Genomic DNA, 60,948 nt, shown 5'->3' on the forward strand with positions numbered 1-60,948 from the left:
TTGTGAGGAATGAAGAAATGGACCATGCCTTGGCGCTTGCCCCGGTCCCACCCCCTTCTGCCAGAGACACTCAGATCTGTCCCACTCCTGTCCAGGCAGGATGTAGAGCTGGCCATGCCCACCCAATAAGCCACATCCACTTCATCCACGCCCACCCAGTAGGCCATACCCACCTTGGACACACCCATCTGCCCCCCCCCCCAAGGGCAACCGCAATGCTGATGAGGCCCTCAATGAAATTGAGTTTGACACCCCTGGGCTAAGCCATCCAGCATTCATACATGGGACTGCATTGCGTTGGGGTTTATTTCTAATCCTGTTTTGTTGAACAAACCATAGTATTTCTGTACTTGGTCATTTTTTTAGGAGAAAAAAAATTTGATGCTCAAGAATCATTCCCAAACTACACCAAGGGAGTTCTTTCTCTGGCCTGTTTAGGATGGTGTATAAAGCTGGCCAACTCTGCGCTTGGAAACTCGGTTTTCTGTTTTTCCAACCTTCTTAGGTGAGCTAGAGACACATCATGGTTAATGAAGCAGAGAAAGAATTTGCACCACTTATATAACACAAGCTTCTGCAACGTCTGCCTGCAGATGTCCAGCTCTCTTCCCAAGGGGCACTTGCTATCTCCCTGAAGAAACCACGATAACCCTTTTAAAATGCAAAATAGACCTTGCACGAGGTCTCATCCAACTTCAGCGCTCTTTGCGGTGTCTTGGGATACCTCAGCATGAAAGTATCACAAAGTCTGGCAGTCTCGCTTCCCTTGCAGATTTGGGAGTGGAGAGGAGATACTTCTGGTTTAGCTTCCTCCCACTGGCAAACGAAGCCCAAAGGGAAAGAAGGTCATTCACAAGAGACAAGGTCACACCCAGAAAACCAGATCTTTACAGGACTCTGATTGACCGGACACAACTCGGTTCCCTTCTTTCTGTGTTCTTTCTTGACCTACGCCAGTGATGGCAGACCTTTTAGAGTCCAAGTGCCCAAACTGCAACCCAAAACCCACTTATTCATCACTGGGTGCCAGGTGGGCGTGGCCCACTGGGTAGGCGTGGCTGTGGTGGTCATGGCAGATTGGGTGGGTATGGCCAAGGTGGGCGTGATCACCTCAATGTTGCTCGTGGGAAGGGACATCTGTAGGGGCCAGGCAGAGTTGGGAGAGATCCAGGGGGTCTCTGGCAGGTGGGGCGGTGGGCAGGAGGCTCATCCTGTGGGATGAGGTGAGGCAAGGCAGGGCGGGGGTGCCATTGTCACAGGGCAAGGTGAGGCAGGGGCCAGGGCAGCTGCTGCTTAACACCATAGGCCCCTGCACACAGAGGCCAATGAGCGCATAGGGATGCATCCAGCCATGTGGGACTTCAGCGAGTTAGCGGGCAGCTGGTTGAAGGGGGATGGTTGCCATCTCTGAGTGCTACCTCTGGCATGCGTGCCATAGGTTCGCCACCACTGACCTTCGCCATGGTATACCACTACTGGTAGTAGCGGAGCTTACCCGTTACAGTCATGTCATAACGGACACTGAACATGACCAACCCGATATTAAGAACCCTTTTGCCACCATCGTTAAGCAAATCATTGCATTCATTAAACAAATCTGCAGTCGTTAAGGAAACACCATTGGGTCTTAAGTAAACCAATGGCTTCCTACGGGTGCAGTTTTGCCAAGTGCTGGTTTTCAGCAAAACCTTTGCCAAATGCGGTCACGTGATCATGGGATACCGCGAATGGCTCTGTTGCCAAGTGCCCGAAATTTGGTCACATGGCCGTGGAGGGGGCCCAACCGTCACAACTCCGAACTCCAGGTTGTTAAAAGTCCCCTTTTTCAGGTCGACTGTAACTTCGAGCGAGGATTGCCTGTTACCTAGCTGTTCCTATCGCCCTACTACTGTCTTTTTGCCTAAAATGCCCATTATAGCTTCTCCCTCATGTGGATTTTCTGATGCCTGGACAGATTAGAGGAACTGGAGAACATTTTCTCGCACTCGGGGCACCCGTACGGCTTCTCGCCAGTGTGAGTCCGCATGTGCTTTTTGAGCCCTTGGCTCCACCGGAAGCTTTGTCCACACTCCGAGCAGACGTAGGGCTTCTCTCCCGTGTGCGACCTCTCGTGTTTGGCAAGCTGCGATCGCTGAATAAAACTATTCCCACAGTAGGTACACTGATAGGGCTTCTCGCCAGTATGCGTCCTTTTATGGGCAGTGAAGTGAGAACTAGAAATGAAGCACTTCCCACAGTCCGGGCACTGGTAAGGCTTCTCGCCCGTGTGTGTCCGCTTGTGCGTGGTGAGGTGAGAACTGTAAGAGAAGCATTTCCCACACTCGGCACACTGGTACGGCTTCTCCCCAGTGTGGATTCTCTCGTGCTTCCTCAGCTGGCAGCTAGAAATGAAACTCTTCCCACAGTCGGAGCAGACGTACGGCTTCTCCCCCGTGTGGGTCCTGGTGTGCGTAATAAGGTCCGACTTTTGATTGAAACTTTTGCCGCAGACGGCGCACTGGTGAGGCCGCTCTCCGGTATGAGTCCATTTATGTATCACCAGATGTCGGGTCTGACTGAAAGTTTCTCCACAGTCTGGACATTTATAAGGCTTCTCCCCCTTGTGGGTGCCCTCGTGGATCACTAACTGTGGCCTGTACCGGAAAGTCTGACCGCAGTCCAGGCAGCGGTACGGTTTCTCGCCCGTGTGAACTCTCCGGTGTCTCAGGAGGTTGCAGCGAGTGCCAAAGCTCTTCCCGCACTCGGAGCATTTGTACGGCTTCTCCCCGGTGTGAGTTCTCTCGTGGATGAGGCGCCCGATTTTATCACTGAAGGTTTTCCCGCACAACGAGCATTTATAAGGCTTCTCCCCGGTATGGAACCTCTCGTGGATAATCAGGGATTCCTTCCGGGTGAAGCTTTTCCCACAAGCTGAGCATTTGTGGGGCTTCTCCCCTGTGTGGGTTCGCTCGTGAATCACCAGGTGGGCGCGGCAGTCAGACAGCTTCCCACAATATTGGCACTTGTGCAGTTTTTCCTTCCTTGGGGGAGAGTCAAAAGTCGCCTTCATCCTCCTGCTACTGTACATTCCCTGGGGCAGGTCTGTGACTTCTCCAAGGAAGTACGGTTGATGGTCAGAGTTTCCTAGAAGAACAAGCAAGTTAGAAGGACATCAGTTATACACAAAAACTCAACTCAACTCAACTCAAGGCTCTTTGGATTGGCACTCAATGCCTGCTGATTTCATGGATTAGTCCAGGGATAGGCAACCTTGGCTCTTTTATGACTGGTGGACTTCAACTCAGAATTGGCTGGCTCAGAATTCCTGAGCCAGCCATGCTGAGGGGAAAGGGAGGTTTGCAAGCTGAGCCATGCTGGCTCAGGAATTCTGGGAGTTGAAGTCCACATCATAAAAGGGCCAAGGTGGCCTACCCCTGAAGTAGACTATAAAATAACAGTTGGAGGTCATCTAGTCCAACATCCTTGTCAAGCAGGAGATCTTATACCAGGGGTAGGCCACCTTGGCTCTTTTATGACTCATGGACTTCAACTCCCAGAATTCCTGAGCCAGCTATGCTGAGGGGAAAGGGAGAGGTTTCCAAGCTGAGCCATGCTGGCTCAGGAATTCTGGGAGTTGAAGTCCACGAGTCATAAAAGGGCCAAGGTTGCCTACCCCTGGATTAGTTGATACAGGTTTCTTGACAGCAACACAGAAACCGATCATCGTTTCCTTTTTCAGGGCACCTTTTCACCCCCTGCACAATCTAGCTTTCAGACCTTGTCTTCCCAATTTGTCTCCCATCCATGGACTCTCCAGGCTTATCCCTGCTTAGCTTCCCAGCCCAAGGAGGCCACCTGAATGCTGCCACTTGCTTGTTTGTTAAAGAGGAGAAGCGCCATTAGCGTCAGAGATGCTGGACAAACTCCTGACCTGTGTCCCAAGTTCGTGTGGCTCTTGTGGTCATCTCAAAGACCAATAGGACCAATCTGATCGCTCCGTGGCAAACCAAGGGAGAAGCATAAAGGAGATGCATAAAGAGAATATTGTGGGCAAACGCTTCCTCGCCTAAAGCAACTGAATCGCTTGGAAGAGGCAACGTATCATTATTAAGCATGCAAAATGTTACGGTGCACATTGAACCCCACAGCCAAGCATTGGCAGCTTCCTGAGCACCCCTGAACTAAAGCTGAACCACAGTTTGTATACTGTTGGCTAACTATGTTACAAAGGTATAGAAAGAGCAAGTCAACATGTACACTTCAGTGTGTTAAACTATTTTTGATAATCCCATCTGAGTGACCTCCTTTATTATTTATCACTTCTACTAGATCACCATGGCAACTATGCTCTCTCTGCTCCATCACTAGAGGCTTTTAAGAAGAGGCCGCACAGCCGCTTGTCTGAAAGGGTACATAGGATTATGTACTTCATCATCATCATCATCATCAAGTTGGAAGGGACCTTGGAGGTCATCAAGTCCAACCCCCTACTCAGGCAGGTAACCCTATACCATTTCAGACAAATGGCTGTCCAGTCTCTTCTTAAAAACTTCCAGTGTTGGAGCATTCACCGCTTCTGGAGGCAGGCTGTTCCACTGGTTAATTGTTCTGACTGTCGGGAAGTTTCTCCTTAGTTCTAGTTGCTTCTCTCCTTGATTAGTTTCCATCCGTTGCTCCTTGTCCTGCCTTCAGGCGCCTTGGAAAATAGCCTGACTCCCTCTTCTTTGGGGCAGCCCCTGAGATATTGGAAGACTGCTATAATAATAATAATAATAGTAAAGTTGGAAGGGACGTTGGAGGTCATCTAGTCCAACCCCCTGCTCGGGCAGGAAACCCTACACCATTTCGGACAAGTGGCTGTCCAGTCTCTTCTTAAAAACTTCCAGTGTTGGAGCATTTACTGCTTCTGGAGGCAAGCTGTTCCACTGATTAATTGTTCTCACTGTCAGGAAGTTTCTCCTTAGTTCTAGGTTGCTTCTCTCCTTGATTAGTTTCCCCCCGTTGCTTCTTGTCCTGCCTTCAGGTGCTTTGGAAAATAGCTTAATTCCCTCTTCTTTATGGCAGCCCCTGAGATATTGGAATACTGCTATCATGTCCCCCCTTGTCCTTCTCTTCGTTAAACTAGACATACCCAATTCTAGCAACCGTTCATTATATGTTTTAGCCTCCAGTCCCCTAATCATCTTTGTTGCTCTTCTCTGTACTCTTTCTAGAGTCTCAGCATCTTTTTACATCGTGGTGACCAAAACTGGATGCAGTATTCCAAGTGTGGCCTTACCAAGGCATTGTAAAGTGGTATTAATACTTCACGTGATCTTGATTCTATCCCTCTGTTAATGCAGCCTAGCACTGTGTTGGCGTTTTTGGCAGCTGCAGGGTCAAGCAGGGTCTCCTGTTTGAACAGGGGGGTGGACTAGAAGACCTCCAGGGTCCCTTCCAACTCTGTTATTCTGTATCCTGAAATTCTTCCCCCTTTGGCCACTCAGGGTAAATTCAGCTTCCCATGAATGTCTTCTTACAATGGCACTTTTTGTAGTTCCCGTGGACAGGTAGTCCTTGACTTATAACCGTTGGCTTAGCGACTGTCTGAACTTACAACAGACTTGAAAAAAAGTGACTTACAACTGGTCCTTGCACTTAACAACCATCGCAGCATCCCGATGGTCACATGACCAATATTTGGGTGCTTTGCAACTGGCTTGTAGTTGCAAGCGTTGTAGCTGCTCAGGATCATGTGATCACCATTTGCTACTCTCTAATCCACAGGAGCGTCAGAATAGGGTGGGAGGTACAACACAAACAGACGTGCAAGATTTTCTTATTATATTCAGTCTCAATTTTTTTTAAAAAGTGTTAGAGCAGTGGTTCTCAACCTGTGGGGTCGGGACCCCATTTGGGGTCAAACGACCATTTCACGGGGGTCGCCAACCAACGCAGTCCGCCATTTTTTTCCCCTTTTCCTTAGCTGTGCTGCTCCCTTTTATTCTATTGGCTTTTGAAAGCCAATAGAATAGACTCTCTTGAATAGAGTCTAATTCTATTGGCTTTCAAAAGCCAATAGGAATTATCCAGGCTGTCTCTGCCCTGCTGAGCCCACCAAAAGTCCCATTCTGCAAACAGTGCTGCACCAGTTGAGTAGTCCTCGACTTACGACCGGTTGGGGGTCACGGCATTAAAAAGGTTGAGAACCACTGTGTTAGAGTCTTCCTGTGGAGTTGATTTCTTGGTCTGGTCTATCAAATGGAGCTGATGCCCAGGGACCTTACATGGCTGAGGAGAGGCTAGAACTTGGGTATCCCCACTTTTAGCCCAGCAACGGCACCTTCGCCCCTGCAGCCCCCCAGCTCTCTAATAGGAAAACCATCCAGAGACACCCCCTACTGCACATTGGTCGCCTCCCCATCAACTGCAGGGGTAAAAAAAGCCTGCAAGGTGGTGATAAATAAATGAGGGTAGTCCTCACTTAGTGACTACAATTGTGACTGGCAATTCTGTCACTAAGATTTGTGGTGACTGGCACCTTCAAATACCCCCAAAGGCCGTGATCAGGACGTACGTTTCCGATCGATCAAGTTCTACCTACATTTACAAGATTTCATCCCCAGGTTTTTCAAAGCATTTTGGTCTACTCACCGTCTCCATCCATGGGGACCTCAACTTTCACAATATCCAATGGATCCAGTTCGGAATTGGAAGACTCATCAGGCAAGTCAGCCAGATCTTCCTATGGGTGAAACATGACGATGTCTAAGGAGATGATTGGGACACATCCTCTCACTATCAGCCAACAGCTGGCACACAAACCAGGATCAACTGGAGATTCATTTCAGCCCTTCTCGAACTCTGGCGAAATAATTTTCCAAGGCTACAAAGCCACTGGGGTTCAGGAAGCAATGATGTGGCCCAAGCCGGCTGCTTTAGAGATTGGTAAAGTCACAAGGGAAACCACAGTTTACTTGTCCAGAACAAGTTTAAAATGTCCTAATTTTAATCTCTCAGCTTGGCAATGAGGGAAATGACCATCCCTGAATCTGAGAAGAATGCCGGTCAAAACAGATCCCATTTAGCCATTCCAATTCTTTAACTGTGCATAAAGAAATGTTGTACTTTCACAGAATTTAGTACTTAACGCAGCAAATATGTGGAGGAATTTGCACGTGCAGCAAACTGCCATGCATTGCCCCCCACAAACCTCATATAACCTTTTGATACCCTTTGTCCCAAGGAAGCAGCCAAAAGATCACCCCCTTTTTGACTTAATATCTTACCTACCTAAATAAGTTCCCCCTTATCTCTTCCTGTCTTTATCTCTTCTTGTCTTTATCAGTTCTTTCTCCTTTTCTAATTTACCTGTATTTGTTTTACCTGCTCTCAACAGGTAATGTGTTACTAGAAAATAATTGCTTATATGAAGGAATTTTTTCAATTACTTTATGTCAACAACTAAAGGTTAAACTTCTAAATGTAAAATGTCAGCAGTTAATGGTAAAGCCTATGTATGTAAAAACTATATAAAAAACAATAAACTCAGAGGTGGAGAAGCTGTGTGAAGATGTGTCATGCAGCTTCAAACCTCTGCCCAAGACATGCCTGAGTCTTTTTCTTAGCATCGTTACACAAATAGATTAAAAGGATGAAACTTTAGTGAACTCCAGCCGACATCATCAGAGCTATAGAGTGGTTCGAATCATTGTAAGTTAAATTTATAACGAGGGAGAGGAAGCTGAGGAAGACAGATTGGTTATACCATTGGTGGCAAACGTAAGGCACGGGTGCCAGAGGCGGCACTCAGAGCCCTCTCGGTGGGCACGCACACCGTCGCCCCAGTCCTAGGCCTTCAGCTGGGTTTTATAAAACCTTTTTCCTTTAGGCCTCCGCCGCCATGTGCAAAAAAAAAAAAAAGAGAGAGATTCAATCAATCAGTCAATTTCAACTTCTTCTCGTGGGAAAAAAAAGATCTTGCAAAGTTGGAATTGATTGGTTGAACTTTTTAGTCCCACCCAGTCTGCTGTTACCACCGCAGCCACACCCACCCAATGGGCCATACCTACTCAATAGGCCATACCCATCCGGCACCCGACAATGCATAAGTGGGTTTTGGGTTGCAGTTTGGGCATTCAGTCTCTAAAAGGTTCGCCATCACTGGGTTATACAAATGCAGCCCAGGTTATGGGTATCTTAACAATTGTGTTAGAAACTGACTCTTTGTGTTCAGGCTTCTCTTTAGCACAGTGGTTCTCAACCTGTGGGTCGGGACCCCATTTGGGGTCGAACGACCATTTCACGGGGGTCGCCAAACAACGCAGTCTGCCATTTTTTTCCCCTTTTCCTTAGCTGAGCTACTCCCTTTTAATCTATTGGCTTTTGAAAGCCAATAGAATAGACTCTCTTGAATAGAGTCTAATTCTATTGGCTTTCAAAAGCCAATAGGAATTGTCCAGGCTGTCTCTGCCCTGCTGAGCCCACCAAAAGTCCCATTCTGCAAACAGTGCTGTACCAGTTGAGTAGTCCTCGACTTACGACCGGTTGGGGGTCGCGGCATTAAAAAGCTTGAGAACCACTGCTTTAGCAGCACCACAGAGTGAGATTTTGCTGAACTCCCATACAGCAAAAGACTCCAGCCATCTCAAAAGGTCTCACTTTTTTTAAAAAAAAAAGGATATTGATAAGATTGAGCGAGTTCAGAAACAGGCAACAAAAATGGTGCAAGATCTGAGAGACAAAAGGCACCAGGAGAGATGGGAGGAACTGAATATCTACTCCTGCCTGAAGGATAGAAGGGAAAAGAAAGACATGATTGAAAGCCTGAAATATATTAAGGGTGTGAATAAGATTCTAAGAAGCGGTCTCTTCAACATTAAGCAAAAAATCAAGATCCTGGGGGACATAACCACAACAGACAGGGGGAAAGTTCAAATAATAGAAAATATTATTTCACAGAAAGAGTAATGGATGCTTGGAACCAACCTCCAGCAGAGGCCACGGTGGGTCAATCATCAGTAACTGAGTTTAAACATGGGTTTAATACAGGTCAGTCATCTGACAAAAATTAAAAAATAACTCAAAGGACAAACTCGATGGACCACTAGATCTTCTTGTGCCGTCGGTTTTCTATGTTTCTATGTCTCAACAAACACACTGGGTTTATCACATTATTACAATTGCTCTTTGATAAGGAAGTTTTTAACCAGCTTCTCAAGCCTGTTTCACCAAAACTTAAAAATTAAGTCATGCCAGACATCCGATTATGAGCTGCAGCTCACAAAGGCTGATGTCTTTTAATAAAAAGTGCTAGATGGAAAGGCACCTACCAGAGCATTTTAGGATGCTTTTTTGTCATTAAAAACACTCTCATGGCAGGCTATAGGACAGTCCAGTGATGGCGAACCTTTTAGAGACTTAGTGCCCAAACTGCAACCCAAAGCCCACTTATGCATCATCGAGTGTCGTGTGGGTGTGGCCCATTGGGTGGGCTAGGCAGCCCATTGGGTGGGCGTGGCTGCGGTGGTAACGGCAGACTGGGTGGGACTAAAAAGTTCAATCAATCAATTCCAACTTTGCAAGATCTTTTTTTTCCCCCACGAGAAGTTGAAATTGATGGATTGATTGAACCTCTTTTTTTTTTGCACACGGTGGCGGAGGCCTAAAGCGAAAAGGTTTTATAAAACCCAACTGAAGTCCTAGGACTGGGGCGACGGCGCGCGTGCCCACGGAGAGAGTTGAGTGCCGCCTCTGGCACCCGTGCCATAGGTTCGCCACCGGTGGGACAGTCCTTGACTTACAACAGTTAGTTTAGTGACCGTTCAAAGTTGTAACAGCCACTGCAAAAAGTGACATGTGATCATTTTTTTGACACTTACGACCATTGCACCATTCCCATGATCACATGATCAAAACTCAGACACCTTGGCAACTGACTCATATTCTGTGACAGTTGCAATATGCCAGAGTCATGTGATCCCCTTTTGTAACGTTCAGGCAAGCAAAGTCAATGGGGAAACCAGATTCTCTTAATGAACGTGTTACTAACTTAACAACCGCAGTGTTTCACTTAACAACTGTGACAAACAAGTGGGGCAAAACTCACTTAACAAATGTCTCACTTAGCAACACAAATTTCGGAGCTCAGCTGTGGCTGTAAGCCGAACTCTACAAGGCTGCCCAACATGACAAGGATCCACGCTCACCCTCTGCTCATCTCCTGATGGGAGCCTCCAAAGGAAGTCCTCGGCCAACGTCACCACCTGGCTCCCCGTTTCCGGACAGTGTTCCCGAACCCAGTTCTGCATTTCCAGTGGCAGGATCATCAGGAACTGCTCCAAAACCACCAGCTCCAATATTTGCTCCTTAGAATGACGCTCTGGCTTCAGCCACTGGCAGCAGAGGTCCCAGAGTTGACCAAACACTTTCTGAGGCCCCTCAGCTTCCTCATAGCAAAACTGCCGGAAGCGTTGGCATCGCAGTGCCATGTTGAGCTTGCCCTCCTCCACCAATTCTTCCTTCACTTCCACTGGGGAATCCAGGCCTTCGTAGAATTCGGGAAAGCCCAGGCCTGGCAAAGTTTCAGACGCAGTTTTTCTTCTGAAGGACCATTGATGGAAATCAGTCTTTTTGCTAAAAGGAGGCCTAGTGTTATTCTCTGGGGAGGATTGAGAAGATGGAGAGTTTCTTCCATCCAAGGATGGAGCCTTCAGAGCTTCTCTTTTCTGGATCTCACAGAACTGGTCCATCCCTTCTTCTGGTTCTTGCTTAATCTGAGACGTAGTGAAGCCCTTCAGATATTCCTGTGTTGCCGCAATTGGGACGCTTCCCCTCACTCTTTTTCCTGTCTGGGATCCTGGCAAGTCCTGTACTTCCATCTTTCTTTCTGGCAGGAATAGAAATTATAATAATTACTTATGCACAAAAGGGAAGCCGAGGATCCATAAAGGTCTGTCCACCCCCACCCCCCACCCCCATGTTTCTTGCTGATCTGGAGCCAATTGTCTTTCTGCAAGCATTCTGAAAATCCAATAGAGCAGTGGTGGTGAACCTATGGCACGCATGCCAGAGGCGGCACTCGGAGCCCTCTCTGTGGGCACACGCACCGTCGTCGCAGCCCCACCTCCTCACCAGCAGCCCCCCTGGAGGAGAGCCACCCCTGGTAGAGGCCCACATGAAGCAGCACAGCCAAGGACATGGTAGCCGTGCAATGGGGACCAGACTCCGCCCTTGCAGCCCGTCATGCACATCTGATGCTGTGGGGCATGGGCAGAGGGCGTGGCTGCCATGGCGCTGCCTTGATCTGTGGCGGGTTGTGGAGGTGGTGGGTGGCCCAGCGGGCAGAGCAGGGACGGGGAGGGGGGGCAGTTTTTGGGCACTCGATCTCTAAAAGGTTCACCATCACTGCGATAGAGAATAAATAATACATAATCCTTGGGGAACCGCTTTAAAGCTTGGGTTAATTTAATTGCATCACTTAAAATTTAATTAGTTCAAATCAACGTAGTTACTTCAATTTACCGAATGGTTAGAACAGTATATGCAATTTATTAAATTTATCCCTTCCAGCTCTATTCTATTCTAAACTTTGCAAAGCAAAGACTGGGGGCCCCAAAGGGAAAGTGACCCGCTGTAAAAAGCCCACCTCCTCGCTCTCCCCCCCCCAGGAGTCTCCCCTTACCTTCTTGCACCTGGGAATTCCCTCTCCTCCCCCTCCTCCCCCCTCCTGCTCCCCTCCCCCTCTTGCAGCGTCCTTGCCCACCTGGCTCCCCTTGCGCGCCCCTCCCCGCGAGGAGAATCTCCGCAATCCTGAATTAAGAGGCGTCTGAAGACCAGGAAGGGGGCGGCGGGAAGGGCAGGAAACTGGCTCCCAGATCCCCTTCCCCCCCCCTTTTCCTGCCTCCTCTCTAGGCGCAAAAAGAAAAGCTCTCTGCGTTTAACCCTTTCGTTGAAGCCGGGGCGGGGAGGGGGCGACTGGGGCGCCGCCGGGCATTGCTAAAATCCTCCAATCGGGCCCCGCCGGAGAGGCTCGTCCTTATCACCACCACCACCCCCCCCCCCAAGAAAAGCCAAAGAAACTGAAAATCACTGCAATTTACAAGAACCTTGCATGCGCTAATCCGCAACTACAATAGGTGCAAATTAGGAATCTTGAAGATGGGCGAGGCAGCCCTGCAGATGTCATTGGACTACAAGGCCCACCATCCTTCACCCATGCAATTCTTGGGCTGCAGATGCTGCCATTTGCTTGAATATCGAACCTTTACACAATGTGTCAGGAGGAGTCTGGTAGCTCCTTTTCTGACGGATTGTATTAATAGGCGCAGCTCCTGCGAGCCTTTTCACAAAATCTCTTAGTCTGCAAGGGGGCAATTCGATGCCTTCTGATTTTTGGCCGCTTTAGATGCCCAGGGTCTCTTCACAATCATGCGGGGGGGGGGTGTCCCTTGTTCTGAGTAGGAGGATCCATTTCCTACCTTTCTTCTCCCACTTTAAGGGTTTTCATTTTTCAACGTTGTTGCACCCCAAGAACAAACAGATTCCCCTTTTTTCTGGTGGAATTACATACACCCAAAGATGAAAGGAAACTAGGCACAGGTGTGATAGGACTGTACAATAGTGCTGTATCACATTGCCAACCTAACTGAGGAAACTTAATGCAACCCTTTTCATGAACTGAGATCAGGAATAAGGGGGGGGGAGGGAGACTTCACATGGGAACATTATCTCTAATTGCACTAATTTTCATAGATTTCAGACAGGGAGGAGTGGCAAAAATTAGAAGGACACAAAGTACAGAATGATACTTATTTCTGGCTTGATTGACAGCAGCATATTTAGTACTCAGGGCGGTTTGAAACAGCCATTATCTGATTTCTTAGCATTTCTCTTTTGTTACTAATGTAGTCTGCATTAAAACTCCTGTTTATAGTTCATTGTGTCAGAAACACAAGCTTTTGGAGAAGCACCCCTCCCTGAAGATGCTCATAACTTTGTAATTCTATCATTACAAAATATGGCTTTAAAGAATTATATATTTGTGTTGGTGAATAGAGAGAGAGAGAGAGACGATAGATAGATAGATAGATAGATAGATAGATAGATAGATAGATAGATAGATAGATAGATAGATAGATAGATAGAGTGGGAAGAATCCAGATAAAGAAATATTTTGGGAAATATTAAAAAGGCAGAATATGTTTCTCCAAAGCAGTGGTTCTCAACCTTTTTAATGCCGCAACTCCAACCGGTCGTAAGTCAAGGACTACCCAACCGGTCGTAAGTCGAGGACTTTCCCTGCCCGGGAGCGCCGTGCATGCGTGGTGCCGCCCCCTGCGCCGGCCGAGACGGCGCAGGCCGACCACCGGCTGGGCCACCAGCTGGCCCAGCCCAAGGGAGGTAAGGCACCCGCCGGGCCCCACGCACGCCAGCAACCCTTCTTGTGCCCACCGGCCTCCCACCTCCCACCCCTGGCCCTCTTTTACTTACATTTTTAGTAGTTGCTCAGCAGGGAGGAGTGGAAACTTCCAGACAGCTCGCCTTCGCTGCAGATAACTTGCAGCACCGTTTGCAGAGTGGGACTTTTGGCGGGCTCAGCAGGACAGAGACAGCCTGGACAATTCCTATTGGCTTTTGAAAGCCAATAGAATTAGACTCTATTCAAGAGAGTCTATTCTATTGGTTTTCAAAAGCCAATAGAATAAAAGGGAGTAGCACAGCCAAGGAAAAGGGGGAAAAATGGTGGACTGCGTTGTTTGGCGACCCCCGTGAAATGGTCGTTCGACCCCAAATGGGGTCCCAACCCAGAGGTTGAGAACCACTGCTCCAAAGGAATAATGGAGAAGATCTTTAAAAAGGCAGAAACATCTTCCTCCCCCCAGCCAGAAAACTAGGCAGAGGCCAGGTTTTAGAAATGCAAATTCAATAATCCTTTCAGAAAGGTTGAAGCTAAAAACTGAAGAGATTAGGAAGACAAAGACCCCTAAAATCTACATACACCACCCAAACTCTAAAAACATGACATAATAGGATTAACCCACCAATACCAAAAGGGCGCATTCAGACTCAGATCAAAGTACATGACACAGGAAATACAAAGCCTCAAAGAGGAACAGGAAACAACCTCAAGAGCCCCAGAAGGTATAAAAACCTACCACTCCCAGCAACATGTGGTCAGTTTTCCCAGAGCCAAACTTCTGTCTGGCTCTTCTCTTCAATAAACTCCAACCTTCTTACTAAAGCAGTCTCCATTTTGTTTATTACCAGCTTGGACTGGATCCTGATGAAGGCTTTTCTTTCAACAATAGGTAGTCTAATCTTTTCTTAAAAACCTCCAGAGATGGAGCATCCACAATGCCATGAAGTAAACTGTTCTATTTATTAATCACCAGTATTGCTTCCAAATCACATTTGAATAGAAGATATTATCTTTCCATTTGCATTCTTGCAGAGTCAAGAGCTTGCTAGAGGGCAGAATTGCTAGCAGCCTTCCCAAATTTCCAGATGGGTTAGAGTTCGGTCTTATTGTCCCAAACAGCTTGAGCAGAACACTTAGAGCAGTGGTTCTCAACCTTTTTAAATGCTGCGACCCCTCCCCCCCAACCGGTCATAAGTCGAGGACTACTCAACCAGTCGTAAGTCGAGGACTGCTCAACTGATGCAGCACCGTTTGCAGAATGGGACTTTTGGCGGGCTCAGCAGGGCAGAGACAGCCTGGACAATTCCTATTGGCTTTTGAAAGCCAATAGAATTAGACTCTGTTCAAGAGAGTCTATTCTATTGGCTTTCAAAAGCCAATAGAATAAAAGGGAGTAGCACAGCTAAGGAAAAGGGGGAAAAAATGACGGACTGCGTTGTTTGGCGACCCCCGTGAAATGGTCGTTCAACCCCAAATGGGGTCCCGACCCACAGGTTGAGAACCACTGACTTAGAGGCTACTAATCTGCAGAAAACAGATCGAAAGATTCCTGTGCTTTGGTAGGAGCGATTCTCAGTGGAGATCAAAATCTCTCTACATTCTTAAAACCTTGTGACTGATTTCCTGTGGCTGTCAAGATTTTAAGACACAGCAGCACATCAGCCCAGAAGCTCAAAGGGAGCCAGCTTCACTCATGCTGGCCAAGAATGACTTTAAGCCTGCCCATATATCTTAAAGCCGATGTTCCCAACAAGCCAGATTTGCTCCTGGAGGATATTTTAAATCTGTTAAATGCTAAATGTCATGTGCTTCTGTAAGTTCCCTCGAGAAAGGAGTCTTTCTTAGGTAAAATTGAGAGACATATGCAGCAAAGCCAAGAGAAAGGCGGCTGAGAAAGAGCAGATGTTTCTCTATATATGATAAATGTTTCCAAAAAGCACTTCGAAGGGTTGTAAAAAGGTTGGTAATACAGATGTGCATGCAAAAGTATATAAAAGTCGTCCCGCTCTTTGATTGATACATTTTTTTTAATTAGAAATTTTTAATCTAATAAATACAAAGGTAGCCAGAAAATGGGAAGCCAGAAAATGGGATCTGTCGCTAGGTGGCGCTGTATAGATCAGCAAGGCTGGCGATTAAGGAACTGTCAACGCAAAGGCGGCATCGGTAATTGAAAAGGGGTTTTTAAACCATAGAGTATTAAATTGGTAGAGAGGACGTCGGAGAAGACGAGAAAGAGGGTAGAAGAATGTCTTCCGGTTCAGCAATGGGAATGTGGTGGTGTAGTTGGCTCTCCTGCTTTTCCTAGGGTCGAAGCTGCTACTGGAAGGTGAGTCGGAGGAGAAGCCGGGACCAAGTGGGGCTGTTTGGTTTCCTCCACGGTGTAGAAACAGCGAAGCAACTAGGCTGAAACGTGTCAGGTGCTGCATATTTTATAAATAAAAGTAAATTCTACTCCATTAGTGCTGCATGCTTCAAAAGCGGCGCCTGCAATTTTCTCGTGGTTGGAAGATTGACAAAGTCTCCAAGTTAGGTTTGATGCCTTGTGATTTTATGGAGGTTGTTTTCTTGGCAACAAGATGAGGCTGATCTACTATTGCTCTCTTCTGGGATTGGTTTCTTTCTTACTTCCATGTCTAGCTAATAAACACTGGATTTCCCCGTGGTGCCCCATCTGTGTATTAACCAGGTTCAACTGTGCTTAACCCAGCACTTTTTTAAAAATAGCTTTTGAACATTTGGAATTTTCAGTTGTATACATAGTCCTAGCTTACTACTTTTTCACTGCCCCATCAGAGATACAGTGGCACTGAACAAGGAAATATTCCACTTGTCTTCAAAGTTGTGGCTGTTGCAGTTATTTGGGTGCTGGCACTGGCTTGCAGTTGCAACAGTTGTAATGTCCCACAGTCATGGAATTGCCATGAGTGGGACCTTCACAGCTGATTTCCAACAAACAAAATCAGTTGGGAAACTGACAGAAAGTTGCAACTCGCAGTCATGTTACATTGCACATAACAACCCATGGTGATTTGCTTAATGATCGCAGCTAGAACTGATGTTATAAATTGTCACTATAATGTGATGTCTTGGTTAATGACCACAGTTTAAAAGTTACCTGTCAGTAGTTGTGGTGGTCAGTAAGTGAGGACAACCCATATTGTGGTGTCACCAGAGTGTTTAAAGCCTCCCACCATTCTAAAATTATAAAATATTTTATAAAAACCCATTTCAGGTGTAGAAATGTGTGACTGACCCTAGTCAATAAATGAATCTCATGACTCACTGAATATTTGAAGTTGGTCTCACTATGTTGCCGGCAATGGGGTGGGTGTGGTTTCCCGATGATGCGGCCGGGCCTGCACTAGACTTATAGACTTATATAAACAGATAATGAACTTTAAGTAATGTAAGAGATTTTATTAACATTGTAGCATGTTTGCTTCATAATTGTAATTTATGCTTTGTTCTCATGTTGACTAACCATTTTGTAAACCACAATTAAACTAACCCTCTTGTGTGAATTTTATAGACAAAGAGGATGGCAATAAGTACTCTGGACAACTGAGAATAACAAGCATCATTGAAAAGGAAAGAAAATCAAGCCAACAATCAAAACCTTTTCCATTTCCTCAAGAAAACCACAGATTTTTCTTCAGTAGCAGGTTGAGAGAAAAAGGAAGAAAATCATGAAAAGAATATTGAACTGGACAAAGTAGAGTATGTGGAACTCAAGGAAATACTTCATGAAAAGATCAAGGGGATTTATTTCCAAATTCAAAAAACATGGGAAGTCAGTGGGAAGGAAAAGATCGCTTGGATGGCCATATAGGGTGGAGAGTACTGCAGGCTTCACCCGTGAGGAAGGAAACAGTAGCTTGAGTCAAAACTCCATCCAACAAGGAATCCAAAGAATTTTTAACTTCCTTGAGAATCCAAGAATGCCAATGGTGGAAAAACACCATAGATATGCATATTGTGGGAAAAGCATGGATAGTAAATCACAGTTGATAATACACCATGTATGAATGTCCAGTTTGTGGGAAAAGTTTCAGTCAGAATTCCAGTCTCATGATACACCAGTGGACACATACAGGAGACAAACCATATGAGTGTCCAGAATGTGGGAAAGGTTTCCGTCAGAATTCCCACCTGGTGATACACCAGAAGATTCACACAGGAGAGAAACCATATGAGTGTCCAGATTGTTCAAAATGTTTCATTCGGAATTGTGACCTGGTGATACACCAGAGGACACACACAGGAGAGAAACCATATGAGTGTCTGGATTGCGGAAAATGTTTCAGTCAGAATTTTGACCTAGTGATACATCAGAGGACTCACACAGGAGAGAAACCATATGAGTGTCCAATTTGTGGAAAAAATTTCAACTGGAATTCACACTTGGTGGTACATCAACGGACTCACACAGGAGTGAAACCATATGTGTGTCCAGATTGTGGAAAAAGTTTCAATTGGAATTCGCATTTGGTGGTACACCAGCGGACTCACACAGGAGAGAAACCATATGAGTGTCCAGATTGTGGAAAAACTTTCATTCGGAATTCTGACCTAGTGAGACACCATGCAACACACACAGGGGAAAAACCGTATGAGTGCCTAATTTGTGGAAAAAAATTCAGTCGGAATTTTTACCTGGTAATACACCAGAAGATTCACACAGGAGAGAAACCATATAAGTGTCTGGAGTGTGGGAAAGGTTTCAGTCAGAATTCTTCCCTGGTGATACATCAGAGAACTCACTCAGGGGAGAAACCTTATGAGTGTCTGGATTGTGGAAAATGTTTTAGTCAGAATTCCAGCCTGGTGAGACACCAGAGGAGTCACATAGCAGACAAAGTATATGAATGCCCAGATTGTGGGGAAGGTTTCTGTCTGAATTCCCACCTGGTAATACACCAGAAGATTCACACAGGGAAGAAACTGTATGAGTGTCCAGATTGTTGGAAATGTTTCCTTCGGAATTCTGAGCTGGTGATACACCAGAGGACTCACACAGGAGAGAAACCGTATGAGTGTCCAGACTGTGGGAAAGATTTCAGTACTAGGTCTAACCTTATAAATCATGTGCGTATACACACAGGGGAGAAACCATTTACGTGCCCTGAGTGTGGACGATGCTTCAGGAAACATTCCACCCTTATCGCACACAAGAAAACCCACATTAGGTCCAAAGTGATGAGTGTAGAGAAGGCTTGAATTTCATTTCTAATGTCTGACTGTAATTCTGCAAAAATCTTTGTAGCGTGTCCTTTGCATTTTTATCATGATAGATGATAGCAATATCACATGCAGAGTCCCAGCCTTCTTCTACCTGGATGTCCTTGAGATTTTGAGCCGCGGAATTCCCCAGCCAGCATTCTCCTCAGGATAGGAGCACTAACACAGACTATAGAGATTGTGGCTCCTCACATAATGAGAAAGCGAGAGGAGAAGTAGAGCTGGGTCAAAGTTCATCTTTTACTAACTGTTCCAGGAATTCGGTGCACCAAGCATGTCTGTTCAGATTGGGTCAAGAATGAGGCCGGCAAGTGGAAGAAACCATATGAGTACTAAATATATTGGAGGAGTTTGGGGCAGTGACAGAAGCAGTGTAAAATTTCAGATGTAAAGGCTGTTCTGCCTTGCAGGTGACCTTCGTGGAGAAGAGCTGTAGGAACACTGAGTTGAGGAGAAAAGGGATTGTGGTTTTGAGCACAGAATCTCCAGGTTTATTCGCAACTCCTGCTGTGATCTCCTTTGTTTTTAGAGGCCTCCTGGTTAGCCTTTGACGGCGGGTGTGTGTGTGTGTGTGTGTGTGTGTAAGAGCAGCACCAGGAGGCTGATACTTTTGTGGTTCCCCCTCCCTTGTAGAGAAATGTGAGGGGGAAAATGGTACAGTAGATAATGTTTCATTTCTAAAACAGCATTGCATAAGAATCATGAATAGCTTTTGGGAAAGAAAAAAAAAGGAAGGTGTCAGCATTTCTGTAAACATTGGGACAGGGTAATGCAAAGCTCTCTTCTCAACACATGGGAGACATTTCCTCTTCTTTCCCTTCTATCCTAGGGCTCCTTAATTTTTTTTTTTTTTTAAATCCTTCAAATAAAGAGGGGAACATCATTTGTAGCAGCAGAAGTGAAGCTTTAGCTATGTAGATGAATGATCTTGATTTTGCTGGGATTAGAAGACACCAAAGGATTCCAAGATTGTTTATTTCAAGCTCTGGAGGGGAGTCAAAAGTTGCCTTCTTCCTATAGCAGTGGTGGCGAACCTATGGCACGCGTGCCAGAGGCGGCACTCGGAGCCCTCTTAGTGGGCACGCGCGCCATTGCCCCAGCCCTGCCTCCCCCCACGGCCCCCTCATCAGCAGCCTCCCCTGAGGAGAGTCGCCCCCAGGCACACCCCGCATGGAGCAGCACAGCCAAGCACATGGCAGCAGGAACAAGACTCCACTCTCGCGCCCCGTTGCATGTAGATGATGCTGCGGATCGCGGGCAGAGGGGATAGCCGCCATGACGCTGGGCCGCCTGGGCAATCTACGGCGGGCTGTGGAGGCGGTGAGTGGTCCTGCGGGCAAGTAGGTTGGGGGCGTAGCGGGGGCAGGGACGGGACGGGGCGATTTTGGGGCACTCAGTCTCTAAAAGGTTCACCATCACTGTCCTATAGCAAATGTACAACAGGAGCGTGCACGCACACACGCACACTGTAGGGATCCTGCACGCTCTTTGGAGAGGAGTCAAAACTCGCCTTCCTCCTCCTCTTCCTCCTGCTGTACGTTCCCTGGGGCAGGTCTGTGATTTCTCTGAGGAAACACCAACACAATTCAAAAAGAAAGGTTATAATTATTTTGGGGAAGGTCACATTGCATATGATCCCTTTGAAGGACACCCAGGAACCAAGAGCAGGCTAGCCATGTGGAAAAACCAAGAGGCTCTTGGCCTAAGTCTCAAGTCTAAATGACCTTGAATTTAAACATGTGCAAAATTTCTAACCTTTCAAATAGTAAAATTATATTTAAGCAATTCTCTGTCTTTGGTGTCATATTTTAGTGCACCTCTCTATCATGTCTCATTGGAAACCCTTGCAATGATCCCAAAGCCTCTGAATCTCTTACAGGGCTATATAAAAATACCAAGCAAAATTAAATAAAGCCAATCTAAGAATCGGAGGGACTGGTCTATAGGGTGAGTTCAAAAGCATAAGTTCCCAATCGGAAGAACAGTCCATTTCCTCCAGAGTTTGAAGCTCAGATTGAAAGATGTAAAATATGTTATATTTCATATTCTATAGCAGTGGTTCTCAACCTTTTTAATGCCGCGACCCCCAACCGGTCGTAGGTCGAGGGCTACTCAACTGGTGCAGCACCGTTTGCAGAATGGGACTTTTGGCAGGCTCAGCAGGGCAGAGACAGCCTGGACAATTCCTATTGGCTTTTGAAAGCCAATAGAATTAGACTCTATTCAAGAGAGTCTATTCTATTGGCTTTCAAAAGCCAATAGAATCAAAGGGAGTAGCACAGCTAAGGAAAAGGGGGGAAAAATGGCGGACTGCGTTGTTTGGCGACCCCCGTGAAATGGTCGTTCGACCCCAAATGGGGTCCCGACCCACAGGTTGAGAACCACTGTTCTATAGCAAATCTACAACAGGAGCACACACACACACACACACACACACACTACACACTATAGTTTGTAGGGACCCTACAAGCTCTGGAGGGAAGTCAAAAGTTGCCTCCTTCCTATAGCAAATGTACAACAGGGGCAAGCACACACTGTAGTTTGTAGGGACCCTGCAAGCTCTTTGGAGGGGAGTCAAAAGTCACCTTTCTCCTCCTCCTCCTGTACATTCCCTGGGGCAGGTCTGTAACTTCTCTGAGGAAACACTGTTGATGGTGAGAGCCTACCAGAACAACCAGCCAGTTAGGAGGACATCCATTATGCTGCAGAAAAAGTCAACTCAGGTCTCTGGAGTGGTGATTTAATGCAGAGGTTCTTAACCTTTTTGAACAAATTGCCCCCTTGAGCCAATGAGGAAGTTGTCATGGCCCCCCCTCCCCCAACATAACCTCTCAATCACAACATAGGAAACAATTCTTCAATTTATGCAAACACTTATTTTGTTTTCTTTAAAATTGTCATCAGGACATATCGATGCAAATAATTTATTTCCAGTCTTTTCCCCATATCTCCCATATTCTGACCAATGATGCACCACTGTATGGGTAGAGGCTGCTGCACAACGTGCATGAAGATAAGCGATGCATATTCACGTATGTACGGTGTTCTGTACTGAAGCTAGCTGGAGGAACCTTTGGAAACACAATTCAATCCACTAATAGCGAGCGATCTGATGTTTTTGTACAACAGATATACAGCAATTCACTGTACGAAAAAGTCTCAAAAGTGTCCCCAAAACTTCTTGCTCCGTCGCCCCCTTTTCGTTCCTTTGCCCCCCTGAAAAATGAAATCACCCCCTGGGGGCAATATTGCCCAGGTTAAGAACCACTCATTTAATGGATTAGTCATTACAGGTTTCTTGACAGCAATACACAAACTCATTTCCTTCAGGGTGGTTTTTTTTTTCGCTCTCTTTCCTACTCTCTCACATACACACAAACACACACATATCCCTTGGGACATCGCAAACCTCTCAATGAGAACAACTCCCTAGCAGCCAATGGAGAGGAAGAGAGAGAGAACGGGGAGAAGCATGAAGATTCAACATACTGTATATCAAGCCCGCAAACAATCACTGTGCACACTGAATTCCGGCAAAGCACTGGCAGCTGGCTGAGCAGCCCTGACCTAAATCGGAACCGCAGCTTATATACCGTTGGCCCATTACATTAGAAACAGGCAGGCACCCTGTAGAGCAGAGGTCCCCAGCCTTTTGGGCACCAAGGACCAGTTTCGTGGAGGGAGGTTTTTCCACGGACCCGAGGGGGTGTGGTTTTTGTGTGCTGCCTGCATCCTGTGGGTGGGGCTTTGCTTGCTTGTGCGGCCCGGTTGCTGGCATGTCGCAGCCCGGTACTGGTCTACGAGCCAGGGGTTTGCAACCCCTACTGTAGAGTACATCTTGATGTTGGAATATTTTTGATAGTCCCATTTGGGGTTCACCATGTATCCCTGCCTTCAAGGTCAGCGTGGCAACAATCTAAACACTTTGACCCACTGGTCCTTTCTGATTCTTTCTGTACTGTGCCCATTCAGGCCTAATTCAACTTGCTGTCCATGTTTTACTTACAATAAGACTTTATGGAGTTCAGAACTATTGGGCTGCTGGCGAATGCAACGCAGTGGTCTGAATGGATAATCACTGGCGACCTTCCATGATTGAGTGGAGAACACAAACTGTTATCTCCCTGCTCCTAGCCCAGCACTGTCAACCACCCTATCCTATGACCAGAGGGCCCCAGTGCGCAGACTGAAGAAAATGGCCTTGGGTAGGGGTAGGCAACCTTGGCTCTTTTATGATTCATGGACTTCAACTCCCAGAATTCCTGAGCCAGCCCTGGAGAAAATTAAGGAGAAAATTCCTAACAATGAGGACAATTAACCAGTGGAACAGCTTGCCTTCAGAAGTCATGGGTGCTCCATCACTGGAGGTTTTTAAGAAGAGACTGGACAGTCACTTGTCTGAGATGGTATAGGTCAGGGGTAGGCAATCTTGGCTCTTTTGTGCAGTGCTTTTTTTGTAAAAAAAAAAAAAAAAAGGTGCCGGAACTCAACACACGTCATACAACCTGCCTTGCCTACCCTACAGGGTTCCATCCAAAAAAGGTGCCCGAACTCCATTCTGGGCGTTCTATGACAAAAAAAGCCCTGCTTTTGTGACTTGTGGACTTCAACTCCCAGAATTCCTGAGCCAACATGGCTCAACTTGGAAACCTCTCCCTTTCCCCTCAGCATGGCTGGCTCAGAAATTCTGGAAGTTGAAGTCCACCAGTCATAAAAGAGCCAAGGTTGCCTACCCCTGGCCTTGGGAGAGATGCAATCTCTATTACTAAAGTGATAAAGGGAAAACATCTCCCAGGTCTGACAGCACAGAGATCCTTTAATTTACCTTTTTGAATCAGAAGAGAGCTGCTACCATACCTTGGAGGTCTTCTAGTCCAACCCCCTGTTGAAGCAGGCTTATTTAGGTCTTATTTAGAAGAGATGCAATCAGACACCTCCCTAATTCACAGGAGTATAGGAAGGGGGGGAAGAAGGCTCAAAGAAAATACAGAATTGCAATGTTCTCTCATTACATCCAGTTTCAATTAAAAAAAGTTTAAGAGTGTTCTACAATTGATCCTTGACCTGCATACATACAACATTATTTCCCTATCTGTATTATTGGGGAGCCTGAATTTTGCTAGAGTAGTCTTCTCAATTCTCAGTCATCCAGCTCATAGTTATCCCAAAGATGCTTTTTCATGAGGCAACTGGATTTTCTTCATTTTCTTTGAAGATGCTCTGAGCTGAAGAAGCTTCTTGGATGAGAAGCAAAACATCTTCACAAGAAAAACAAAGTCCAGTTGCCTTGCCAAAAAATCTATGAAAGGTTGCCATATTCTTTGTTTGAAAGATATACCTTTTTAAATTTGAAATGTTTAAAGTAATATACAAAACAAACAAAATAATTTGACAATCAGGCTCAGACACACGCCTTCCTAATTCACAGCAGCATAAGAAGTTTTTTTGAGGGGTGGGGAGATATGAGACGTGTAAGATTTTCTTATTACCTTCAGTTGTTGTTGTTAATGGCGAAGTCATGTCCGACCCACCGAGACCCCATGGACAACATTCCTCCAGGCCTTCCTGTCCTCTACCATCTTCTGGAGTGCATTTAAGTTCACGCCTACTGCTTCAGTGACTCCATCCAGCCACCTCATTCTCTGTCGTCCCATTTTTCTATTGCCCTCAATCTTTCCCAGCATTAATTACCTTCAGTCTCAATCTTTAAAAAAAGTGTTAAGAGTCTTCTTGTGGAGTTGACTTCTTGGTCTGGTCTATCAAGTGGGGTTGATCCTGAGGACCTTTCATGGCCGAGGAGGGGCTGGACCTTAGGTGTCTTTGTTACCTTCTCTGCACTTTCCAGGCTCTTACCATCATTTTTTCTATTGTGGTAACCAGAACTGGAAACAGTATTCGAAGTATAGTCTGACTAGCATAGTGTGAAGTAGTACTATTAATTCTTGCCTTGACACAATCCTTCTTTTGATGCAGCCTACGATTGCATCAGTTTTTTTGGCAGCTGGAGCACCTGACTGGTTCAAACGTATCCACTAGAATACCTAGATTCCTCTCACACTTACTAATGTTGAGCCATGTACTATCTATTCCTTACCTTTGCATCTGGTTTTTCCTACCTAAGTGTAGGATCTTATTTTATTCACCACTGAACTGCATTTTCTTGGCCCAATGTTCAAATGTGTCAAGATCCTTCTGGATCTTGAGCCCATCTTCTAAAGCAGACATGTCAAACACAAGGCCCGGGGGTGGGATGTGGCCTGCAAAGTATTTCATGTGGCCCGTGAAGCCATCCTGGAAACAGTGAGGGAACAGTCCCCACTGCCTTGATCTTGGCCCAGACCGGGAGCCAATGTACAATTTTGTGGTGGCCATCTATGCTGAAATGCATTCAGTCTTAGCTCCACAAGGCCGTCTGGAAACAGCAAGGAAGCAGCCCCTGCCGCGTTGGCACCACCCCCTGGGTGCATGCTGGGGAAGTGTCACCCTTTATGAGGAATGAAGAAATGCACCATCGCCTGGAAGTGGCCAGCAAATGGCCCTCACCTACTTCACATATCCAGATTGATGAGCTCTGCCCTGGTCCCACCCCTTTCTGCCAGAGACCCTCAGATCTGTCCCACTCCTGTCCAGGCCCGCACAGGCATCCTTGACATGAATGATGTAGAGCTGGCCAAGCCCACCCAGTACACCACACCCTCTCTATCCACGACCACCCAGTAGGCCGCACCTAAGGGCAATTGCAATGCTGATGCGGCCCTCAATGAAATTGAGTTTGACACCTCTGTTCTAAAGTATTGGCTGTTCCCCCCAACTTGGTGTCATCTGTAAACTTCATAAGTTCCCCTTCTATCCCTTCCTCTAGATCATTTATGAAGATGTTGAAGAGTCCTGGGCCCAAGACTGAACCTTGAGGTACCCCACTGCATGCTTCTCTCCACATAGATGTAGTTCCATTGAGGAATACCCACTGAGTGTGGTTGGTCAGTCAATTGCGAATCCACCTAGTGCTGCTTCTGTCTATCCCATGTTGTTCTATCTTATCAAAAAGTTAATGTGCTCTAGCTTGTCAAATGTCTGGCTGACGTCCAAGTATCCTATCTCCAAAACATTTTGCACAAGGTATATTTTATTGATTCCTTTTTCATTCCGGAATTAAAGATGGCATACAAAGAACTTCCTGTGTAGCGTGCTGTAATTTATGGTGTAAATGTCCCCCGCCCAGACAGCCTGCCTACCTATCTACAAGAACAAAATTGTTACCAGTCCTCTGAATTCTGTTAGTGAAATGAACAAATGTACAATTCTTTGGTTTCTTCCAAATTCAGGATCATTCATCTGCAGACTTTAAATATCAGTTCATTGCTCCACATATTGTTTCTCTCTTTACTTGTAGGCATTTCTTGGAAAACCTTAAAGAAAATTTGAGTTTCTTTTAAATGAAAATGATGACATGATATAATAGGTCACATCTTGTTTTTCCTGAGGTTTATTTATCTATTTTTAAGAACTGCTAAGGACCAGATGACTTTACCATGTCCTGATATGTAAAAACCATGGAACTCTTTTTCATATGATCCTATGAGCGCACATGAATGGATGGCTCTGCCCAAATGGACCCAGGTGACTTTGTGATCTGAGCTCTTCCCAAGAAGCTGGGACTGGGAGCACAGCCACTTCTCAGAAGCTGCCTGACTATGGATGGAAACTGCGGGCTGGTTGGAGAAGGCTGAAGGGGATGTGGATTCCAAAGATTTGGAGTTAAACAGACTCGATGCGTGATCAACTGGACTTTCTTAAGAAGATTGGGGAATGGACTTATTTTATTTAACTGGAAAACAATTTAGACTGAACTTTTTTGGTAAAATGGATCGACAACAGAGGTTTAAGATTTTGGGGAATAAGACACAATTGTTGAGAAAGTTCTCAATCAAAATCTTAAGGAAAAGCTTTATTATTAAGAATCAATGAGTATATTTGATCCTGGACGGATCAGAGACAATGATCGGGGTGACTTACCGTAAATAAGAAACCATTGTAGTTAAATACAATAGATGGTTAAGAGAGGGCTTTGATGTTTAACTTTACCGTTGGTTCATCTGTTCAGCACTTTGCCTTTACGCACAATAGATTAAGGTCAAATTGATTCCAACTAGACTAGAAATTCACAAATTTTGGGCCTGCTTTGCGAGGGTAGGAAACTAATAGTTACACTATGTTTATCAACATTCAACTGATTTACTATATATAAAAATCTGTTTTTGTCTTTCTTAATGCACATTTCCCTTTTTTAATGTCTTGCCCATCCTTGTTGTTGCAATTTTTGTCTTTTTTCTTTCGAGTTTGTATTCTATCTTAATTTGCCTAATATTTTTTCTTTAAAAAGGCCCCTTACCAGAATCAATTTCATGTGGCCGCTCTGTGCCAATTTTCTAAGCTGCCTCTAAATCTACAATCATAGCATCATAGGGTTGGAAAGCACCTCAGTGGTCTAGTCCAACCCGCTGCTCAAGGCAGGAGCCTTATATAACCCCAGTCAAATGACTGTCCGGTCTATTCTGGAAAACCTCCTGTGATGGAGCATCCACAATGCCAGGAGGCCAGCTATTTCATTGATCAATTGCACTCACTGACAGAAAATTTCTTCTTACTTCTAGATTGGATCTTCCTTTGACAACCTTCCATCCATGAACTTCTTGTTCATAACTAGCTCTCTCAACCGATTGTCATTTAGAGTCCAGATCATTTATGATCTTTTTTCTTCTCTGTACATTTTCCAGGGCCTCAACATGTGTTGAATCATGGGACCAGAATGGGGTGTAGTATTCTAAATGTGAACTCACAAGCGTGGTGTAAATTGGTACTATCACTTCTTATTGTCTTGACACTATACCCGTTTTTTAAAAAACATTTTATTAGATTTTATAAGGGTGGGGAAGGGATGAAATTGGTATGGGTATCAGATGGGGTTGGGGAATAGAGTTGGGATAGGGATAGGTGTAGATACAATAATTGGGTTGCCCCCTACAATAATTCAATGTTTTAGCAAGCAGATTATTGTCCGGGTATAAATATTAAATGATGATAGTTAATACAATACTGAACAATTGTAGTAACAGAAAGTAACAATAATCATAAAAATAAAGTAACAGTAATTAATATAATGCTAAATAATTATAATCACTAATAACAACAATGATCATAAGAGTAAAGCCTAGTCAGTAAATATCATTCATCCCATTAAATTTCACAATCCTTGCTCATTCTATCGTACTGCTAACCATTGATAAAATTTTTCCCATGTTTTAAAGTAAATTGAATTTTCTTTCTCTTTAATCTCTAAAGTTAATCTATCCATTTCTGCACATTCTAAAATTTTCGTGATTATAGTCTGGTCAGGCGGTAAGTTTTCATCTTTTCAAAATTAGGCAAATACTACATCATGTGTCTGACTAATGAAACACTTCAAAGAACTTTCAGGCATTGTTTAACCTAAAAAGCCTTTATTAGTGTTACGGAATGTCAGAACGGCATGGAGGATGCCAAGATCTGAATTTCCCTTCCTTTGCACATAATATTCCAGGCATTTCCCCTCCCCTATTTTGGGGTCATGATTCATATCTTCCAATTAACCTGGAGGGCAAAGATTCACTTCCGTTCCCTTCCGCACGCTTTTCCCTCCCCTCAGTCTCATCTGAATTAACTCTAAAAATACCAGACAGTTCTGCATATTTTATCAAAGCAAGAATATTCAATATTAGCAGTGCTGACATCCAGTCCCCCTTACAAAAAGGATAAGTCCTATATGTGAACAAGAGCATATGTCAGGGATTATTTCTTAGTTTGTTGAGGTTTTTTTCATGAAACTTTTTGATGAGTCGGTCAGCTTTCATATTGCTAGATTTCACCCAAGTAGCTTCAGACAGTGGGTACCCCTTCCATTGTACTAGGTACTGCAATTTACCTTTAAAAATTCTAGAGTCAAGAATACGTTTCCCTTCATAGTGAGCCTGACCTGCTACTACAAGGAGTCCGGGTGCCTTCTTAGGGGGAGGCCTTAAGGTGGAGCCCCGACAAGGTTTTAACAAGCTGCAATGGAAGACAGGGTGAATCCTCCCTAAAAGCCTAGGAAGTTTCAATTCTACTGTGACGGGGTTGAAAGTTTTGAAGATCTTGGCATGATGTCATTTGTCTGACTAATGAAACACTTCAAAGAACTTTCAGGCATTGTTTAACCTAAAAAGCCTTTATTAGTGTAATGGAGTGTCAGCACGGCATGGAGGATGCCAAGATCTGAATTTTCCTTCCTTTGCACATAACATTCCAGGCACTTCCCCTCCCCTATTTTGGGGTCATGATTCACATCTTCCAATTAACCTGGAGGGCAAAGATTCACTTCCGTTCCCTTCCGCACGCTTTTCCCTCCTTCTCTCAATCTCATCTGAATTAACTCTAAAAATACCAGACAGTTCTGCATATTTTGTCAAAGCAAGAATATTCAATATTAGCAGCATTGACATACTATTCTCGCAGCTGTTAATACATGTAATATTAAATATTCATTTTCTTTTCCATAATCAAGTCTTAATATTCCTAGCAAAAACAATTCCGGCTTAAATTCTATCTATATTTTAGTCATCTTTTCCAGCCATATATGGATCTTAAACCAAAATTTCTTTGCATTAGGACATGTCCACCAGACATGATAGTAAGTACCTGGTTTTTGTTTACATTTCCAACAGATATTTGGTACATTTTAAAACATTTTCGCTAATCTAACCGGTGTCATGTGCCATCTAATAAAACATTTTATATAAATTTTCTTTGTATGAAGCTGCGTTAGTAAGTTTAATATTCCTCAAAGAGTTTTCCCCAACCCTGAGGTAGCCAGTGTTCCACATAGTGACTGACACATTCAATTAATGGCTGCATCAGAGAGATCAGGGTAATTAACGGCCGGTACAACATGCAGCCATAATTGCAAGGCCCATGCCAGTTATATCTTCGGGATCTTTTCTAAGCTGGCTGAGGAATTCTGGGCCTCAAAATCTGGTGGAAACCAAGGTAGAAGACCTGAAACTCCACATGTGGGAATTATATAATCAATATAAAAACTACCACCCAGAAGCCTTTTTGAGAAAATCCACAACTTCTACAAAAGAAAATATCCGGTAGCTGTTGCTGATAACCAGAAATTGGTAGTTAGCCTTGTTCTGCCCCAGACAGAACAGACGGCCTTAGTCCTATCCAGGACAGACAGATAACTCAGAGGAATAAACAGAAAATATCGCTTTATTGAATCCTAAACAATAACTCAGTTATGTAGAGATACGTCCAGTATATTTTAGCGCTATTGGTGACATGGTTCCAAAAAGAAGCAGCTTTTCAAAGAACTTTGAGGCTTATTTACCTTAAAGAATCCTTTTATTTCTGCATAACTTCGGCACACACGAAAGTTAAGCCAAAAACTGAATCACCCGTAACAAAGCATAATTCACTGCCTCCTTCCACAATCATCAATCACATTCTCCAATTAAAGTGAATTGTGAAATGCCCCTCCCGTTGCAGCTGACCTTGGCATACTGTGCTGAGATATTTGCCCATCCACTACTGGCATTATTTGCTTTAACTCTATAAATTTTATTTATTTATTTATTTAGGAGACTTATATACCGCTTTTAAGTGCAAGCACTCTCTAAGCGGTGTACACCAGTAAGCAATGTATGTATATATTTACATTGCCCCCAACAATCTGGGTCCTCATTTTACCTACCTCGGCAGAATGGAAGGCTGAGTCAACCTTGAGCCGGTGAGATTTGAACCGCTGACCTGCTGAACACAGTCAGCTAAAGTGGCCTGCAGTACTGCACTCTAACTGCTGCGCCACCTCGGCTCATAAATGCTACACAGGCTAAACAAAACAGGCTTGCTTCTTCATATATGGCAAGCAAGAACATCCGATGTTAGCAGTCTTGACATCCGGCCCTCCTTACAAAAAGGACAGATCCTGGAATGTAAACATAAGCATAGGTTAAGGGTTATTTTTCGGTTTGTTGGGGTGTTTAACATGAAACCTTTTAAACAATCTGTCAGCTTTCACTTCACTAGATTTCACCCAGGTGGCTTCAGACAACGGGTATCCCTTCCATTGTACTAGGTACTGCAATTTCCCTCTAAAGATTCTAGAGTCAAGAATACGTTTCACTTCATAGTGGGTCTGCCCTGCAACTACGAGGGGCCCAGGTGCCTTCTTCGGGGGAGATCTTAAAGTGGAGCCCCAATAAGGCTTCAACAAGTTACAATGGGAAACTGGGTGAATTTTCCCTAACAGTCTAGGCAGTTTTAGTTGTATTGTGACCGGGTTGATGATCCTATGGCTGCTGGGCTCTCTGCTGTTGACGTGGTGCTGCCACTTGCTGTTGGCCCCATCCGGCCTGCTGATCCAATGGCTGCTGGCCCCTCTGCTGTTGACATGGTGCCCCCAGTTGCTGTCGGCCCCATCCGGCTTGCTGATCCAACGGCTGCTGGGCTCTCTGCTGTTGACATGGTGCTACCAGTTGCTGTTGGCCCCATCCGGCCTGCTGATCCAACGGCTGCTGGTCCCTCTGCTGTTGGCGTGGTGCCCCCAGTTGCTGTTGGCCCCATCCAGCCTGCTGATCCAACGGCTGCTGGGCCCTCTGCTGTTGACGTGGTGCTGCCAGTTGCTGTCGGCCCCATCCGGCTTGCTGATCCAACGGCTGCTGGGCTCTCTGCTGCTGATGTGGTGCCCCCAGTTGCTGTTGGTCCCATCCTGCCTGCTGATTCAACTGTTGCTGGGCTCTCTGCTCCTGGCCAGCGGGGGCTGGTGGTGCCCCCTGCTGCTGCAGGCTTCCCAGTGGTGGCTGTGCAAGTGGGGGTTGTAGTGGTCTTCTCTGCTGTAGGATTGCAAGGGATGGTGATGCCCTCTGCTGCTGTAGGCCCGTCAATGGCTGCTGGACATGTTGGGCCTCTCTTATCTGCAAGCTCACCGGCTGTAGCTCCCCTGGCTTTGGCACCGCCCCAAGCTGCTGCAAGGTCTCTTTTAGTTGTTGTAGGCTTAGAGATGGCTGACTACTCATCTGTGGGGCTTGCTCAATTTCTCCTTGCTGCAGGGGCCCCAGGCTGGGGCTTCTTCTCCCTGTGGGGCTAGAGGCTCTGGCACGGGACCCCAGGGGTTGGAGAGCCGGTTGATCTGCGAGGGAGGGGCTGGGGGCCTCTCTCAACAAGAGTTGCTCTTCGCTCCGCACCTCTAAGTTTTCAAATCTCTCTGCTAGGTATTCTAATGACTCACTGCGAGCTGCAGGTGGGGTTTTCCACTCACCTCCCTCTTCAGCGATAGACGGTTGGGCAGCTCTCCGCTGTTGAGGGGAAGGTGAAACGTAAACATCCCTTTGTTGTGACTCGCTTATCTGCTGACAAGGCTGTATGGAAACCTCCAGAGCCTTCGCTCAGCTTATCCCAGTCTGATGACCAAATCAGCTCTCCTGACAGTTTTGGCCTTGCTCCCAGCCGGGGAGTTTGCAAGAATTTCTTCTCCACTGTCTGTTTAGCTGCAGTCCCCCTTCCTGGGGAAGTTGCTGCCTCTGCCGCTTCCCCTCCTGGGGAAGCTGCGGTGGGAGGGGTGCCGGCCTCAGGCATTTCTTTCTCTTCCATGGCGAGACCTTCCCCAAATCTTTGTCAGACTATCCCCGTTAGTTTAGGGATAGCGACTGGAGTTTGGGACCCCTTAATTGGTTTGAAAAGTTTGTGGTTTTTGGCTTGATGACATGGTTCCGAAAAGAAGCAGCTTTTCAAAGAACTTTGAGGCTTATTTACCTTAAAGAATTTTTTTTATTTCTGCATAACTTCGGCACACACGAAAGTTAAGCCAAAAACTGAATCACCCGTAACAAAGCATAATTCACTGCCTCCTTCCACAATCATCAATCACATTCTCCAATTAAAGTGAAGTGTGAGATGCCCCTCCCGTTGCAGCTGACCTTGGCATACTGTGCTGAGATATTTGCCCATCCACTACTGGCATTATTTGCTTTAACTCTATAAATGCTACACAGGCTAAATAAAACAGGCTTGCTTCTTCATATATGGCAAGCAAGAACATCCAATGTTAGCAGTCTTGACAATTGGTTCATTCCACAGGTAATTTGATAATGGATTTTCCCCTCTTCTTCTGCATAAGCATCACATGTTGGCATAGGACCTCCAAGCCGTGTGGCTAGGAGACATGAGGCTGGATGAACAAAGGCATTCCAAACTGGGCACGTAGCCAGTTATATCCTGAGAAGAGCTCGAAGGCTCCTCCTACTACTGACCTGTTAACATGAGATAGCTAACTAGCTAAAACTATATTTCCCATAAGCCATCTCTTAAGGAGACAGCACTTAACCCAATAAATGCCAAACATGAACAAGCCTTTTTTCCATTTTCCTTTTCTCTCCTTTTACAAGTCTACTCCTGACACGTTTGAGTAAACAGATTCAGACCACAATTCAGATAGTCAATTTCTCACCTACAGTTTCAATGGGAGATCACAAATGAATTTCAAGCCTTTTCTAAATTCTTCAACTTTTGCCTCATGTGGATTTTCTTGTGTGCAATAAGGGATGATTTATGAGTAAAGTAACGTTCACAGACTGGACATTTGAAAGATTTCTCCCCTGTGTGAGTCCTCTGGTGTTTCACAAGGCTGGAATTCTCACTGAAACTTTTCCGACAATGAAGACATTCAAAGGGTTTCTCTCCTGTGTGAGTCCTCTGGTGTTTCACCAGGGTGGACTTCTGACTGAAACCTTTCCCACAATCAGGACATTCAAAGGGTTTCTCTCCTGTGTGAGTCCTCTGGTGTGTCACAAGACTGGAATTCTGACTGAAACTTTTCCCACAATCAGAACATTGGAAGTGTTTCTCTCCTGTGTGAGTCCTCTGGTGTGTCACCAGGTTGGACTTTAGACTGAAGCTTTTCCCACAATCAGGACATTCAAAGGGTTTCTCTCCTGTGTGAGTCCTCTGGTGTCTCACCAGTTGGGAATTCTCACTGAAACTTTTTCCACAGATAGGACATTCAAAGAGTTTCTCTCCTGTGTGAATCTTCTGGTGTGTCACCAAGTACCACTTGTGATAGAAACCTTTCCCACAATCTGGACATTTAAAGGGTTTCTCTCCTGTGTGAGTCCTCTGGTGTGACACCAGGTTGGACTTGTGATTGAAACCTTTCCCACAATCAGTACATTCAAAGGGTTTCTCTCCTATGTGAGTCCTCTGGTGTGATACTAGGTGGGAATTCTCACTGAAGCTTTTTCCACAGATAGGACATTCAAATGGTTTCTCTCCTGTGTGAGTCCTCTGGTGGGTCACCAGGCTGGAATTGTAATAGAATCCATTCCCACAGATAGGACATTCAAAGGGTTTCTCTCCTGTGTGAGTCCTCTGGTGTATCAGTAGGTTGGACTTGCAACTGAAACGTTTCCCACAATCAGGACATTCAAAGGGTTTCTCTCCTGTGTGAGTCCTCTGGTGTCTCACCAGGTTGGATTTGTCACTGAAACCTTTCCCACAGATAGGACATTCAAAGGGTTTCTCTCCTGTGTGAGTCCTCTGGTGTGTCACAAAGCTGGACTTGTCATTGAACCTTTTCCCACAATCAGGACATTCAAAGGGTTTCTCTCCTGTGTGAATCCTCTGGTGTTTCACAAGGCTGGACCTCTGACTGAAACCTTTCCCACAATCAGGACATTCAAAGGGTTTCTCTCCTGTGTGAGTCCTCTGGTGTTTCACAAGGGTGGACTTGTCATTGAAACTTTTCTCACAATCTGGACATTCAAAGGGTTTCTCTCCTGTGTGAGTCCTCTGGTGTCTCATGACATGGGAATTTCTAATGAAATATTTACACAATCAGTACAGTCATAGGTTTTCTCCCTGCTGTGAATCCTCTGATGTATCACCACATTGCCATGCTCACTAAAGCTTTTACTGCACTAGGAGTGCTTTTATGGCTTTTCTCTTGTGTGGCTCCTCTTGTGCAATCAGTTGTGATTTGCAATCTGTGCTTTTCCAACAAGAGACACATGTACAGAGTTTTCCACAGCTGATATTCTTGAGGAAGTCAAAAATATGGACAATCCCTTGTTTAGTGGAGCCTTCATTCAAGCCGTTTTCTTCCTCAAAGGGCGAGGCCTGCGTGACTTTCCTACTTACCTTTTCCTTCAACTGACTTCCGCATATTTCCCTCTTTTACTGAATGAAAAATAATCTCCCTTCATTTTTCATGTAATGTATCCTTGAGTTCTGAATAATCTACTTATTCCAATTTGAAATCTTTCTTGATTTTCTATTTTTTTCTAAGAGCGGCTGGAGGAGAGGGAGAATTGTGTGGTTTTCTGAAGGAAATGGAAAATATTTTGATTTCTGGCTCAGTTTGCTTTCCTTTTCAATGTTGCTTGTTATTCTTAGCTGTCCAGAGTCCTTTTATTGCCATCCTCTTTGTCTATAAGATTCAAAGAAAAGTGTAATTAAATGGTTAGAGATGTGAAAAAAAAAGAAAAATAAATACATTACAATGAAAAAGCAAACATGCCACAATACTAGAATAACCTTTAATTGATGGAAAACAGAATAACAGAGTTGTAAGGGACCTTGAAAGAAGAAGGAAGAATTATAATGGTGGAAATGATGATAAATAAAAAAGATATTGATAATAGCAATATATGCACCAAACAATAAACACAGGAAAATATTGGAAATGGAATATCAAAATATTTGTTTAGTAGGAGGCTTTAACGCAATTGTGAATGAAAAATTAGATTACAAAAGTAGTAAAATAGGAAAAAAAGGAAGAACGAGGAAGAAAGAGATTAAAATAAAAAATAAAAAGGACAAGTATAGAAAGTGGAAAGAGGGGCACATAACTAAGTCAGAATATCAACAAATAGCCCAAGCCTGCAAAGATGAAGTCAGGAAAGCTAAGGCTCATAATGAACTAAGGCTTGCAACCAAAGTCAAAAATAACAAAAAAAGCTTCTTTCAACATGTAAAAAACAAGAAAAAAGTGAAGGAAACGATTGGTCCATGGATGAAAGTGGCAAGAAGGTGACAAGCAATAGGGAGAAAGCAGAACTATTTAACGAGTTAAAGGGAAAAAACAGAGCAACCTATCAACAATACTGCCATAAAAACAGTATAGAAAGACAAGTTAAGATAGGCAAGAAAATGGTGAGAATTCTAGGACAGTGACGGCGAATCTTTTAGAGACCGAATGCCCAAACTGCAACCCAAAACCCACTTATTTATCTCTGGGTGCCAGGTGGGCATGGGCCGCTGGATGGACGTGGCTGTGGTGGTCATGGTGGTCATGGCAGACTGGGTGGCCAAGGTGGGCGTGATCACCTCAATGTTGCTGTGGAAGCCAGGCAGAGTTGGGGGAGATCCAGGGGGTCCTGGCAGGTTGGGCGGTGGGCAGGAGGCTCATCCTGCGGGGTAAGGTGAGACAAGGTGAGGTGAGGCAGGGTGGGGGTGCCATTATCAGAGGGCAAGATGAGGCAGGGGCTGGGGTGGCTGCTGCTGTATGATTAAATGAGCCCAGAATATTCAGGAACCGATTTCATTGGATTTATGGGAGGTAATTTGGACCAGAAATGTTAAATTTACGCAGGCCCAAAATATGAGGGAAAATTTTTATAAAATGTTTTATAGATGGCATCTGGATCCTAAAAAGTTGTCGTGTATGTACCCGAACCTGCAACCTAAATGTTGGAGATGTGGTTGCTTGGATGCAACCTATTTTCATGCTTGGTGGACTTGTAAAGATATTAAAGCCTTCTGGATTATGATTTGCTGGAACATTCAAAAGGTTTTTAAAAGGAAGATTAAGTTTACTCCCCAACTGTTCCTTTTGGGTATTTTTGTGGATTTTAATGTTAAAGAAAATATTTTATTGTTGAATTTAATAACAGCAGCAAGATTATTGGTGGGTCAATATTGGAAGAAGGATATTCTGCCTTCTTTAGAATAATGGGTATTTAAGGTTTCTAATTTAGCAGAAATGGCTAAAATTTCTGCTTATTTAAAGGACCATTCACAAGAGAGATATTTTAATGTATGGAGAAGATGGATAGAATATGTTCAGAAGAAGTATGGAACTACAAAGTTTCATTTATTTTATGAGTAATGAATTTGTTTATAAATTTATGATGTTAAAGTTTGAAGAGAGTTAAGGGTTAATATGATTTTGTTCATTGTATAATTAGTAAACTTAAATAGATTATGTTTAATATGTTTGTATAATCCTGTACTTTGCTCTGGGAAGTTGGGGGGAGGGGGGAGGGGGTGGGGGGTGAATGGGTCGAAGTTTAAGTAGTTCAGATAAAGTAGAAATAGTTTTAAATAGTATATAATATTAATGTTTCAATTTGGAGAGAGGAATTGCTCGGGCATTTCCCCTGGACCGCATCTGGAGCGAGAAGGTAGAAGAAGGTGAGAAGTAAGTAGGAAGGTGGAAGAGAGGTGGAGAGTGAGGAAGAGGAAGAAGAGGGAAAGAGGCAAGTTGGTTGGGGGTGGATGCGGTTTGGGGGGAAATGGCTGGGCAATACCGAAAGTGGTGTGTATCAATTTGTTTTATTTTTTATCTGAAGTATTTTTAAAATTGTAATGTATCGTAAAATTGAAAATAAAAACTTTACAAAAAAAAAAAGACAAATGGAGATAATTAAACATAAACTAAACTAAATTAAACTATATCATAAACCTAATAAAGTAAGAAGAGTTGGCTCAACAAATCAGAAGAACAAAATTTTTTTTCGAAAATGCAAATAAACCGGGAAGATGGCTGGCTTACAAATTGAAAAAAGAGAGAGAGAAAAAGTTGATAAACAAATTGCAAGATGTGAAGGGAGATGTGCAACTTCAAAATAAGACAATAAAAAATAGTTAAAGAATATAATGAAAAACTATATGATATAGAAAAAAAATCTCTCTGGAAAAAAAACAACACAATATATGGAAAAAGCCAATGTACCAAAAATTCTAGAAAACTTTAAAAACAGGCTAAATGAAAAAATAACAATAATGGAACTGATGGAAGCTATAAAAAGAGAAAAAAAGTATAAAACTGCAGGACCGGATGGACTACCTGCAGAGTTCTATAAATGCTATCAAGATACATTAATTCAGACAATATATCATAAGCAAACAGCAAAAGTAATTGTAAATGGGGACTATACAGGGAATTTTAACATAAAGAAAGGCACAAGACAAGGATATCCATTATCCCCATTGCTATTTATATTGACATTGGAAGTTTTCAACAGGAACATCAGACAAGACCCAGAAATTAAAGGAATGGAGATAAAAGACGAAAAGTATAAATTACAAGCATTTGCAGATGATTTGGTGTTTATCACAGAAGAAACACTGGAGATAACCACTAAATTAGGGGTGTCAAATGACCAGCCTGCGGGCTGGACGTGTAACCCAGAAGCCGCCCCATTGCCGGCAATGGCAAAACAATCCCGATACGTCATGTGATGTCGCGAGTTTGACATGTCTGCCCTAAACTATTGAAAAGGATTGAGTTATTTAAGTAGCAGAATTGAAGATATAGAGAAAAAACAAAAGTTATAGTTAAAAAGCTTACATCTAAGCAATGAGAACAATTGTCAGAAAAAATGGATTTTCAAATAGTTAGGAAAGTTAAATATTTGGGAATATACCGAACAGCAAGATGTGCAATGATAAAAGATAACTACATAACATTACTTAATCAAATAAAATAAGATCTAGAAAAATGGAAAAACTTACAACTATCAGTGTTAGGAAGAACAGCTACTATGAAAATGAAGAGTTTACCAAAACTGCTCTTCTTGTTCCAAACAGCACCTATAAAAATAGAGAATTGAAATTAAATGAATTAAATTAAATTAATGAAAATTAAAATCTAAACAAGAGCTTGTAGACCAGGGTACTGAATTATTATCATGGTGGTCTCAATTGCAAATGCAATCGAGCTATGATAAAGATGCAAAAATGTATGGTTTTTATAAAGAACAGACAATGTTTGATCAGATACTGTTGACCTCTGATAAAAAACTGATCAAGAAATGGCAAAATCTTTGGGAAAGAAATTATAAATTCACCTTGACAACTTCCTATAAAGAAAACTGATATAAAATGTTCTATAGATGGCATTTACCACCTGCTAGATTAGCAAAAATGTTTAAAAATAGGTCCAGTAAATGTTGCAAATGTAATCAAACACCTGGCCTGTATTACGATATATGGTGGCCTTGTGTTAAAGAAAAAAAAAATTGGGCCAAAAGACACAGTTGGTTAGAAAAGATGTTAGGGAAACATGTAGATTTTAAACCTGCACTCTTTTAATTAGGTATAATATCAGAAAATTTTAATAAGCCAAGTGTATATTTAACATTGCATAGATTAACAGCTGAACTTAAATGGACTCCAGAAGATGGTAGAGGACAGGAAGACCTGGAGGAACGTTGTCCATGGGGTCGCGATGGGTCGGACACGATTTCGCAATTAACAACAGATTAACAGCAGCAGGGATTGTATTTGCTCAGCACTGGAAGAATGAAGAAACACCACTAGACAAAGAGATAATCAAGAAGATATTGGACTGTGCTAAAATGGACAGACTTATGTTGAGGATCAAAGAAAGAAGATACAGAATATTTTCAAACATGGAATTTATTTAATCAATGGTTGGAGAAAAGGGGTAGACACTAAGAATGTAACTTGTATTAAGCAAACAAATTGGCCCAGACAACACGATTTTTATTAAGGACTAATCAAATGTAATAATAGAAAATTAGAGTTGGAAGGGACCTAGGAAGTTTTCTAGTCCAACCCCCTGCTCAGGCAGAGGACTCTATTACTATTCCTGACAAATGGCTGTCCAGTCTCCTCTTAAAAACCTCCAGTGATGCAGCACCCACAACCTCTGGAGGGAAGCCATTCCCAAAGAATCAACCTTCACTTGAAGGAGACTTTTTTTTTTTTTTAATTAAAAGTTTTATAAATTTTACAAAAAAGAAAAAAGAATACAAAACAAGAGACAACATATGCAAAAAAATAAAACTAAACAATACATATATAAGAAAAACCCCCCATCCCCCACCCCTCCCAAAAAAAAAAAAAAACAAAAACCCTCCCTTCCCCCCCCCCTGAGCTTCCCAGAGCAGAATATAGGCTTAAGAAATAAAAATAAAAATTAAATTAAGAACTTTATATTTATATATATAAAAAATTATCTATAATATATATAAAAATAAAACTTATGAAAAAACTATATAATATTTTTGTATACCCAATCTAAATTGTATAAATTTTATCCATTTATCCCAAACAGCAAAAAACTTCTCTTGCGTTTGTTGCTTTAAGAAAGCCGAAATCTTTGCCATTTCCGCCAAATGAGCTACTTTAAGAAACCATTCCTGCAATGTAGGCAAAGATTCTTGAAGGAGACTTTTGAAATCTTCCCACCAGCAGAAAATCGCAGCCCCCAGTTTAACAGCCTGCAGCACCAGAGGACTTAAAAGTTGGGGAGGGAAGGAAAATGCAGCGGCAGCAAATGAGATGCTTCAACCGAGTTGCTTCTCTGCTTAGACGCCCTGGAGGAAACCAAACAGCCCCGCTTGCTCCCGGCTTCTCCTCCGAGCTGCCCTCTACTCACCTTCCAGCTGCTGCTTCTACCCTGGAAAGAGCACAAAAGCCCCTTTGCACACCAACCTCCTCCCATGAGTGATCCGGAAGAGGAACTTCTGCTGCTCAAAAGGTCCTTTTTCAAGAGACAACTGAGCTTTCTTTCTTCTACTCTTCCCGTCGCCTCCCCTCCTTTCTAGCAATATAGTACTCGATGGTTTTAAATTCCTTTAAAGTCAACCACAGATGCCGCCCACTGTGTTGTCCGCTTTCTAGGCACAGATGTTGACTCCGGGAAGATGTTGAAAAACACGCTTGTCTCGTCTCTGCCTAAGGCGTTTACACGATTTACTCCCTGATTAAAAGCTATCAAGTAGTTTTTGACTACTAACAACTAACCTTTGCAACTGAGCCAAGTGAAATAGTGAAATGTGATGCTGGTTAGCTTGTGAAGATTAGCTGTGTGCTGAGCCTAAAAGTTCATGACGGTTTTACAGAACTACACAGTTTTTCTGGAGATCAAAACCTCTCTACACCCGAAATCTTTATGACTTATTTAATGTGGCTCCCAAGGTTTTAGGACATAGCAGTAACATCAGGCCAGATGCTCCAGGGGAGCCAACTTCACTCCTGCTGGCCAGGCTGCATCCAAGAGCACCCAGCATACCATTCCCGAAGGAGGACAACCTATATATGCTAAATGCCATGCACTTCTGTCAATTTCCTTGCACAGAACTCTCCATTAGGTCACAGAGAGAAAAATATGCAGGGCCTCGAAAATGGGGGCTAAGACATGTGCAGAAATGGACAGGCTTACAATGATATTGAAGGACAAATGTGGATCAGTTTATTTCGAAACCTGGGATAAATTTTACCGCTGGAGGGATTCAAAGAGGACGGTTGGGATTAAAGACTAATGCTAAGATAGAAATATATGTTACTTTAGAATAAGTATTGTATATAAAACTTAGATGTATATTTAGAAAAAGAAAAGAAAAAGGAAAATGGGAGCTAAGAAAGAGGGGGCGATTGTGAATATATGGTAGAAGATACATTTTAAAAAAGAAAACAGAAGGGAAGAAAAAGCACATGGCCAACTGATCACCAGGCTAACCTTTTTAGAGGGACACCCTGCACTGCTGTTTTTAATGTACATCTCTTAGGTTTTGGATGGGGACAGTGGCCATTTCAGCTATTGGATCTGAGCTCTGTTGCATGGAGGAATCTGGAATAAAAGAACCGCAAGGTATATTTTATTGATTCCCTTTTTATTCAGTAACTCAAGATGGCATACAAAGCACTTCCTGTTTAACGTGCTGTAATTTACAAGGTAAAATATGTGGTCTTCTAGTCCATCCCCCTGCTCAAGTAGGAGAATCTATACCATTTCAGACAAGTGACTGTCTAGTCTCTTAAAAATCGCGTGATGGAGCGCCCATGATTTCTGGAGACAAGCTGTTCCACTGGTTGATTGTCCTCACTGTCATGAAGTTTCTCCTTAATTCCAGATTGCTTCTCTCTTTGATCAGTTTCTTGTCCTGCCCTCTGGTGCTTTGGTGACTAATGTGAGCCCCTCTGCCTTGTGGCAGCCCCTCAAATGCTGGAATACCACTGTCATGTCTCCCCTCTTTCTTCTTTTCTTTAGACTAGCCAAGCCCAAGTCCTGTAGCCGTTCTTTATATGTTTTAGTCTCCATGCCTTTGATCATCTTAGTTGCTCTTCTCTGAATTTTTTCCAAAGTCTCAACATCTTTTTTATGATATGGTGAGCAAAACTGGCTGCAGTATTCCAGGTGTGGTCTTACTAGGGCTTTGTAAAGTGGTACTAGTATTTTGCGTGATCTTGATTCTATGCCTAGCAAGGTGTCAAAAACTTGATGACCAAAAAAAAACCAAAGTTGCAATTGCACTGAAATGACATGATCATTTTTCACACTTATGATCATTGCAGCATCCCCAGGTCATGTGATTTATATTTGGATGTTTGGGAACTGATTAATATTTATGATGGTCACAGGACCCCAGAGTCATGTGATTCTCTTTTGCAACCTTTTGCTCAAGTCTATCAGGATCCCTTTGGATCTTGAGCCTATCTATTTATGAAGATATCAAAGTGTACTGGGCCCAAGACTGATTTTTGAGATACCCCACTGAATCCTTCCCTCCATGTAGATGTAGTTCCACTGAGGAATAGCCACTGAATGCGGTTGGTCAGTTAATGCGAATCCTCTTGGTGGTGATACTATCCCGTTGTTCTATGTTACCAAGAAGTAAGTTCTGAGCCACTTTGTCAAATGCCTTGCTGAAGTCCAAGTCTACTATCTCCACAGTATTTCGCTGATACATTAATGTAATTGTTTTATCAAAAAGGTAGTAAGTTTTGTCTGGCCTGATCTGTTTTTAACAAACCCATTCTGGCTTCAGTTACAGATGCCCATCATTTTGTTTCTTCAGAGACATTATTGGAAACAGAAATTTTCTTTAATTAAATCAGTTGGGAAATTCTCATTCTTTTAAAAGGAGAAATAAAACCAGGGGGCACAGCCAGAACAACCAAGAGGGGGTCACAGGAACCTTCAAATACCCCAAGGGCCATACTCAGGACCAGCTTTCAGACAGCCAAATTCTTCTTATGTTAAAGGAATTCATTTCCAGATGTTTCAAAAGATTTGTGTCTAACTCACTTTCTCCATCCATGGGGACTTCAACTTTCCCAGTATCTGTCGGATCTGGTTCAGAATTGGGAGAATCATCAGGGAAGTCAGAGAGATGCTCTCTAATTCTATAATTTTCAAAGGCTAGACCCAAAGGTTGTTTAGAGTTTGTAAAGTTACAAGGGAAATCATAGCTTAGTTGTCCAGTTTGAAATGTCCTAATTTTATCTCTAAGACTGGTAGTGATGAAGAAGACCATCCCTGAATCTGAGAATGCAAATCAAAACAGATCAAGTTTAGTCATTTTGATTTTTAACTGTACATAAAGAAATATTGTACTTTCACAGAATTTAGAACGGGGGCAGATATCAAGGCAACAAATAAATTAAGAGGTAGAAGTCTAACTGCAGTTAGAATGGCTAAACTTCATCTGTTCTCATTGGCGCTTTTCTCAGATTCAGGGATGGTCTTCTTCATCACTGCCAGTCTGAGAGATGGAAATTAGGACATTTCAAGCAAGGCAAATAAGCTAGAGTTTACCTTGTAACTTTACAACCTCTGTACATTTTTTTCTTATGTTAAGTTAGCAAAACAGAGAGGATTGTCCCTCTTCTGCGTGAGTGTGACAAAATGGCAGCCATTTCCACAAGTCCACCGCATGGCCTTGGGACGAATCCAGGGCCCATTGAAAATGACAGCTGCTTCCTGGAGATAGTCTTGAGGCCCAGGGATGTGTGCCCACACCTCCTTCCCCAATATGAGGTTCACAGATGAGGAGGGTGGCATGAGGCCTGGTGGGGTGGGAGTCAGGCCTAAGGACTGCAGGGACGCAGTGGGAGTGGGAAAAAGGCTGTAGGGACCCGGGGGGGGGGGAAGGGAAAGAACTGGGGGGGACGCTGTGGGGGAAAGAAGGGCCAGGGAGACCCAAGGATTTGGAAACAGCACAGGTTATCTCGGAGCGTGGGGGAGGCCTAGGGATGCCTGAGGCAGACAAGCCCGGTCCTGTGCTAGGCCTCCAAGAGCTTCCCACAACCCTGAGATAGCTAGTGTTCCACTTAGTGACTCACACATTTGATTAATGGCTGCATCAGGGAAGTTAAGTAAAGCAGTTTCACTTAACAGCCGTTGCAGCATGCAACCATAATTGGCAGGCCATGACAGTTGTATCTTGAGGACTACTTGTATGTTGGCTGAGGAATTCTGGGCCCCAAAATCTGGAGAAAACCAAGGCAGAAGACTGAAACTCCACATGTGGGAATTATATAATCAATATACAAAACTACCACCCAGAAGCCTTTTTGAGGAATTCCACTACTTCTGCAAAAGGAAATATCCAGCAACTGCTGCTGATAACAAGAAATTGGTAGTTAGCCTTTTCCCAATTTTCTTTTCTATCCACCTACAAGTGTAATTCTGAGACATGTTTCACTAGAAAGAATCAGGCCAGAATTCAAAGTCAATTTCTCACCTACATTTTCAATGGGAGATCACAAATTAAATTATGCCTTTTCGGAACTCTTCAACTTTTGCTTCATGTCAGTTTCCTCATATGCAATAAGGGATGATTTATGAGTGAAGTAATGTCCACAGATTGGATATTTGAAAAGTTTCTCCCGCATGTAAGTCCTCTGGTGTTTCACTAGATTGGATTTCTGACTGAAACTTTTCCAACAATCCTGACACTGACACAATTTCTCTCCTATGTGAGTCCTCTGGTGTTTCAACAGGTTAGAATTCAAACTGAAACTTTTCCAACAATCTGATACAATTTCTCTGTGTGAATTCTCTGATGTATCACCAGGCTGGAATTACAACTGAAACTTTTCCCATAATCAGGACATTCAAAGGATTTCTCTCTGTGTGAGTATTCTGGTGTGTCACCAGGCTGGACTTCTGACTGAAACTTTTCTCACAGACAGGACATTCAAAGGGTTTCTCTCCTGTGTGAGTACTCTGGTGATTCACGAGGGTGGACTTATGACTGAAACTTTCCCCACAATCAGGACATTCAAAGGGTTTCTCTCCTGTGTGAATCCTCTGGTGTGTCACCAGAGAGGAATTATGACTGAAACTTTTCCCACAATCAGGACATTCAAAGGGTTTCTCCCCTGTGTGAATCCTCTGGTGTTTCACCAGGGTAGATTTCAAACTGAATTTTTTCCCACAGTCAGGACATTCAAAGGGTTTCTCTCCTGTGTGAGTCCTTTGGTGTACCACCAGGCTGGAATTCTGAATGAAACTTTTCCCACAATCAGGACATTCAAAGGGTTTCTCTCCTGTGTGAGTTCTCTGATGTATCACCAGGCTGGAATTATAACTGAAACTTTTCCCACAATCAGGACATTCAAAGGGTTTCTCTCCTGTGTGAGTCCTCTGGTGTATCACCAAGTGGGAATTCTGTCTGAAACATTTCCCACAATCTGAACACTGATATGGTTTCTCTCCTGTGTGAGTCCTCTGATGTCTCACCAGGGAGGAATTGAGAGTGAAACTTTTCCCACAATCCAGACACTGGTATGGTTTCTCTCCCGTGTGACTCCTCTGGTGTATCACCAGCTTGAATTTCTCACTGAAACTTTTCCAACAATCAGGACATTCAAACGGTTTCTCTCCTATGTGAGTATTCTGATGTGTCACTAGGCTGGACTTCTGACTGAAACCTTTCCCACAGATAGGACATTCAAAGGGTTTCTCTCCTCTGTGAGTCCTCTGATGTCTCATGAGGTTGTAATTCTGATTGAAACGTTTGCCACAAACAGGGCACTCATACACGTTCTCTCCTGTGTGAGTCCTCTGGTGTCTCATGAAATGGGAATTCTTACTGAAACATTTCCCACAAAGACAACATTCAAAGGATTTCTCTCCTGTGTGAGTCCTCTGGTTTCTCATCATGTGGCAATTTCTTTTCCCACAATTTGGACACTCATACAGTTTATCCCTGGAGGGAATCCACTGATGTATCTCCAGACTGGAATTCTCACTGAAACTTTTCCCAGTCAGGACATTCAGAGGGTTTCTATCCTGTATTGACTCCTGTGGTGTCTCATGACTTGGGAATTTCTAATGAAACTTTCACATAATCAGGACATTCAAAGGATTTCTCTCCTGTGTGAGTCCTCTGGTTACTCTCTGATGTGAGCCTTTCCATGAACCACAAGGGAGCTGTTGTGACTAAAGCTTTCAATACATGTGGATAATTATTGTTTTTCTCCAGTGTGGATGCTATCATGCATAATCTGTGATTTACTACCTGTGCTTTTCCAACAATAGACACAACTACAGAGCTTTTCCAAGCTGATATTTTTGAGGAGGTAAAAAATATGGACAATCCCTTGTTTAGTGGTGCTTTCATTCAAGCCGTTTTCTTCCTCACAGGGCGAGGCCTGCATGGCTCTCTGCTCTACGGGATTTTCCTACTGACCTTTTCTTCCAGCTGACTTCCGCATATTTCCCTCTTTTACTGAATGAAAAATAATCTCCCTTCACTTTTCATGTAAGGTATCCTTGAGTTCTGAATCATCTACTTATTCTAGTGTGAAATCTTTCTTTTTCTCTCTCTCTTTTGTCTAACCGCTGCTGCAGGAGGAGAATTTTGTGGTTTTCTGAAGGAAATGGAAAATATTTTGATTTCTGGCTCAGTTTGCTTTCCTTTTCCAATGTTGCTTGTTACTCTTAGCTGTCCAGAGTCCTTTTATTGCCATCCTCTTTGTCTATAAGATTCAAAGAAAAGTGTAATTAAATGGTTAGAGATGTGAAAAAAAAAGAAAAATAAATACATTACAATGAAAAAGCAAACATGCCACAATACTAGAATAACCTCGTACATTAATTATGATTCATTTGATACATGGAAGATTACACACATCCAAATTCAGATATCCGTTCAATCATGAAATTCTTTTGTTGACTTGGATCAATCACAAATTCTTAGCAATACAAAGGGTTATCATCAAATATATCTGGAAGTGCTGGGAATAGATTTTATAATTGCAGATTTACGCATACAGAGAGAAATACAAACACACACATACACACAAATGTGTATATGGAGAAAACCTATGTCTTTCAAGCTTGGAAAAATCTCCCAAAATGGTTAAAATCAAAGCTTTTGAGCTAATTTTAGAGATGTGGGGGCTTTAACTGATGAATAACAGAATAATAGAGTTGGAAGGGATCTAAGAGGTCTTCTAGTCCAACTCCCTGCTCAGGTGGGGAACTCTATACCATTTCAGAAAAACAGTTGTCCAAACTCTTAACAACATTCAGTGATGGAACATCCATTTCTTTTGTCTAACTGTCAAGAAATTTCTCTTTAGCTCTAAGTTGGTCCTGTCCTTGATAGGTTTCTAGCCATTGCTTCTTGTCTTGCCTTCAGGTGCTTTGCAAAATTGGTTGACCCTCTCCTCTTTGTGGCTGACCCTCAAATATTGGAACGCTGCTATCATGTCATCCCTAGTCTTTCTTTTAATTAAACTAGACATAACCCATTCCTGCATCCGTTCTTTATATGCTTTATACAGTAGTGGCCAAAATTGTGGAAACCTTTTGAGAAAAGTGTACATATACTGATCCAAATTCAAAAGTGTTATATTTCAAATCCAGTCAGATAGTTAACTCAAAAGAAACGATCTTATAACAAACAAATATATTTTAATGAGAAAGATTACTTGCGTTCATGTTGAGATTGGTGCTGCTGGGAATACATTGGTTGTTCATCTTTCAGATCTTTTCCTTAGGTAAGAAGATTTTGCTCTTTATACCACCTTATAAGGAAACCTTCCATGGCCCATGCTTCTTACAGACAAAGAGGTTCCCATGTGGCTTGTGTCCAGGAAGTCTCCCAAAGACCTTTGGAACTCCTCCCACTGACCCATCCACATACCTAGCATTTAACCCAATAACTGCCAGACCTTCCAACATAGAGCTGGGTCATAGAGCTATATGGGTCATAGAGCTCTATGGGCCAGAACACTCCCCGCTTGGAAATTTATATTTCCACTATTAAAATAGTAAAAACGTAGCATCAAGGCATGCAATACTCATTGTGGTTAACTTGTGACTAACTAGGTAAAAACTTGGTATCAAACATGCATAATTATGAAAAAGGCAAGTGTTACATCAAACAATGCATAAGGCAATACATAATTTGAGGTTTAATCTTCTGGTTCAGTCTTCATCGGCGATGGACCAGTTCGGTGATCAGCCTGGTACAAGTATCTTTGAGTCACGACCAGACTCACATGGCTTCACGATCTGGATCTCAGCTGGGTAAACCAGTTCATCAAGTGGGTGGGCCCGGTGCGCAGTCTTGTCTCCCAATGAGACAAGGCCTTCTTCCTGTGCAGGAAACTGGAACCAAATCTGGAACAGAAAAAACTGGAACCCAAGCTTCTCGGGAATGAGGGGAACTGGATTCACAGGATACTCAGGAACTGAAAAACCTGGAAAGACATAAACAGCTGGATCTGGAAACTCAGGAACAGCTGGGGCTGAAGAATCAAGATCAGGAACATCAGGAAACTCAGGAACAGCTGGAGCTGGAAACTCAGGATTAGGAACATCTGGAAACTCAGGAACAGCCGGAGCTGAAGAATCAGGAGCAACAGCTGGAACTGAAGGGTCAGGAACAGCAGCTGGAAGTGAAGAATCAGGAACAACAGCTTGAGCAGAAGACTCAGGATACTCAAGAACCGAAGGGTCTGGAGCCACCGGTGGAGTACTGAAGAGGGCTGCTACTGTTGTCGTCAGGGTGAGGACTTCATGTGTGGGTGTCAGTGTATTTAATGACATGGAGTCCATGAAAGGCAGTAAGTCTTTGCAGGTTTCTACAAGGCTAATTGGGGTGCTGAGACAAGTGATCAAGATGATCAAAACTATGCCTAACTTCAGTTGTCTGCGCTTAGACAGGGTTTTGAAGTGGATTGGTTGACGTTTACCGGGTGTCTGAGGTTGAAGGTTGGCACTTTGATCTGAAGCTGGAAGTGCATAACGTTTTGGTCTATGTGGCATCTGTCTATTTGGACAGGCCAAGAGCTGAAGACTTTCTAGCCAGATCAGTTCTGTTATCTGTGTGGCAAGGTTGGGCCACTTTACTTGGTTAACAAAGTTCTTATTTGTTGGCACATGTTGCCATTGTTCAGGGCTTAAGGATGTTTCAATCCTTTTCTCTCTGTTGTTTACATGGACGTAGAAGTGTCCACTTTGTTTGCAGATGTAGCTTGACATCACCTTGCTGTCTGCGTAGAAGGTGGTGGACTGTAGTTCAAGGCACAACGTCTTTGCTGTCAAGTTGGTCAGCTTTACAGCCAAAGTGGTGCCATATAGCTGTAACCTTGGTACGGTGTGGCCTTCTTGTGTTGTTAGTCTTGCTTTTCCAAAGAAGACACCAAGACTGCAGCACTCCCCGCTGTAGACTCTGATGCATCTTATGGTTGCAAACAAGATAACGTAAGTGTGGCTCTCCCCGCTGTAGAGTGAGATGTATCTTAAGGCTGCAGACACCTTCGTAGGCACATCTAAGGAAGCGTACAACTCTTTCTTCTGCACTGGGGCAGGTGAGCTGGAGACATACATGCGCTGCACTTGCATGCTTTGGAGACATTTTGGGAGTATGCTCCACGACTCCCAGTCTTGGGGGCGTTGTTTGTCTTGTTTGTCCTTTATGGACAAAGCTAAATTGTAGTAAGTCTTGCTTGTCTGGAACACGGTTGCTTCCAAAACAGGTTTGGTTGTTACAAGCGTGCGATGCTCTAGGTGCAGTTGGAACACTGTTGCTACCAAAACAGGTTTGGTTGTCACAAGCATGCAGTGTTGTTCTAGGCACGGTTGGAACACTGTTGCTACCAAAACAGGTTTGGTTGTCACAAGCATGCAGTGTTGTTCTAGGCGCGGTTGAAACACTGTTGCTACCAAAACAGGTTTGGTTGTCACAAGCTTGCAGTGTTGTTCTAGGCGCGGTTGGAACACTGTTGCTACCAAAACAGGTTTGGTTGTCACAAGCATGCAGTGTTGTAGGTGTGGTTTTATGGGGTTCAATGGGGTAATAACGGTGGAAAGATCTTGTGGCACTCCCCGCTGTGCAGTTGTTGCCATCAGGTTCGATGTGGCAGCAACGGCAGGAGGATCTCGTGACCTAGGTGTCGTGTCATCAACTCTGTGGTTGACCAGCGAATCAGGTTGTTGAGATTCCTCTGTTTGTCTACTCGGTCTTGGGGGGCTTGTGGCTGGCTGAGGTGCTCTCATCTGTGTATTCTGGAGTGCGCTTTGGTTGTCCACATAGGCCTGTACATGGCTGTGAGAACTTTCCCTTCCTAGACTTTCCAAATTGGGCGTTGACATGGCATCTTCTAACTCTCTCTGCAGGATCGCTTCTATTGCGGCTGCCTCTTTTGCTCTCTGTTGTCGCTGGAAAATCTCAAAGTTGGCCTGAGCTTTGGCCAAGTCTTCTCTATGTAGCTTGTCGTCTACTGCTACTTGTGCAGCAACGTTAGCCCTTGCGGTATTGATCTGTACTTCCCTGAGACGGGCGGCGATGCTCTCTGCTCCTGAGGCTTGAGATGTATGGCTCTGGCGAGAAGATGCCTTTGAATGGCGTGAGGGTCCTGTGACGTGCGGTTGTTGGGACATGCTGGAATGTGTCTTGGATATGTGGCGAAAAGATGAGGCTGTTTCAGACACGTGGGATGGATATGCGTGCGACCATTGGGATGGTGCATATGAGTAGCGGGAGACTTTGGACTCGGCTCTGTCAACCAGTCTGCATTTCTGGCGAGGCTTGGGCTGTGGAGAACCCTGTGAGCTCTCTAGAAACTTCTTGCGTTCCTTGTTTAGTGCCTTGAGGTTGTGCATCTTGCTATCGATTCTTGAGTCTCTTAATTGTTCTTGAATGTCCTTGAGTTGCTGTTCAGAGTCCATCCATTGCACATAGGCGTCTTCCTTATCTCCTTCCACTGCGTGTGCCCGTTCTGGGGAGAGTTTCTCCTTCTGTTCGTGGTAGAGTTTGTATAATCTCTCCCAGCTTCTTTCATGGCGCCTGTGGATGGTGTGCCATTTCTCCGCCAGATGTGAATGCATGGCGTCTGTGGGCTGGTTGATGTGTCTCAACTAGGCTGATAGGTTGAACCCCTTCTGCTAGACCAGTAGGATGCTCAGCTATGGCTAGGATAGGTTCAGTGTCCTTCTCAGCTATTTTGAAGAGAATTTGAAGAACTTCTCTCTTTGACCACTAGGGGTCGCTACTTGTAGATCAGCTTCTGAGGTGCTGTCTGTGGGTGGAGATGCCACTGGGTACTTCAGTGCAGTTCACCCCTTCACCACTAGGGGTCACTTGCTGTGGGTCAGCTACCAGGGTGCTTTGGCTTCGAGGTTCACCCTTTGTCCACTAGAGGGGCTTCTCTGGGTGCGGTTAAAGGCTTGTGTGTAGAGCTTCCTTTAACCACTAGGGGGCGTCTGGAGAAAGGCTAGCCAAATTCTTCCTATTACCACGTTACTGCTAGTGAGCCACTGAGAGAATGTAGAGGTACAAACTCCCATCTGGTCATTTGCAGGCTGGGACTCCGGGTCATCAGCTGTGATAATGAGCGAAGAGACTTGGCTCTTGCTTCCTGTCTCTCAAGCTGGGACAGCTTAGCCTTCAGCTTGAGTGAGTGAGTGAGTACTTCTGGTAAGTTCACTCTGTGCCCTCTAGGGGGTGTTAAAAAGGCTAACCAAATTCTTCCTATTACCACGTTACTGCTAGTGAGCCACTGAGAGAATGTAGAGGTACAAACTCCCACGTGGTCAGTTGCAGGCTGGCACTCCGGGTCATCAGCTGTGATAATGAGCGAAGAGACTTGGCTTTGATTTCTCAAGCTGGAACAGCTTAGTGCTCAGCTTGGGTAAGTGAGTGAAAGCTTCTGATAAGATCACTCTGTGCCCTCTGGGGGGTGTTGGTAGCTTGGGATAACTTTAAGTAGCTTGCACTTTAACTAACAGATTTGCTCTGTTGTGTGCTGAATTAATTGTGGCTGTTGTGACTCAGCTAGAAAAAAAAAATTACATGACCACCAGGGGGTGCTTCTGCGATGATTCCTCCTTCTAACATTGGCTGAAATTCCGAGCATACTATGGCAACAGATGAGTTTATTGAAAGGCAATAAACCTTGCTTTTGTTTGAACTTTAGAGGCAGTCATTAAACAGTTCTTTGTTTCAGGCTGCGTGATTCACTGGCAAAGAGGAGAAGGGGAAAAGCCCAAGCTCCTTTTGGTGTTAAAATTCAAACTTTTCATGCAAGAAACAAAGTAATTTTGAATCAGATACAAGGCACTTTTCATTTTGAAAGTTAGCTAGCAAGTGAATTAGCATAACAAAACTTCTGAATTACTCCTTGAGAGCTGTCTTTTACACAGACACGGCTTTGCTTTGCAGGCTCTTACAAGCATCAAGAGAATCTTTACTTGCTTGAAGGTTTATGCAGAGAAAAGGCTGACCAATTTGATTCTCTTTCTTCAAACTGTTGCAGCTTTGAGAGGAGAATTAATCTTTGCTTTCAAAAGATGGCACAAATTATGAGTAAATCTTCTTACTATACTGATCCAAATTCAAAAGTGTTATATTTCAAATCCAGTCAGATAGTTAACTCAAAAGAAACGATCTTATAACAAACAAATATATTTTAATGAGAAAGATTACTTGCGTTCATGTTGAGATTGGTGCTGCTGGGAATACATTGGTTGTTCATCTTTCAGATCTTTTCCTTAGGTAAGAAGATTTTGCTCTTTATACCACCTTATAAGGAAACCTTCCATGGCCCATGCTTCTTACAGACAAAGAGGTTCCCATGTGGCTTGTGTCCAGGAAGTCTCCCAAAGACCTTTGGAACTCCTCCCACTGACCCATCCACATACCTAGCATTTAACCCAATAACTGCCAGACCTTCCAACATAGAGCTGGGTCATAGAGCTCTATGGGTCATAGAGCTCTATGGGCCAGAACAGTACATTTGAGGTTTGATGGCTAATAACACCACTTCTTTTTGGAGTAGTACCATAAACGTATATATCAATGGAAAGATAATTTAATCAAGAATGTAATGCAACAAAGATTGTTCAATTATCTGTATTCTATGAAAGGTTATAGCCATATAACCAGAAAAAGGAAGCACAACTTGCTTTGATTGATATCAGGTAGCATTCCTTCATCTGATTGTAGCCAATGAGGATGAGTGTTTAGAGAGCCAATCAGGTGTCATCTTATTTTGGCAATAAGCCAATCAGATCACAGTAGGATTCAGTTATTGATGTCATGTATTGAAGCTGAGAGGAGGACATTTGTGAATGTGTTATGTGATCTCTATCAAGTTGGTTGTGTGCTTTTTGTGTTTTTTCATTTAGTGAGCTTGCAAAACATAATAAAATTAAAGTAATGGTGCAAAGAGTTGACTGGTCACCCAGAAAGTGATGTAAAATAGTAGTATTAAGTGAACAAGGCTACAGTTATAAAGAAATTAGAAGAAAAATTGGTGGAAACTTAACCAAAGGTGGCATTTCTAAGTTTTTGAAGAGGTATAATGAGACTCAGTCATCACAAAACCACTCTGGTAAAGGCAGGAAAAGGTGCACAACAGCAAGTGATGATAGAAGAATTAAGAGACTGTGCCTACGTGACAGAAGAAAATCATCTGGGTGTATACAAGATGAAATGGCGCAATGCAATATGAAGTTGAGTGCAAGAACTGTTCAGTGCAGACCGCAGGAATTTGGCCTAAAATCTAGAATTCCATGAAAAAAGCCACTTTTATCTCTCAAACAAAGGTTAAAAAGACTAAACTGGGCTAAAAACCATGTTATCTGGACGGAGGAACAATGGGACGTGTTATTTGGAGTGATGAGACCAAGATCTCCCTATTTGTGATGGTGATGGCATAAAATATGCAAGGAGAAGAATCGGAGAAGATTTGCATCCTGATTGCATTACGTGTATCGTGAAACACCCAGTCAGTGTTATGATCTGGGTTGTATGACATCAAAAGGTGTGGGCAGAATTTGTGTGATTAACGGGAATATAAATGGCCAAAAATACATTAATGAAATACTTCAGCCCAAATTGAAGCCTTCCGCACATGATCTTTTCCAAGACAATGAAACATTTATATTTCAACAGGATTCAGCTCCATGTCATGTTGCTGCTGTGTGCAAAAGGTGGTTTCAAGATAATCATATTCCACTACTGGAATGGCCTGGGAATAGCCCAGATCTTAACCCAAATGAAAATCTATGGAGCCGACTAAAGAAACTTGTTAGTCAGAAGCGACCCAGCAATAAAACCCAGTTAATAGAAGCAATCATTCAATCTTGGTTTCACATTATAACAGCTGCAGAACTAAAGGACATGGTTCACTTCATGGGAAGACGTTGTAAGGCCACAATTCATGCTAAAGGTTACCCAACTAAGTATTAACTGACATGGTGATAATTTTTATATATCTCGTTTTTTCTATGTGTTTCACTTTTCTTCTTTATAACTGCTATTCTAATAGCAAATCCTTCATAAAAGTTATTGGATTACACTCTTGATTAAATTATCTTTCCATTGATATATAATTTTATGGTACTACTCCCCCCAAAAGTGGTGTTATTAGCCATTAAACCTCAAATGTAGACTTTTCCCAAAAGTTTTCCATAATTTTGGCCACTACTATAACTGATGAAATGATGCTTAAAGCCTCTGCAAGATTTAAAGCACCAGTTTTGCTCATGGAAGTCCTCAGCTGCAAATAAGAGGAGAAAATACTGTCCACAATTACTCTGGTGATATCCCAAATCAAGCAGTCCTCACTTACTGACTGCAACTGGAAAGGGCATTTATGTCACTAAGCAGCCCGATCATGAAGCATGATGTCACATGAGAATGCCAACTTACATCTGTTCCTCTGCATTTGTAAAGCAAATCCAAGTGGGTTGTTAAAAGCAATTTCACTTGCAACTTCCTGCCGGCATCCCCAGTGATTTTGTCTGTCAAAATCTAGTTGGGAAGGTCACAAACGGGAATCATGAGTGTAAGATACTGCAACCATCATAAATGTGCAACAATTGGCAGAAACCAAATTGGTGCATTTCCTTTTCCGGCACTTTTATAATGATAGGGTCACTGAACAGCTGCTACAATGACCACTAATTTGTTTTAGCAGGCATAAGTCTGCTCTTACAATGCCATTGTAACTTTGAAGGCTCAAGAAACAAGTGATAAGCGATGACTACTTATACCAGCGGTTCTCAACCTGTGGGTCAATAAAACCCAGTTAATAGAAGCAATCATTCAATCTTGGTTTCACATTATAACAGCTGCAGAACTAAAGGACGTGGTTCACTTCATGGGAAGGAAGGCGCGCCGGAGTCCAGGCTGCCAGGAAGGAAGAAGGAGATTCAGCAAAGGTAAGAGAAGAGAGCCACCTGCTGGTGCCCAGTGCTGGTAGCGGCTTCCTTGCCATCCTCTTCCTCTTCTTCTTCCTCCTGCCCCCATGGCGGCTCGGGCAGGCGCCGGGGCAAGAGGGGTGCCTGGGGGCAAGCAGCCAGGCTGGACGAGGGGCTGGCGGGCCGCACGGCACCAGCCCCCACCAGAGCTCCATCGGATGGGCAGAGGGCGAGGTCAGGCAGCGCAGAGGCAGCGGGGATGGCGGCAGCGGTTTTCTCGCCCTTCTCCTTCTTCCTCCTGCTGCCCCCAAGGCGACTCAGGCGGGCACCGGGAAGAAGAGGGGTGCCTGGTGGGGAGCAGCGGGCTGGCAGAGGGGCTGGCGGAGAGGCTAACGGGCTGTGCGGCACCAGCCCCCACCGCGGCTCCATTGATGGACGGAGGACCAGGCCGGGCAGCGCGCGTGGCGGGGACCCCCGATGATGCAGCAGTGGCCGCTACTGGCACTGCTGCCGCCATCCCCGCCGCCCCCGAACTGTCCGGCCTGGTCCTCCATCCATCAAGAGAGCCACGGTGGGGACTGGTGCCGCGCAGCGCGCCGGCCCTTCCGCCAGCCCGCTGCTCTCCCCAGGCACCCCTCATCCTCCTGGCTCCCTCCTGGGGGCAGCAGGAGGAAGGAGAAGGGCAAGAAAACTGCTGCCGCCGCTGCCAGCTGAACTGAGCTGCAGTGCTGAGCCAGTCTCCATGCCTCCTGGTTGCCCGGCCGCACTCCGCCCCGGCCGTCCTCCACACCGCGTGGGAGTCTCCCCCGCGTTGCCCAGCCCGCCTCCCTTGCCGTTGAAGGCCACCTCGGCCCTCTGGTGCCCAGCGCAGCCGTGGGGCTGCCGGGCAAGAGCGGCTCCTTCCCGGCTTGCCAGGCTCCGGGCCTCGGAAGCGGCCAGGAGGCGGGGAAGAGGGCGAGGCGGCGGCGATGCCCACACGTAAGTCGGAGGCCAGCTGGCCGGGCTGGCAATGGGGCTTCAAAATCAAAGGAGAAAACTTGTTTCGGAGCTGTAAGAAAGGATCCCTCTCCCCCACCCCGATCCCTGCCATAAGCAGCACCAGACTTTGGAAAAGCACTGCTCCGGGACTCTTGGCTACAGGGGGCAGGCCAGCGGCGGCTCTGCTCAGATATGGGAGACGAAATAAAAAGGCCGGAAGGGAAGAGAAATCATTCGAGCAGACCCCGCTTTGGATAAGGCTTCGCGGCTCGGAGCATTTCATTTGGAAACATTGGCACCAGTTTTAATCCGGGCGTTTGTGCTTTCTTACCCCTGCGCGCGCGCCTTTGCGTTTTCCCCAATGGTAGCCAAAAAGGGGGGGAAGGGGCAACGGGAAACATCCTTTGACACATCATTTACACTCCCGCCTCCCCAATCAGGCTTATTTGGAAATCGGTCCGACGGACCTAGCTTCCTCAATCAGCCACCAGGGGTTAAAATATCTTTCCCCGTCGAGCGTTATAAAGCACCTTTTCCTTCCTTCCTTCCTTCCATCCATCCATCCATCCATCCATCTCCTTCCCTTCAATCTCTCTTTCCTTCCTTCCTTCCTTCCTTCCTTCCCCCTTCAATCGTCTCCATCTCCTTCCTTTCCCCTTCAACCTTCCTTCCTTCCATCCATCTCCTTCCCTTCCCCTTCAATCTCTCCTTCCTTCCTTCCCTCTCCTTCAATTTCCTTCGTTCTCCATCTTCCTTTCCCCTTCAATCTCCTTCCTTCTCCATCTCCTTTCTTTCCCCTTCAATCTCTCCTTCCTTCCTTCCTTCCTTCCTTCCTTCCTTCCTTCCTTCCTTCCTTCCTTCTCCTTCCTTCCTAACCCCTTCAATCGCCTCCATCTCCTTCCTTTCCCCTTCAATCTCTCCTTCCTTCCTTCCTTCCTTCCTTCCTTCCTTCCTTCCTTCCTTCCTTCCTTCCCTCTCCTTCAATCTCCTTCCTTCTCCACCTTCCTTTCCCCTTCAATCTCCTTCCTTCTCCATCTCCTTTCTTTCCCCTTCAATCTCTCCTTCCTTCCTTCCCCCTTCAATCTCCTTTCTCCATCTCCTTCCTTTCCCATTCAACCTTCCTTCCTTCCATCTATCCATCCATCCATTTCCTTTCCCCTTCAATCTCTCCTTCCTTCCTTCCTTCCTTCCTTCCTTCCTTCCTTCCTTCCTTCCTTCCTTCCTTCCATCTCCATCCCTTCCCCTTCACTTTCTCCTTCCTTCTTCCTTCCCCCTTCAATCTCCTTCCTTCTCCATCTCCTTCCTTTCCCCTTCAATCTCTCCTTCCTTCCTTCCTTCCTTCCTTCCTTCCTTCCTTCCTTCCTTCCTTCCTTTCCCCTTCAATCTTCCTTCCTTCCTTCCATCTCCATCCCTTCCCCTTCAATCACTTTCTCCTTCCTTCCTTGCTTCCTTCCTTCCTTCCTTCCTTCCTTCCTTTCCCCTTCAATCTCCTTCCTTCTCCATCTCCTTCCTTTCCCCTTCAATCTTCCTTCCTTCCTTCCCCTTCCCTCCCAACATTTTTGAGCAAGGAAGAGTAAGCTTCTCCAGCGAGCATTGCTATATTGTTTTTGTGACTAATCGCTATGCTTTAATTATGTTCAATTCGTAGCAATGAAAATACACCCTGCATATCAGATATTTACATTATGATTCATAACAATAGCAAAATTACAGTTATGAAGTAGCAACGAAAATAATTTTATGGTGGGGAGTCATCACAACGTGAGGAACTGTATTAAAGGGTCACAGCATTAGGAAGGTTGAGAACCACTGACTTATACAAACTGAACATGCCAAAAACTCTTCAGTAGCTATTTTTAAAAAGTGCTAGGTTAAGAACGGTTGAACCTGGTTAATACATGGATGGGGCACCAATAGGAAATACCATGTTTATTGGCAGGACATGGAAGTAAAAAAAAAAATCCATTAAAATCAGTGGCACCTTCAGTTCCATCTTGTTGCCAAGAAAACAGAAAGAATAATAGAATTACAGAGTTGGAAGGGACCTTGGAGGTCTTCTAGTCCAATCCCCTGCTCGGACAGGAGACACGATTACCATTCCTAACAAATGGCTGTCCGGTCTCTTCTTAAAAACCTCCAGTGACGCAGCACTCACAACGTCTGAAGGGAAGCCATTCCCAAAGAATCAACCTTCACTTGAAGGAGACTTTTTAAATCTTCCCACCAGCAGAAAATCGCAGCCCCCAGTTTAACAGCCTGCAGCACCAGAGGACTTAAAAGTTGGGGAGGGAAGGGATTGGCAGCTGAGATGCTTCAGCCGAGTTGCTTCTCTGCTTGGACGCCGTGAAGGAAACCAAACAGCCCTGCTTGCTCCCGGCTTCTTCTCCGACCTGCCCTCCACTCACCTTCCAGCTCCTGCTTCTACCCTGGAAAGAGCACAAAAGCCACTTTGCACACCAAATTCCTCCCATGAGTGATCAAGAAGAGCAGGTTCCTCCGCGCTTCTCATCTCTTCCCATCCTTTCTAGCAATACAGTACTCGATGGTTTTAACTCCTTTAAACTCAAACACAGATGCCGCCTGCTGCATTTTCAGCTTTCCAAACACAGTGGTTGCCTACTTGACCGTAGATAGGTGGCAAAAAAAAAAAAACATATTTCGCTCATCTCTACCTAAGCCATTTGCAAGATTTTTTTTCCCTGATTAAAAACTATCAAGTCGTTTTTGACTTCTAGCAATCGATCTTTGCAACTGATCCAAGTGAAATAGTGAAATGTGATGTTACTTAGCTTGTGAAGATTAGCTGTGTGCTGAGCCCTAAAAGTTCATGGCCGTTTCTCAGAATTATAGAATAAACTTTTTAAACGTTGATTCTCAGTGGTGATAAACACCTCTCTACATCCCAAATCTTTATAACCGATTTCCTGCGGCTTCCAAGGATTTAGGCCATGGCAACACCATCAGGCTAGATCCTCCAGGGGAGGCAACTTCTGCTGGCCAGGGCTGCATCCAAGGACACCCAGCATGCCAGCATCATTCCTGAAGGAGGACAGTGTATATCTGCTAAGTGTTAAATGCCATGAACTTCTGTAAATTTTCTTGCACAGAAGTCACAGAAATCATTAAGTCACAGAGAGGGAAAAATAAGAAGCAGGGTCCAGAAAATGTGGGGCTAAGACTAAGGCTAAGACATGGTAGAAGAAATATTTCTAAAATACATTTTTAAAAAGAAAACAAAAGAGAAGAATAGAATATCCCACCAAAGCACATGGCCAACGGATCACCAGGCTAACCTTTTTAGTGGGACACCCTGCACTGCCGTTTTTAATGTACATCTCGAAGATTTTGGATGGCGATAGTGGCCATTTCAGCTATTGGATCTGAGCTCTGTTGCATGGAGGAATCTGGAAAAAAAAGAACTGCAAAGTATATTTTATTGATTCTCTTTTCATTCAGGAACTCAAGATGGCATACAAATATCTGTTGTTTTTCCTCTGAGGTTTATTTATCTATTTTTAAGAACTCCTAAGGACCATATGTCCTGATATGTAAAAACCATGGAACTCTTTTTCATATGATCCTATGAGCGCACATGAATGGGTGGCTCTGCCCAAATGGACCCAGGTGACTTTGTGAGCTGAGCTCAGTAGAAGTAGTGTATACCTTTTTTTAATGAAAATTATCAGCACTTTTGATCAGTGACGTCATCAAAGTAAACAAGCCCACGTGCTGATTACGTCAACAGGGCACAGCCCTAAAAGGAAGTGACGTGCTCAGCCCCCACCCTCCGGATGTGACGTTTTGGCCTAATCCCATCAAGATTGGCAGGCAATCCTCTGGGTACATGATTAGGTTAACCCTAGACTAATTCTATGGACGTTCAAAACCAAAAAGAGCTAAGTAAAGTGAATAATTAGCAGAGGCCTGTGTTTTTGGGGAACAAGCCCTACTTTGGGGAGCTGTTAACCCTAGACTATTTCTATGGACATTCAAAACCAAAAAGAGCTAAGTGAATAATTAGCAGAGGCCTGTGTTTTTGGGAACCAAGCCCTACTTTGGGGAGCTGTTTGTGTTTTTGGGAAACAAGCCCTACTTTGGGGAGCTGTGAAATAAAAAATAAAAAAAGGCTTTTTATTAGCCTAACGATGCTTTGAATTTTTGTGGAGTTTTAAAAATCAGTGCCTCAAAAGCTGGGGGAAAAGAATCCCCTGAAAGGCAGCCAGAGCCTGCATTTAACCCCCTTTTTCTAAAAGATATTTTTTCTGAAAGGTATTTATTTCTAGGTGGCTTTAAAAGCATTTCCTCGAACGCAGGGGAAAAAACAAACAAACACAGCCCCTTTTAAAACCCACAGCTGGTTTTTACCTTTGTAAAAAATCTAAAGACACATATTTTGCCATTTGCACCCTGAATAAAATTTATTCTGCCCCCCTCCCCACTATAGCAAAAGACAAGGAATATTAACAGGAATTAAAATGCTCACAAGAGGCAAGCAGCCAACCAGGCTCACAAGAGGCAAGCAGCAAGCAGCCATGCCTCTCTGTCTGCTAGTAAAAAAAAGTGGGGGTTAGGCCTTGTTTGGGACGTGCCCGGGCATGTCATGCTCCCCGTGATCTGGGCATGCGCAATGCTCAAGGGCGTG

The 60,948-nt window shown here is 44.2% G+C and overlaps 5 protein-coding genes across 11 annotated transcripts; 1 reads left to right on the forward strand and 4 right to left on the reverse strand.

The window, feature by feature from the left end:
* Positions 1-1,340: 1,340 nt before the first annotated feature.
* Positions 1,341-11,819, reverse strand: LOC120298236 (zinc finger and SCAN domain-containing protein 2-like). Of its 2 annotated transcripts, XM_039321733.1 has the most exons (4): positions 11,723-11,819; positions 10,167-10,846; positions 6,613-6,703; positions 1,341-3,123 (listed from the first exon to the last, which is right to left on the reverse strand). In XM_039321733.1, exons 2-4 carry the CDS (start codon positions 10,836-10,838, stop codon positions 1,913-1,915), a joined length of 1,974 nt encoding a protein of 657 aa, XP_039177667.1. In that variant the 5' UTR covers positions 10,839-10,846; positions 11,723-11,819; the 3' UTR covers positions 1,341-1,912. The 2 variants fall into 2 exon arrangements, with proteins under 2 accessions (XP_039177667.1, XP_039177668.1); XM_039321734.1 differs by lacking the exon at positions 11,723-11,819 and having other exon boundaries at positions 6,613-6,726; positions 10,167-10,190.
* Positions 11,820-15,575: 3,756 nt separating this feature from the next.
* LOC120298238 (zinc finger and SCAN domain-containing protein 2-like) lies at positions 15,576-20,404 on the forward strand. 2 transcript variants are annotated; one of them, XM_039321740.1, is made up of 2 exons: positions 15,576-15,707; positions 16,911-20,404. In XM_039321740.1, exon 2 carries the CDS (start codon positions 17,399-17,401, stop codon positions 18,596-18,598), a length of 1,200 nt encoding a protein of 399 aa, XP_039177674.1. In that variant the 5' UTR covers positions 15,576-15,707; positions 16,911-17,398; the 3' UTR covers positions 18,599-20,404. The 2 variants fall into 2 exon arrangements, with proteins under 2 accessions (XP_039177674.1, XP_039177675.1); XM_039321741.1 differs by having other exon boundaries at positions 15,645-15,798.
* A 9,987-nt stretch (positions 20,405-30,391) lies between these two features.
* LOC120298237 (zinc finger protein 84-like) lies at positions 30,392-47,621 on the reverse strand. Of its 4 annotated transcripts, XM_039321739.1 has the most exons (4): positions 40,317-40,484; positions 38,426-38,503; positions 33,144-35,117; positions 30,392-30,623 (listed from the first exon to the last, which is right to left on the reverse strand). In XM_039321739.1, the coding sequence occupies exon 3, from the start codon at positions 34,490-34,492 to the stop codon at positions 33,176-33,178; it is 1,317 nt and encodes a 438-aa protein (XP_039177673.1). In that variant the 5' UTR covers positions 34,493-35,117; positions 38,426-38,503; positions 40,317-40,484; the 3' UTR covers positions 30,392-30,623; positions 33,144-33,175. The 4 variants fall into 4 exon arrangements, with proteins under 4 accessions (XP_039177673.1, XP_039177669.1, XP_039177671.1 ...); XM_039321735.1 differs by lacking the exon at positions 30,392-30,623 and having other exon boundaries at positions 33,142-35,117; XM_039321737.1 differs by lacking the exons at positions 30,392-30,623; positions 40,317-40,484 and adding an exon at positions 39,113-39,136 and having other exon boundaries at positions 33,142-35,117.
* On the reverse strand, positions 44,404-44,728 carry LOC120298247 (zinc finger protein OZF-like; the record flags this gene model as incomplete). Its single annotated transcript, XM_039321762.1, has 1 exon — positions 44,404-44,728. A coding segment is annotated over one exon (291 nt), but the record flags the coding sequence as incomplete, so codon positions are not given.
* LOC120298239 (zinc finger protein 774-like) lies at positions 44,697-58,850 on the reverse strand. 2 transcript variants are annotated; one of them, XM_039321743.1, is made up of 3 exons: positions 58,712-58,850; positions 54,838-54,939; positions 44,697-46,648 (listed from the first exon to the last, which is right to left on the reverse strand). In XM_039321743.1, exon 3 carries the CDS (start codon positions 45,828-45,830, stop codon positions 44,733-44,735), a length of 1,098 nt encoding a protein of 365 aa, XP_039177677.1. In that variant the 5' UTR covers positions 45,831-46,648; positions 54,838-54,939; positions 58,712-58,850; the 3' UTR covers positions 44,697-44,732. The 2 variants fall into 2 exon arrangements, with proteins under 2 accessions (XP_039177677.1, XP_039177676.1); XM_039321742.1 differs by lacking the exon at positions 54,838-54,939 and having other exon boundaries at positions 58,712-58,848.
* Between the last annotated feature and the right edge of the window lie 2,098 nt (positions 58,851-60,948).

Source organism: Crotalus tigris, unplaced genomic scaffold (genome assembly GCF_016545835.1).
Source record: "Crotalus tigris isolate CLP2741 ecotype Arizona unplaced genomic scaffold, ASM1654583v1 scf7180000023825.297174, whole genome shotgun sequence".
Lineage (NCBI taxonomy): Eukaryota > Metazoa > Chordata > Lepidosauria > Squamata > Viperidae > Crotalus > Crotalus tigris.

Coding starts and splice junctions, on each gene's coding strand:
- LOC120298236 (XM_039321733.1), bottom strand. CDS start 10,838: ATGGAAGTACAGGACTTGCCAGGATCCCAGACAGGAAAAAGAGTGAGG. Junction 6,704..10,166: donor CATCAGGAGATGAGCAGAGG/GTGAGCGTGGAT, acceptor TTTCACCCATAG/GAAGATCTGGCTGACTTGCC. Junction 3,124..6,612: donor GGTCCCCATGGATGGAGACG/GTGAGTAGACCA, acceptor TTGTTCTTCTAG/GAAACTCTGACCATCAACCG.
- LOC120298238 (XM_039321740.1), top strand. CDS start 17,399: ATGTATGAATGTCCAGTTTGTGGGAAAAGTTTCAGTCAGAATTCCAGT.
- LOC120298237 (XM_039321739.1), bottom strand. CDS start 34,492: ATGAGACACCAGAGGACTCACACAGGAGAGAAACCCTTTGAATGTCCA.
- LOC120298239 (XM_039321743.1), bottom strand. CDS start 45,830: ATGATGAGAAACCAGAGGACTCACACAGGAGAGAAATCCTTTGAATGT.